The 72089-nt window shown below is 31.7% G+C and overlaps 1 protein-coding gene across 2 annotated transcripts; it reads left to right on the plus strand.

The window, feature by feature from the left end:
* The first annotated feature begins 7341 nt into the window (after positions 1 to 7341).
* On the plus strand, positions 7342 to 49210 carry LOC133329217 (protein boule). Of its 2 annotated transcripts, none has more exons than XM_061537720.1 (7): positions 7342 to 7569; positions 10642 to 10795; positions 33949 to 34008; positions 37058 to 37160; positions 37244 to 37329; positions 37454 to 37487; positions 49162 to 49210. In XM_061537720.1, exons 1-7 carry the CDS (start codon positions 7457 to 7459, stop codon positions 49176 to 49178), a joined length of 567 nt encoding a protein of 188 aa, XP_061393704.1. In that variant the 5' UTR covers positions 7342 to 7456; the 3' UTR covers positions 49179 to 49210. The 2 variants fall into 2 exon arrangements, with proteins under 2 accessions (XP_061393704.1, XP_061393697.1); XM_061537713.1 differs by lacking the exon at positions 49162 to 49210 and adding an exon at positions 48338 to 48498.
* The last annotated feature ends 22879 nt before the right edge of the window (positions 49211 to 72089 follow it).

The raw sequence follows: 72089 nt of genomic DNA on the forward strand, positions 1-72089 counted from the left end.
TTTAGCATAAGACTAAATATAAATTCATGCTGTAGGCTGTCTCAGGTGATTGTTTCGTTGCCTAGAAACAACGCCTCTTTCTATTTTGTATTCCCTATTTCTCTCCAATTACTCCTGTTGGGAGCATGGGGTTTTTACAAGGCATCACCATCTTACTCGATTTGTCATTGTGTAAGTTTCGCTAATTACTGTTTTTCATTCCAGCTAAGTAGATAAATGATCTCCAGTAGCCTATCGTTGCCTAGAAACAACGCCTCCTTGAATTTTGAATAGTTGTTGAGGTCCTTGCTTAATTAGTGCTGCCGTTTTTCACTGGGTGGTGTTATATCCTGGCATTCTAATTTTGTGTTACCCTCATGTCGCACGTCAAATGATATGCTTTCAGCATATCATTTTCAGCATATCATTCCAATTACAATGTCAGAGACCAGAAATTTATTTAGTATTCCTTTTTTCTTCAATTACTCCTGTGGAGAGCATAGGGTTTCCACAAGACATCGCCATCTAACTTCATAAGTCGTTGTGTTATTTTCGCCAATTACTAGTTTTTACTTCAGCTAAGTAGATAATTGATCTCCAGTAGTTAATTGAACTGCCAGCTATCGTTGCCTAGAAACAACGACTCTTCAATATTCAATTGCTTAATCAGTGCTGGCGTTTTCCACTGGGTGGCGCTAACTCCTGGTACTCTAATTTTGTGTTAGAATGACTCCTCAGTCATCCATAAATCTTCTAAGGACAGAAAGTATGTACTTGGGTACCAAGCCAACCGGATAGAGGAAGAGGAGTAAAACCAAAAAAAAAAAAGGTAGAAAGTGTTCTGTAGTTAATTTACGGCATCATTGACACCTTTTGCATGCTCGAAGGACCATTTTAAATAACTCCATCTGTATGTCAAGTAACAAGACATTGCAAACCATTTGCCAACAGAGAGTATGCATTTTAAATAAGAGCTTTCCATGGGGTTCCAATGTCACCTCTATCTATAATAGTAATTATTCTATATGTGTTCTAATGAGGGAATACATACTATAGGTTATTGACGGAATCCATGAAACTTTTGCATATTCGAAGGACCACTTTAATGAACAAAGCCACCTGTATTTCAAGTAACAAGACATTGAATAGGAGCTTGAGTGCCACGAGGACTATAAATATACGAGTTGAAGAGGCTCCTAGTCTATATAAACAGTATGAAGGAGCATATATGCAAGCTGAACGGCTATCATCATGAGGACCAGGGAGTCAATAAAGACGACTTTCGGAATATATTTTAATAGGTGAAGGAAAAGCTGCATCAGCTCGAAGGATCATTTTTCAAGAAAACCATATGCATTGGATAGAAAATGTGCATTGACGAATGGGTTGTGTCTAGATCCAGGTTATATATTATTGTAATATCGACGCCTCCGAACCATAGTATGCTAAGTCGACTTAGCATGTTTTAAAGTTCTTCACGTTTTTAGATACTACGATCCTTAATTTAAATTCACTGAAATTTTGGTAATCATCGGCCAATCCAAACCAAAGTTATAAGCAAAAATGTACTTAGCATGGCACGTACGATTAAAGAAACTTCCATGCTTTGAAAGCTTCTACTGAAAAACTCACTTTTCAGACTTAGCATACTATGGTCCGGAGGCGTCGATATCATTGCATGCTAAGGACCATTTTACAACGAATGTACGCATTAAAATATGGGTTATGTCCACACTAATTTGTGTCTATATTGGTGTCAGTATTAATGAACAAAACCGCCTGTATTTCAAGTAACAAGACATTGAATAGGAGCTTGAGTGCCACGAGTACTATAAATATACGAGCTGCAGAGGCTCCTAGTCTATATAAACAGTATGAAGGAACATATATGCAAGCTGAAGGGCTATCATGAAGACCAGGGAGTCAATAAAGACGACTTTCTGTATATATTTTAATAGTTGAAAGAAAAACCGCATCAACTCGAAGGATCATTTTACAAGAAAACCATATGCATTGGAATCAAATGTGCATTGACGAATGGTTTGTGTCTATAGCCAAGTTAAATTATTATTGTAATATCATTGCATACTCCAAGGACCATTTTACAACGAATGCACGCATTAATATATGGGTTATGTCCACAGTAATTTGTGTCTATATTGGAGTCAGAATTTGTTTCTAGTAAATGTTTGGAAATAAGCCATATTATCACATGCGGAACACCAAAAAGTAATCATTATTTTTGTTTTTTTTTTTTTTTTTTTGTAAATATATTAGATCATACCATTTAAAAAGTAAGAATCCATTTTACAGCTCTCTTGCTAGAAGATTTACTTGCTTGAAAGTCCATTTCATCATGGCCCTATTGATATCTCCATTAATCTGGCAATAGTGTGTGTTTTGAATAATTAGTGTATCTAGTTTTGTCAGCTTTTATGTAAATGTCGAGGTTGGCCTGCTTTTGTCTGTCCTAGGTGTTTATGCTGTCATCTATTGCTGTCTAGAAACAACGCCCTCTTGAATTTTGTGCAGTGGTTGGGGTCCCTGCTTAATTAGTACGCTATCTCCAGCCATTCTTATTTTGTGTTATACTCATGGTAGGTTATTTGAATGGGAGAGGACATTATATGAATTTCATCTTGAGGGCTATATAATCCTCTTTATACAAATATTCGAGAACCACTTCAAAATATTTTTTTGGATTCAATCCCTGGTCCATCAGTTTGCAATTGGTCATATTATCCAAGACACCGCAGCCAATAAAGGTCCCAAATTTATCCAAACGTTAATGCCCCATTTACAGTACTAACGGAGCTGTTACGTATTCCTCGTAGTAGATAGTAAATATATCGATTTATCTGAGATGTAGAAGCTATGACTTTAAACATTTATAAACAGGATCAAAGAAATTAAAACAAACATTTTTAGTTTAATTAAATATCCTTCATTTTCTAATTAAGATACAATTGATGCTCAATCTCTTAAGTATAACAAGGAAATGAAGAAAACAAACAAAATGAGTAGAAAAATCTATGAATGAAATCATTGATAAAATATGTCGGTAGATTATGTAAACATGATTTGAAATAAGGTTAATCGCATTTTAATGTTGCATACCTTTAGGATAATAGAAAACAAACAAATATTGCCTACTTTTAGGCTTTTTTGGGATTTCAAGTGAAATACACGTGTTTCACTTTAGCAGATTCGTTCGTTATGCCAGCAAATAAATTATTTGCCTTTGTTTGTGCTTCCTCCTGTCGTTGTGTCGATGATTTATCTAGATGTTTTGCTACCCGTACTTGTTTACACAAAGGATAGAATATTAATTAAATTTTTGTTGATCTCTTTTTTTGTATATTTTGTTGGCATACTTTCAAATGTATTTTTTTGTATTTCTGTGTAGGTTTGTTTGCTTTTGTGTTATTAAAAATACTTGAATGTAATTTGATTTTTTTATAAATTATCTATGCATTTAGATATTATAAGCAGCTGTGTCTGTGTATTACTCACTTGTCGTATATTTTATATAGGTACTTAGCTATAGGAATATATATCTACATATATATGTATTTTCGTTCTTTTTTATTTCTTGTTTTTCATGGTATATTTACTCAGTGTTTTTGTCATTATTTTTAATGTACTTACAGAACACACAGAGACGAGAACGCTGCTGCCGAAGGAACGAAGACACAAAAATCACAAAGAAGAGAACAAGCACGGCATTTCAATAATCAACAAGAAAAAATATATAAAAAATATAATAGCCCTACGATTGGCATACGAAACGGACCAAGAGTAGATAAAGAAGAAAAGTACAAAAACAAAATCTAAAATCTTTTAAAAACTAAAAGAAAATTTCCGACTACGGATAGAAGAGGAAGACATGATGACGACAACTAAAAAAAAAAATCCAAAGCAATTTAGATTTTAGTTTATAACTAAAATCATTAATATTAAGGATTTTGTTACCGACATTTTGGAATACCTACATACATCCACCATCGCACAAATTTCAATTTCAAAACAATTTCATCGTTCTTGCCAATAATAAACGTACATTTCTATTCACAAACAATACAACAAAATAAAAAGAAGAAGCAGACAATGAAACGGAATCAGCTCGAGAAAATAGCAACCGAAAAGAAAAGCATTTTCTTTTACAATCAAAACAACAACAACAACATCGACGACAAACAAATTCCTTAACACACTTTTTTGTTGTTGTTTTTGCTATTTGTGTTTTTTTTATAACATTATTCACTAACTTAATTCATGCTAAGAAATAGCCGCGTTTATTTTATGCCACCTAACAAATAATATATTTCTTTAATTTTGTCACCGCATTCACAGTGGGTCAATTGAAGAATTTTTATAAAACTCTCTCTCTCGCCAAAAAATGCATCCCCTATTTAAGGATTACCTTTTCTGTAGGTATCTCTGATTACCTTTCTGTAGAAAAAAACATTTCCGATGAATTTTTCGTCTCCAATAAACTGTTTTATGTAGGAAAGTGCATCTTCGATGAACTTTTATTTAAAGGAAAAGTCGCCTACGATGAACTCGGAGAACTCATCGCCGATGAACTTGGAAAACTCTTCGGCGATAAACTATTATATAAGAAAAGTCCGATGAACTTTTCTATAAGAAAAGTCCGATGAACTTTTCTATAAGAAAAGTCCGATGAACTTTTCTATAAGAAAAGTCCCATGAACTTTTCTATAAGAAAAGTCCGATGAACTTTTCTATAAGAAAAGTCCGATGAAATTATCTATAAGATATGTTCGATCAACTTTTCTATAAGAAATAAACTTTTCTATAAAAAAAGTTCGATAAACCTTTCTAAAAGAAAAGTCCGATGAACTTGTCTATAAGAAAAGTCCGATGAACAAGATTATGATTCGCAGGTGACTTTTCATCGAAGATGACTTTTCTATAAAGAAAATATGACTTTTCTTATAAGAAAAGTTCATCGATGAATTTTTCTATAAGAAAAGTCATCTCCGATGAACTTTTCTCTATAAGAAAAGACATCTTCGATGAAATTTTCTCTATAAGAAAAGTCATCTTCGATGAACTTTTCTCTGTAAGAAAAGTCATCTCCGATGAAATTTCCTCTATAAGAAAAGTCATCTCCGATGAACTTTTCTCTATAAGAAAAGTCATCTTCGATGAAATTTTCTCTATAAGAAAAATCATCTCCGATGATCTTTTCTCTATAAGAAAAATCATCTCCGATGAACTTTTCTCGATAAGAAAAGTCATCTCCGATTAACTTTTCTCTATAAGAAAAGTCATCTCCGATGAACTTTTCTCTATAAGAAAAGTCATCTCCGATGAACTTTTCTATATAAGAAAAGTCATCTCCGATGAAGTTTTCTCTATAAGAAAAGTCATCTCCGATGAACTTTTCTCTATAAGAAAAGTCATCTCCGATGAACTTTTCTCTATAAGAAAAGTCATCTCCGATGAACTTTTCTCTATAAGAAAAGTCATCTCCGATGAACTTTTCTCTATAAGAATAGTCATCTCCGATGAAATTTTCTCTATAAGAAAAATCATCTTCGATGAACATTTCTCTATAAGAAAAGTCATCTCAGATGAACTTTTCTCTTTAAGAAAAGTCATCTCTGATGAATTTTGCTATTAGATGAAAAGTCATCTTCGAATCTGAGCTATTCAGCCTTTCCTATAGGGAAAGGTTCATCGGAGATGAATAGCTTTTCCTACATGGAAAAGTTCATTGGTACATCTTCGATGAATTATTCTCTATGGAAAAAGACATCTTCGATAAACTTTTCTCCATAGGAATAGTCAACTTCGATGATTTTTTCTCTATAGGAGAAGTCATATTCGATTAACTTTTATCTTATAAGAAAAGTCATCTTCGATGAACTTTTTTCTATAAGATCTAGGAAAAGTTATTCATCTCCTATGAACTTTTCCCCATTAGAAAGGTAATCTCCGATGAAGTTTTCTATAAGAAAAAGAAGGGAAGTTACCTTCACTAAATTTTTCGATAGGACAACCCATCCTCAATAAACGATCTTCAAAAATGTTGCCACTCATTTGACACCCTTCTTGACACACTGTTCTTTTTTCGCTGCTATTTTATCTTGTGTCTGTCGTTGTCGTTGTTGTTTTCGTTTTTTGTTCTTAATACCAAAAATAACACTTAACGTGCATCCAGAACAGCATCATTCCCCGAATCTCAGCTATTCAGCCAGCAGCGGTAGCATTCTTAAAAAGAACACCGCAATTAGTAGTACCACAGCTGTCAGTGATTGCTGTTGCTTTCTTCTAGAAACGAGAGAAACTAAAAATTGTCGCCAAATTCTTATAGAAAATAAAACAAAGAACAAAAACAAAAAGTTAAAAAAACCACAGCCTGCCAAAAACATATCAGCCAGTCAGTAAATAAAATTGTCTTGAGTTGTTCGACGACGACTAGACAAATCAGAAAATAGAATATCTTGCCGTGTGTGTGACAAATGTAAAAATATAAAAAAACAAAAAAACAGCAAAAATTTTCAATTCAATACTTTATAAAAATAACAGAGCGAAAATTGTGTATATCCAAAAAGTGTTTTAAATTTGTGGTATAAAATAAGAAATAATTAAATTAATTTCACAACTCGGCAGCAAAACTGATAATATTCGATTTCAAAATTTAATAAAATATTGAAAAGTGAAATTTGTGCATTCATATAGAACATTTCAAAAGTGAAAACCATTTTTTTAAAATTTAAAATAATTTAAAAAAAGTGTTCATTGCCTATCTTCAAAAATGTTTGCAATTTAAAAAAAATATTGCCTACCTTTAGGCGTATCTGAGCGAATAATTCGCAACACTTCGATCTGATATTTACAACGACGCATAAAATAGAATTTAATTAAAATTACTTTTACATTAAAGACCAACAAAAATATTGACAACATTTCTTTACTATTTATTTTATATTTTGTATAGAAATGTTTTTTAGTAATTCTTGTATTATTTTATTTATTTTTCCTTTTTAACCTCAACAGCCATAAACTAAAAATATAATTGAAGAAAAGAAAGCCACGCTTAGCTTGAAATTGAAATATTCTAAAAATATTAGAAAAATAAATATAAAAAAATTTAAAAAGCTTATTACGCTTATTACCCGAAAGAAAAAGAAAATCACCATAAATCAAAAAAGGCAATACCTAATTTTATAATAAAATAAACATAAAACGTGTGTGCGTAACAACTGTGTTAAACAAAAACAACATAAGCCAAGCTAAAACAACGCAAAACCACAACAACAACAACTTATCAGCAAATTACATCCATCGCCAACAGCAAGTGCTTGCAGCAGATAAACTCTCAACTTAACTTGCAGCTACATTCGTTAGCTGTGCCCATCAACTGAATTTACTTCGTGACCCCCCGTTACAAATAAAAACTTTCAAAATTCTGCCCATAACAAATTTCAAACTTCAGCCACAGCCTATGCAAAAGATGGCAGCGCCCGTTGGAGCAGCGCCGGCGGCTATTGAGGCACCGCTATCCGCCCCGAAATATGGCACATTAATACCAAATCGGATTTTTGTCGGCGGTATAAGGTGAGTTTTTAATTTAATTTTTTTTTACTTAAATTATTTATCACACCTTTGGCATCAGAAAATTTAAATATGAAAAATAAAGGGTCTTCGAGTCCACCTGTTATGGTCGAGAAAATTTACTGTCCACTTCTACAATGTATTATAAATCTTTGCCGCGGAGGTTTTGCCTCAAAAAAGTATGTCTAGTATAAATATTATGTGGACCGAATCGTAATCAGGGGTACGGAAAGAATGATCGCGAAGATAAATTGCATAGAAACTTCCATGTTGGAATCGTAATCAGGTGTACGGAAAGAATGATCGTGAAGATAAATTGCATAGAAACTGCCATGTTGGACCAAAACTAAAACCAATGCGGTGCGGAGACCGCATCGGTCTCAAGATGTACTTTCAGAATATCGTCATCATAAATGCAAACGGACGTAACTACAGACAAATTCGGAATTGACTTTTTATTTGATTATTGTTCGTTTAATCAGATTACATATTCACACAAAAATTTAGACATCTGACATCAAAAACAGCAACCTTATTCAAGAAATTCAAACGGACGTAACTACACTCCTGTAAAAAACTAAAGCTCGCAATATTGAAGATAGAAATTCTGAACTTATATTAATGTTACTTCTGGGATGTTTGATATTGAAAATGAGATATATCGGTAAATTTTTTACGGTAGCCCACATATAGCGGTACGTCAAATATTTTTGTAAAACACATCATCCTTCTATATCGAGAATTTGTGGGATTTGTTAACTCCTACTGTGGCTCATAAGATTTTAGATAGGGGCTCCCCGAAGACAAAAAATCAATATTTGTATGTTTTCGTTGTCCTTCTCCACTTTGAGCCGCTCAGGAAACCTTACACCTACGAACACCAATAAATTTCGAATAAGATGTACATTAGGAAGAATTGCCGGATTCGTCTGTATATATATATTTTTTTTTGTATCGGTTTTATCAGCTAGAAGTTTTAGCGTTTAATAACAAGTAAAAATGATTTATGTTCAGCCGGTCCGAACATTTTATACCATAGTTTTACGTTCAAAAAAACTCATGTTTTAAAATAGTGTTTTTACGATTGGCGGACACGATAACTCCAAAATTATTAATCCAATCAGTTCCAAATATGAATTATTTGACCTACATAGCTATCGTATGAACCAAGCTCCTAACATCTTCCTTAAAAAAAAATAAACAAATAAATAAATAGTAATAATAAAAAAGTTTTCCTAGGTCTGCCAATTTCGGTTTCACCAATTTTCGATCGAAGTCAATAGTCCTAGTTCATACCAGAGCCAGATATTTTCTCTTCCTAATTGCGTTGTAATTTTGAGGTGTTCCAGTGATCGGCAATCATGCCCGCCGTCAATTAGATGGAATTTTCTTTAATTACAAAAAACATCAATATTTTCTCAATTTATTTTCTTCTTCTTCAAGTCTTCAAATACATGTATGTAAAGTTACAAGTTATCAACGGAAGAAAATCGTGAAAAAATGTAAATCGAGAATGGGTGGTTCTCTTAAAAAATTGCCATAGCATTTTTTTATATTTTTTTTTTGCACCAATCACAACAACCACGGTGGCCGGTTTTATGCACCGGATTAACTCGAGGGAATTCTTCGACCAGGGGCTGCCCCCTCAACTACTACATGTTTGTGCCGTATTTTTAACATGAGAGAGGCATTATATCCCGGGATGCTTGCTACGAACACTTCTGGCCCGCGGTTAGACAGAAACCCCGGATCTTGTTTCTGTTTGTCAGAACCGCATCAGAACCGCGACCAGCCTTATGCAAATTTCATATGTCCCATTTTATAAATTAAATTAAGAAGTGTGCGGGGATGAGGGGGGTCTTAAACGAAAGGTCTGAGTGTGCACTTTTTGAATATAGGCAAAAAGAGTTTCGGAAACGGGAATTTTTCCGATTTACATTTATCACCGCACCCTTCTTCATTTTTTACAGAGGCCCATTTTATGCACACTCTCACTCAATTTAGTTCTGCAATTTCGCATTCTCTCACTCTCTCTTAACACTATGTGAGCCAGAGAAAAAGTTGGGTGGTTTAAGTGTTTGCTAGATACATTTTAAGTTTTTCTTCACGGACTTCTGGTGTCTATCACGAGCTCTGGCATTCCATCAAGGTAATGGCGACGGTGCTTGCGAATGAGTGTGATGAGCTTCGTCGTACAACATCTGAAGACCAGAGAGTTAAAGAACTCACCCTTAACCCTTTCAATGTTTTTGTCGAATATATTCAACATATAAAAGTAAGCTCCTTCTTTGCGATTTTTCGGTTATCTTATGTACCGTTACTATTGATGTTTTTGTTTTTGCTGAAAGACAGACGAAACTGTCCGAGGGTTAAAATGAAAATTTCTATTTTATATAAACTCTATGCCTTTATATGATTTTAAATACAAAATTTTAGATTTTTATTCCGACAAAAAATGTTTTTGACACTGAAAGGGTTAAAGTCAACTGATTAGTATGCGAACATTAGCGAACAAAATTGTCTAGCTTTGCGTCATTGAAGCCGCAGCAAGTAAATTGTGGGCAACGGTTAAGTCACTCTCGAATTCCGGGAGGAAGGATGATGGAACGGGTGTTACGTTTAACGACATGGCGATGACTGATCCGAAGAGGTGCGCGAGTTATTTAAACCAGCTCATGGAGCACCCCGATTTAGTTTTTTTCTTTTTTTTTTGTCAATTTCCTTTACCGTCTTCTCACTTTTCGAAGAATTTTAATTAGTTTATTAATTTAAAGAAGAAGCAACAAAAATGCACTTCGGGCCACAATATATTAATTGTAGTGCGAACATTTAATTGTCCAGTAATTAAAGCCCTTTTATGTTGGGCATTCAATGTTGCAAAAAAATAAAAGCTATAAACGATGCTTAATTGGAAATGCGAAAAAATAGCAATGCTTTTAGGTGTGATAAATAAAATGAATTAAATGTCCACGAAGAGTATGTGTGTGTCTGTGTTTTTTCCGCCAATATCCATATCAATTCTTCCATGCTTTTATAGATATTAATGCAATTTTCCATTTTTTTCTCTCTTTTCAGCGGCGACACAACGGAATCCGATTTGTGTCGCGTTTTTTCCGCCTATGGCAATGTGAAATCAACAAAAATTATTGTCGATAGAGCTGGTGTCAGTAAAGGTTATGGTTTTGTAACCTTCGAAACCGAACAGGAGGCACAAAGGCTGCAAACGGATGTAAGTTTTTTTCTGCACTTCTTCTTTTTTGTTTTGCTTATATTCATTGAAGGCGCTTTCTGTTGGTTTTTTTTTCTGTTTTCATTTTTTTCTCACCCTCCCACCATGACATCCTCTTTTTTCCTGATACCATTTACCTGTATTTACCTTACCATGAATTGTCATTTACCCAACCACCCCATAACCTTTGCTTTTTGCATCATGATCTATAGATGATTGTTAGTGCAACAGAAAAATAAAAAATCCAATATTTTTTGTTTTATCAGTTGTTTTTATTTTGTGTGTGTGTGCGTGGAAAGGCTGTTTTCATTTGGTATCTTACTTTTCTTTAATTATCGTTTTTCTTTTATAAAGAATGTAAAGCAACAAACAACGATATAAACCATAAAAAAATAATCCTTCTTTTTCATTTTTTTATTTCCTTATTTTATTTTTTGAAACCGAAAAAAAACCTTTAATCAATACTTACACACACTCATCAACTTTCAGTGTATTGGTAACTCATTCTTTTTGATGATGTTAAACAAACAAATGGAGTTTGATAGAGAAAAAATTCTCTCCGCTTTTCTGCGTTTAATTGTTTGCTTAACGTGAGCCATAGTTACGTGTCGACTAATTACAATGGCATTATATATTTGCACTCATCAGTGTGTGTGTGTGTGTGTTTGTATTTAAATGGACATGAGCGACATTTAAGTCGTGTGTCTTTTAACGGCGAAAAGTTCTTCGGAACTCCTGTTGATGAAGAAGAAGAAGATACCGGTGATGAAGATGATGACGGCAACGACAGCAGCAGTTAGTCATTCAGTAACGTAATTAGCAAAATATTTTTTTAAACAAAACAAAACCAAGCAATAACTATAAACATTGCGTTTTCGTTACACGTTCACGTTAACTTTTTCAACAAGTTTTTTTCTTTATTTCTTTGTTATACGTTACGTTGCAGTTACGTTTACTTTTTACATTGTTTAAGTTATTTATTTTTTTTAATTCTTTCATATTACAATTGTTTTTTTTTATATATAAATAATTTAACGTTGCGTTCAGTTGAGTTTCTTTTTCGTTTAATTTTTTTTAATATGCAAATATTTTCTTATTTCTTTATGGTAAAAAATAAAATTTAATATTACGTTTTTTTTATTTATCGTTTCAAAACTATTTTACTACCACCCACTTACTACCAGCATTATGTTCTCATGTTTTATATAAAAAAATTATACCTCTATAGATTACGCAAAACTGTTTTTTTAGCAAAGCCATAAAAATTGTTACAGTGTGTTTTACAGTTATTTTCACATTAAAATTAACATGGTTAATTATTCAATTAGCAATTAGTTTATTTGTGTGTGTGTGCGTCTGTGTATATGCGTTTAGAATGAATTTAGTCGCGTCAATGAAAGTTTTGAAAATAAGTAAAATTTGTGTTTTTATGGCAGTGTAATGCAATTTACATAAAAAAATTGAATACTATTGTGTTCCAAAATTTTTAATTAAAAGAAGAACATTTAAATATAGCAATCAAAGCTATATTTTAATCTGAACCTTTGTGTAACCTGTAAAGAAAAATTGACTAATTAACTGATATTGAAAATATGTAGTAAAAGGTGTATATGAAATGACTAAGTATTTGGTGACTACTGCGGAATCTATAATGATGCAGATGAACAATTATTTTCGCTCTAAATAAATTTGATTGATAGTTTATCGCGTGTATAATTTAGAAGCCTGTCAGAAAGCCACAGTAATTAATATTTTAATTAATTGATGGCACTGAGCAACACAAAAAATAATTAATTCTGAGACTTGAAATGGATTTTGACGTAGAATATTTTATTCTTTGACATTATATACCCAAAATTAAGTTTCATGTTAGTTTAATGCACTTTGTCGAAAAAAATACTGGGAAAAGTCTTCGTAAAAAAATACAAGAACATTTTGAAATTTTTGTTCAAAATGTCTGACTATATATTCGGTATATACATTTTATATACAGATTTCTCTTGTTCAGTGACTTATGGGTATTATTGATGGATATTATTTTTGTCCTTTATAGTATCCTTCTAAAACGACATCTTGTGGGAAAAATGGGTAAAAACTAGTAATAAGTACGATATTAACCCTAAAATGAGTTTTTGTTTTTTTTTTAAGATTTTTGACGTTTAAGCTGATTTTTTAGTTTTAGTCTATTCTGAGACTTATAGTAAAACTTTAAGGCGAACATTTCTGTAGAATATTCTGAGCAGCTTTAACCCCGTATTGAACGAGTTTTCAATCGCTCCTGGAGTCGGTTGCATACCAAAATATTCCTTGATATTTTATCAGTAATATTGCCGAATACACTATATTCCTAATGTGCAAGGATTTCAAGAAATCATAATTCGAAAATTATCAAAATTCTTGAAAAGGCCGATACACGTGTCTTCTTTTTTTAGCCCCTCTTCCATAATCTGTTGGAATTTCCCGGTAATTATCAAAAGAATTAAAATTTGTCGCACAGTGGAGTTTACTTATTCAATCATTAGAAACTTTCCAAATAGAAAATTGTATGACATTTTAAAACGCCAGCGAAATATTTGTGCAGAGACCCCATAAAGTTAACCCTTTATGGCCCAATGGCAACAAAATGTTTTAGAGCTTCTATTTAATATGCAGCTGGTAGAAATAAATAATTCGTTGGATTTCATATGTCAAGCCCTGATTATGGACGACAATATGAAAAGAAAAATCTAAAAATTCAATTTTTTGGTAAAGTTATGAGCTTTTCAATACAGAGAAGAGTTCAAATTGTGCGAATTCTGCCATCAGAATTATTTTTGATTCTTGTAAAAAAGAATATAGAGAATAATTTAAAATGATTTTTCCGTCGATATTCCATTTGGTTTTCTTGATATTGGACTTTTATTTTTCATAAATAATGTACTGTATCTCCCGAGTGCAAGGATGTTGCGATGCCAAATTTTGTTCATATCCTATTTAGGGTAGTTGCATTGAATCTGTTAACAGAAAATTGTTCTATGATTACGGAACTAAAATCGGGGAACACAAGGTTAATGATCAGAATGAAATTTGTGTTAGCCCTATCCGTCTTTCCGCTGTATCATCAGTATCAGTACGCGTACCCAATTTTCGGTATTTTGGGATTTTTCAATGTAGTTTTATATTTTGGATTCACATTGGTTAGAAAACCTCCCTACTAAAAATCATCTTTATTGGTCTAAGACTCGGATAACCCCATTATTCGGTATTTTGCCCACGTTTTTTAACCGAATTGCCTTTTATTTGATTTTTTGGTTTCTATTTAGTAGCAAATATTCCTACCGAAAATGCTTAATTTTGGTATACCCCCTCAAATTGACAAGACACCATTTAAGTTGGGAAATTATGATTCGCTATTGAATAATATCGTTTTAATTTGAAAATTTGTTAACATAAGTGGTCCTTGCAAAGTGTTACCGCTTCAGTTGATGACAAGATAAAATAAACGCATTTTTGCAGGACGGGTTTTTCGTAATCAGGTCTTTATATGTGGCGTGTACGCATAATGTGGCAGCCATTAGTTTTTTTTTTGAATGACTTTTGCTAGTTGGGGACGTATTATAAATTTTTGTTTTGACCATCTGCATGGATAAATTATCAGTACGACAGCTTTTGTTTAGTGGACTTCCTCCTAAGTCAAGGAAACCTGGATCGTGACTATATACTTATTCACTATATGTGATATTAAACTTCTGGGGACATTATATTCTTCAGACTTCTGTCTTAGTGATATTCTACTCATATATTCATCGACAATGAGTTTTTCTAATTGCCCACAATGAGTCTTATTATCCCAAATCCGAATTTATCGTTTGCCATTTCTATTTGGTTGCTTGTGACCGTATATTACATTTTTTATTAAAAAATTATTAAAATTACCTCTTAACATTCGAGAATACTTAAACTTTGCGAAAAAAATATATACTTTGATAACTATAAAATTGATATTTTTATAGTCGTCAGAGTTGCAGTTACTTCCTGCAAAATACCAAACATTTCTGGGAAAAATTACAATTACAGTTTCAATTGAACCTAAAACGTCGAAAAAATACCAAGTTGATCTATGTTTTATCCTGAAATAAAGAGATTTCTACATATTTTTAAATAGTCAATTTCAGTTGCATATGTTTTGAACACCACTGTATATATATATTTTATATTGGCTCAAGGTTTATTGGTAGACTTCATATAACTATACTCTTCATTGTTCTAGATTTTTAGGGTTGCAGACGTATTATTTTTTCCACCGACACACGTCATTTCGTTGGTTTCAAGATCTTAGCCCAATTTTCCAACCTGAGTGTTTGCAGTTTAATACTTTGGCTTAAACGGTCAGTAATTTATCGTGGCATAGCGCCTAGCCTGGTCGTTTTTTTTTCAAACATCGATTTTTGGCTTTATTTTTGCTTCCTTTGGCACCAGTGAGCCCTCTCAGGATTCAGTACACCCATTAATTCTCGATTTCAGAAAAAGGAAACAATTTACTTTAAGGAGATGTATTGAATGATTTTCTAAGTGAATTTATATCCCTCTGTCCGGCTGCATGTCTGTCGGTCCATGTATATTTGTAAACCAACTGCTGATTGGTCTTTAGACGAATTTTTTTAAAATTTTTGGTATTTGAATTGGTATCGTTTGCCTAGTTTTGTTTATCTTTGTTGTATTAGTTCGGCTGTAGGCTTTTTTAAAGTAAAAATCGTTTTTAATTTTGATTTTTAATATTTATTGTTTCCAATATTTCGATTGGATTCTCCAATCATCCTCAGGGAACTACAATTACATATATTTTAACAGATTTTGAAACAACAATAAGGAAATAAACTTACTTGAAGAAAGTTATGTTGTCTTTAAGTCAACGTTCTTACTTCAACTAAAGTCTAACAGATTTGTATTTGTTTACTGTGTGTCTATAGATTTGAGCGCAGTTGTCTGTGTCGGTTTTATAATTGAGTCGAGTGTCAAGTGGAGTGTTGATTATGTGCAACATCTCAAGAGTAAACCTTTTTTGATAATTACTTTCTTGAGTTAGAATTTTTATGTCATTAAAATCTGGGGTATGTCCTGTTTTTGTGCAGTGTGCTGCAAGGGCTGTTTTTTGCTCTATGGGTTTGTACAGAGCTTTTTGATCCGATTTATGTGCGGATATTCTTGTCTTTAATTTAGTCTTAGTAGTGCCAACATATACCTTTTGGCATACGTTGGACTTGTCTCCCTTACATTTAATGCGGTATACTACGTTGGATTTCTCCTCGTCTTGTATTTTACTTTTTAATTTGCTGAAAAGATTATTCAGCGTGTTTGTGGTTTTAAATGCCAGCTCAAATTTTGTGTTGTCGTAAATGTTAGAATATTTTAATCTTTCTGAAAACCCACGTGTATATGTCATAGTTTTGTAAATTTTCTCGCTGTTGTCGCTTGTTTTCTTTGTCTTTTCTTTTCTTGCTCGTATCATGAGATTGTCAATAGTTTTGTCCGGAAAATCATTTTTCCTCAGGATCTTCTTAATTATATTAATGTTTTTGTTGTGATAGTCTGGATGGCTTATGTCTAAAACTCTATTTATGAAATTGGATGCAGTGTTAATTATTGTTCTTCTCGGATGTCTAGATGTAAAGTTAATCAGTCGTCCCGACGCTGTAGGTTTCTGGTACCAGTCAAGTTTAAGATGAGGTCCTTCTCGTATCACTAGTGAATCCAGGTATGGTAATTGGTTGTTGCTTTCAAGTTCCATAGTAAATTGTATTTGAGAGTTGAATGAGTTCAAGATGTCCAAATTGTCCTTTATTTCGTCTTTTTTCATGACTGTAAAAATGTCGTCCACATATTTGGTCAAAATCTTTGGTTTTGTGTTCATTCGCTGTATTGATGAGTCCAGTAATTTCTCCATAACTATGTCAGCTATGACAGGGGAGGCTGGAGAGCCCATAGGCATACCTTTATTTTGTTTAAATATTTTGTCGTCATATATGAAATATCTTGTGTCCTTTATACATAGCGTCAGAATTTCCATGAACAATTCTTTTGTCATAGATGTATATGTTTTAATTGTATCCCACTTATCTTCTATGGTGTTGAGAGCAAAATTTACTGGTATGCTGGGGAAAAGTGATACAACGTCAAATGAAATTAAGGTTTCGTCGGGGTTGATCTTTATGTGTTCAATTCTTGTTTTAAAATCTTTTGCGTCTTTTACGTTATATTGCGAATTCTTTGTCAGGTTCTTCAATATGTTGACGATATATTTACAAAGACCGATAGCTGGGGAATTAATTGTGGAGCATATGGGTCTCAAAGGGGTACCATCCTTGTGAATTTTGGGTAACCCATAAAATCTTGGCGCAGTTGATGTCTTATTCGTCATTTTATATTTTTCAGTTTCATTAATTATCTTTAATTTAAATAATTTTTCCACCAGAGCATTGTTTTTGTTTTGTAATATATTCGTCGGATCTCTTTTTAAGCGTCGGTATGTGCATATATCTCCCAAAATTGCTGTCATTTTCGTTTGGTATTCATTTTTGTACATGGCTACTGTTTTCCCACCTTTGTCCGCACTGGTTATGATCAAGTCATCATTTTGTTTTAAAAAAGTTTTGCACCGGCCCACTGTGCTTATTATTTGTTTGTCTCTTGTGTTTAATGTTCCTTTCTTTTTCATATGTTCGTCTATTAGTGATACCATCTTTGTTCTCGCTATGTCTTGTTTCTCCTTGTCATCGATTGTTTGTATGCAATTTTCTCCCTCTGCGATGACGTCAAATAACGGGAATGTTTTTGTTGTTGTGGGTAATGCATATTTTGGGCCCAGCGAGAGCAACCACTCAACTTCTTTTGGGATATCTTTCTCTGTTTTGTTTACAAACCATCCGTTTTCGTTGTCCATGTTTACTTGTTTGTTATGTTGTTGTAATGATTTGAGCTTTTTGATGTGTGTTGTCTTGCATGTGTTAGTGTAACTCTCTAAGAGTTTTGCTTCACTCTCCATAAAAAGTTGCAGGTCTTCTTCATGTAGAAGTTTGGTCATTTGTTGTTGCAATTTCTTTTGTCTTAATTTGTTTTTGTGAGACAATTTATGTTTTTGTTGTATTAGGAGATTTAGAATTTTGTTGTGAAAATGGTAGACGTGATTGTCGAGAACTCTTTTAATGTTTGGCGGGATATCATTGTTTGTTTTGAAAATGTTGTATATGTGTTTTGTGCTATAGTTTATGAAGTTAGGGATTACGCCAACTTGTTTGCATTTCATAAGAAAAGTCGTGGATGTCAATAAAGTGGCCGTCGATTTGTTACCTTTGGAGTATTGTTTTGTAATCTGCAGTGAATGTTCGTTGTAGTTTTCTTTGATTTTTGTGTAGATAGTCATCTTTTCGGTGTGCCTTCCGTGTATGGTGTTTGAATTGGTATCGTTTGCCTAGTTTTGTTTATCTTTGTTGTATTAGTTCGGCTGTAGGCTTTTTTAAAGTAAAAATCGTTTTTAATTTTGATTTTTAATATTTATTGTTTCCAATATTTCGATTGGATTCTCCAATCATCCTCAGGGAACTACAATTACATATATTTTAACAGATTTTGAAACAACAATAAGGAAATAAACTTACTTGAAGAAAGTTATGTTGTCTTTAAGTCAACGTTCTTACTTCAACTAAAGTCTAACAGATTTGTATTTGTTTACTGTGTGTCTATAGATTTGAGCGCAGTTGTCTGTGTCGGTTTTATAATTGAGTCGAGTGTCAAGTGGAGTGTTGATTATGTGCAACATCTCAAGAGTAAACCTTTTTTGATAATTACTTTCTTGAGTTAGAATTTTTATGTCATTAAAATCTGGGGTATGTCCTGTTTTTGTGCAGTGTGCTGCAAGGGCTGTTTTTTGCTCTATGGGTTTGTACAGAGCTTTTTGATCCGATTTATGTGCGGATATTCTTGTCTTTAATTTAGTCTTAGTAGTGCCAACATATACCTTTTGTCATACGTTGGACTTGTCTCCCTTACATTTAATGCGGTATACTACGTTGGATTTCTCCTCGTCTTGTATTTTACTTTTTAATTTGCTGAAAAGATTATTCAGCGTGTTTGTGGTTTTAAATGCCAGCTCAAATTTTGTGTTGTCGTAAATGTTAGAATATTTTAATCTTTCTGAAAACCCACGTGTATATGTCATAGTTTTGTATTTCTAAAAGGACATTCTTGCAATGTTATTGGTATAAAAACAATTGATATTTTGAAACAGATAATGTGAATTCAAACGGATTCTACATTCGCCACATATGTGATTTTAAAATTACCAAAAAAATTGTATACTTCGGACTTTATCCGTCATAAGCCAAAAATGATGGAGAGTTTAAAAAATCAACCAAAAGTGTTTTTCTATACTTTTGGTGCCCCCCAAACAAAGGGCTAACTTATAGAAATATCGTAAATAATAATTATTGATTCGATTGAAAGAAATTGTATTATTAATTAGGCACAGCAATTAGATTCGATGCTGATCAACTTTTGCAATAGAATTGGGATTAAGTTATGTATTCTAGTTTTCTTAAAAAGTCTCCCATAGACAAAAATGCCACAACGAACTATTGATAACTTTTTTTTATTAGAAATAATTAATTTTTTGTAAATTTAATTGCTTTATAAAGTCCATGTCAATTTAAATTAACCTAGTTTATTTTCTCAATGTTAACTGCATTTTGTTTTTCAATTTTAGTTTTTCCATTTAATTTCCTAATGGCTCTTTGCTTTTTTAGAATAGATATTTTTAATTTGGTGTGTCCTTGACAATGTTTTCGTTTTTGTCCATCTGAAACCCGTTTTGTAGCGTTCCACTTTCCATTTGCCCAGCTTATACGTGTATTTTACAAACGACCTAGTTGTGAAATTGTTACGTTACAACGAATAAGGGATGAACACTTTTTTTGCACACATAATATTGAATATAAAATAAACTGAAATTTAATTCTTTCTAAATTTGTATATTGAACTCCCACTGACTTTCAGATCGTTATATTATTTTCTCCAAATAGAAATAGAACGAAATTATTTGTGTGTAGGTGTTCAGTTACAGATATTATTGTTGCCTACACAGTTTTTTTTTTTTTTTTGTTTTTTGTTAAATGTCATTTTAAGTGACATGTAAAATTATTGCTCAATAGTTAGGCTAGCTTTCCAGATTCGATGATGATAATAATTTACTTTTTCATTTACATAATTTTTATTTTAATAAATTCAAGTGATATACATATAATTAACAATAGGATATATATTAGGTTGGGAAAAATGAAATCCATTATTTATTTTTTTATACCCTCCACCATAGTATGGAGGGTATATTAATTTTGTTTTTCCGTTTGTAACACTTCGAAATAATCATTTCCGACCCTATAAAGTATATATATTCTTGATCAGCGTAAAATTCTATGACGATATAGCCATGTCCGTCTGTCTGTCTGTTGTAATCACTCTAGCGTCTAAACGAATTGAGATAGATCGCCAAAATTTTGCATAGAGTCGTCCTTTGTCTGCAGGCAGGTCAAGTTCGAAGATGGGCTTTATCGGTCCACGTTTAGGGATAGCTCTCATATAAGGGTACCCCCCAATTTTCGGTATTTTGAGGTTCTTGAGCTCGTTTTTCAACCGAATTCGCTGAAATTCGGTACATTGGGTTCTTATTGGGTACCAAATTTCCCCACTAAAAATTATAAAGATGGGTCCATATTTTCGGATATCCCCCATATAAGGGTACCCCCAATTTTGCGGTATTTTAGGGTTCTTGAGCGCGGTTTTCAACCGAATTCGCTGAAATTCGGTACTTTGAGTTCTTATTGGGTAGCAAATCTCTATACCAAAAATTATAAATATAGGTCAATTTTTTCGGGTAGCCCCCATATAAGGGTACCCCCCAATTTTCGGTATTTTGAGGTTCTTGAGCTCGTTTTTCAACCGAATTCGCTGAAATTCGGTACATTGGGTTCTTATTGGGTACCAAATGTCCACACTAAAAATTATAAATATGGGTCCATATTTTCGGATAGCCCCCATATAAGGGTACCCCCAATTTTGCGGTATTTTAGGGTTCTTGAGCGCGGTTTTCAACCGAATTCGCTGAAATTCGGTACTTTGAGTTCTTATTGGGTAGCAAATTTCTATACTAAAAATTATAAATATAGGTCCACTTTTTCTGGTAGCCACCATATAAGAGTACCTCCCAATTTCCAGTTTTTGGGGGTTTTGACCGGATTTTTTCACAGAATTGGCTGTAATTTAGTAATTTCAGTTATTATTGGGTAGCAAATCTCTCCACAGAAAATTATAAATAGAGGTCAATTTTTTTCGGGTAGTCCCATATAAGGGTACCTGCAATTTTCGATATTTTGTGGTTCTTGAGCGCGTTTTTTAACCGAATTCGCTGAAATTTGGTATTTTGTAGTCGTATATGGTAACAAATCTTCCCACCAAAAATTATTAATATTCACCCCTTTTTAGGGGTAGTCCCCATATAACCCCCTTTTTTATATTAAAATAGTTATATGATTTGTTCCGTGTGTTGCGGTTGGGTAGTCGTTACGGGGAATAGTCAAATTTTACCCTACAAAGATTATTTAGCCATCTTTTGCAAGCATTCCGCCTTCTAAAGGTATTGTGATAAAAGAAACCTCAAACATGACGATAATGAAATATATCGGCAGACATTTAGGCATCTCCTCAATATAGTGATACCTCCTGAAGGAATGAGTTGAGATAAACAATTAAAATATTGGTTTCAATATTGGTATATACCGGTCATTAATTAGGCATAGCCCTCATATAATGATATCCCCAAATATTCACCATTTTCCTACACTATGCAATCAATATTAGTCCCCCTTTAGGCATATAACTTTGTAATCTAAATTACAGTAGTTTGAGGATTTTATACTCTTCCATGCGTTATCAGTATCAGTCCACTTTTTGGATCTTGCAGATTTTAGGAAAAATCCCCATTAAAAATTACTGAAGTTTGTATTTGGTGTACATAATGGTTTACATAAATCGGTTTAAAGAATTATCGGTATATGCCCACTTTTTGGTATGTTCCCTATATTTTCATTGCATGTATCTGTCAGTATAACTATGGTGGAGGGTATCCAAAGTTCGGCCCGGCCGAACTTAACGCTTTTTCGCTTGTTTTTTTTTTTTTTTTTTGTAAATGGTTTAAAACAGTTACGGTCGATTTTTAGCTCCTAGGGGATAATTTCACCGACCTACTTGTGCGAGGTCCATCTTTGACATCAAAAATTCCTGAACGGAATCAACGAAACCAATATTGCACATAATTGGCTGGTACCATATCGGAACCATAAACCCCATTCACAATTTTAGCCGCTTGGCTTGTATTTTCGCCTTTGTCAAAGAAAAACTGTAAAATGTACCGATTTTTCTCTTGGTTCACTTCCATTTTTAACACCGCGTAACACACAACTAAATGCATCAAACAAACCTGTAAGGAAAGTAGTAAAGTCGGGCGGGGCCGACTATATTATAACCTTCACCATAACATCGGACGATACTATATATGTGAGTTATATCTAAATCTGAACCGGTGTTCAGGAAACTTAACACACATCATTCCAGGCCTAATTCATTACTCTTTGCCAAATTTCTTGCAAATCGAAAGATAAATTGGGACTTTGTTGCAGCATTTACATTAAATCGGACGAAAATATATATGGGAGCTATAACTAAATCTGCCCCAATTTTCAGGAAACCTAACACACAGCATTCTATACTTAATTCATTACGCTGTGCCAAATTTCGTGCAAATCGAAAGATATATAGGGACTTTGGTGCACCATTTACATTAAATCGGACGAAAATATATATGGGAGCTATATCTAAATCTGAACCGATTTTCACGAAACATAACACATATCATTCCAGACCTAATTCATTACGCTGTGTCAAATTTCTTGTAAATCGAAAGATATATAGGGACTTTGGTGCACCATTTACATTAAATTTACATTATCTAAATCTGAACCAATTTTTCCCAATTTCAATAGGGTTCGTCCTTGGACCAAAAAGATGAGCTGTGCCAAATTTTATACAATTCGGAAAATAACTGCGACCTGTACTTTGTTTACATTTTAACATGGACAGACGGACGGACAGACGGAGATGAATACATCGACTCAGAAAGTGATTCTATGTATATTCTCAAAAGGAACCATGAGTCTAACTCTTTTCCATTTTCCTGTTACAAACATATACACAAAGACATAATACCCTGTACCACAGTGTGGTGAAGTGTATAAAAATTAGAATATTTGAAAATTGTTTTTTAATTGTGATTTTTAGCATTTTGTTAAATAAAAATGATTATTTAAATTGCTAAGTCAAATAAACTTTTTCTGGCCCAGGTAGTAATTTACACAATTGTGTATTTTCAACTACAATGCATCCCACCTTAGGAAAACATTTAATAATATAACAAAAAACTTAACTGCACCCATAACCCACAAATGTCTTTGTTTAACATTTGATGTAGAAAATAGATATAAAATAACAATAATTAATTAGATATACAACAACTTTTACCCAAAATGCATTGAATTTCTAATAACACCCACCTAATGTAGTGAAAATAAGTTGATCCCCATATGGTCATCACCGCCCACTGGCAATTTAAATATATCTCGAAATAATGCAATTTTCTATTGTATTGATAAGGAATGGTGATGATGATGATGCTTCTAATCGGAATTTGACACAAGATGATGAGCTGATTGAATTTCATTCAGTCATTCATTCATTTACACGTTCAATTGTATTTGGGTGTTAATCTGTACGTAATTATTAACAAATATTTTCAAGTCACACTCTGTTGCCTTTATTCACAAAAGCTTATTGTAATATTTTAATTAGATACAATTATATTTTAATTTGTAATATTTAATTGAAATTGTATTGTTATACAGAACAATAATATAATTACTATTGAATAGATATTAGTTTTGGCCAGCAATTTTATTATAATAAAGAAATATTTATTGGAAATAAATAGAAATGTAGTGAAGAAGGGATTTATGAAAATAACAGAAATTGATATGACTCTAATCCTTTTTGTGTGCTATTTAAAATGCTATAAATAAATAAAAAAAGCTCTGGCACATACAGCCGCAGCTCGTCTCTATTAGAATTTAAGACACGATTTTGCTTGCTTAGCCTAATTTCAAACGCAACATTCTTATCAACACTCTTATTTATTCTAATAACAGAATTGAATAGGTAATTTATTCCCTTAAGGTAATTTATTTGGCCCAAGGATCCCTATTAAAATTTGTGCAAATTCGTTCAGATTTAGATGTAGCTGTCATATATAGTTTCACCCGATTTTACAATGTTTCACCACAGACCCAATTTTTGTCCCATTGAGAGTCTAGAATGACGTGTTAAGTTTCATTGAATTTTTTTTTTGTTTCATATTTAGGTACATTTTTCGCTTGCTTTATTAGAGTAGATATTTAAACTTTATTGTGTCCTTGACAATGTTTTTTTTTATCCATTTGAAACCCGTTTTGTAGCGTTCCATTTTCTATTTTCCCAACTTTTATATGTATTTTACAAACGACCTAGTTGTGAAATTTTTACGATACGACGATGAAGGGAGGAGCACTTTTGCACACGTTTTATTGAATACAATATGGATCCAAATTAAATTCTTTCTAAATTTTGTATATTGAACTCCCCTGACTATGAAATCATTAAATTATTTTCTCCAAATAGGAAAGAAATGAACTATGCTTAGGTGTTCAGTTACTGGTCGCATTTATGAATCGAAGGAGATGAAATTTGTCTAAAGAAATATATTTGACCTATGAACCCATATTAAAGTTTGTGAAAATCCGTTCAAATATAGACATAGCTCTCCTATATAGTTTCGATCGATTTTACAATATTTCACCAGTTAAAGTTAAGTTTCATTGAAATTGGTTCAGATTTTATGTCAATGGTGCTCAAAGGATCCAATGCCTGTTCTATGGGCATGAAATTTATTGAAGTGGGTATAGAATCATGTTTGTTAAGGGGACCTCCACCATTTTTATACACTTCACCACACTGTGGTACAGGGTATTATGTCTTTGTGCATATGTTTGTAACAGGCAAAAATAAATTTTTTTTCGAGATAGACCCATTGTTCCTTTTGAGAATATGCATAGAATCACTTTCTGAGTCGATTTATGCATGTCCGTCCGTCCGTTTGTTGGTGTTAAATTGTAAACAAAGTACAGGTCGCATTTATGATCCGAATTGGATGAAATTTGGCACAGCTCACTTGTTTGGCCCAAGGACGAACCCTATTGAAATTGGGAAATATCGGTTCAGATCTATATATATCTCACATATATATTTTCGTACGATTTAAGGTAAATGGTTCACCAAAGTCCCTATATATCTTTCGATTTGCACGAAAATTTGTACTAAATTAAGTCTAGAATGATGTCTGCAAAGTTTCGTGAAAAATCGGTTCAGATTTAGATAAAGCTCCCTCATACAGCTTCGCCCGATTTTAGGTAAGTAGTCCACGAAAATCCCTGGAAATCTTTTGATTTGCACGAAATTTGGCACAGCCTAATGAATAAGGTCTAGAATGATGTCTGCAAAGTTTCGTGAATATCGGTTCCGATTTAGATATAGCTCCCATATATAGTTTAGGCCGATTTTAGGGAATTGGAGCACCAAAGTCCCTTATATACCTTTCGATTTTCATGAATTTTGGTATAGGGTACTGAATTAAGTCTAAAATGTTGTTGCTAAGCTTCGTGAAAAGATCCATAGCTAGGCCGATTGACACAACGTACTGGTGTAATATAAATTAGTCTCTGGCAAGTTTCCCCGAAATCGGTTCAGGATACATATGTAGAATATACCCAAAGTGGTGAAGGGTATCATATAGTCGGCCCAGTCCGACTTTACTACTTTCCTTACTGGTTTAACTTTACAAATGTTAAGATTTCAACCGGCTAACTTTCGGTTAATCGACTTTTTGTATTGAAAAGTCTAAAAGTCGACTGTTGATCTTTGAGGAAATGGCAAAGTCGACTTTTCAATACTGTCAGACCTTCCAATGGAATTGTCAAATGGCACCAGACAATATTTTAAGTGGCCTAAGCCAGTAATATTTATTGTAGCTCAAGTATTGTGTTTTAATTGTAAATTTTCCTCGTCTTTTCCGCTATCGTCCATGAAAAACTTACATCTGCTCTATGAGATACTCGATATCCCTCATCTACGTAAAATATAATTAAACTGATATTTAGTCTATAAAAACTTTAATCTGCAATCTGGCCCACATATTACCATCTACATTTTGGCATTGTCATAATGAAGAATATATAAATTTGCCATATTTTCTCCTGATAGATTTTAATCAAATTTACCCTATTTTTAATCATAGCTTTTGATAAAAATGGAAATTTAAGGATGCATATCAAATTTTTGGTTCTTTAATTTCCATTTTTATTAAAAGGCAGAACACCCAAGCGAAACTCCATCCACAGCTTAAATACGATATTGCTAAATGACTATGTAATGTTCATGTAACGTTATTGATGGCATAATGGGTATACTTTTCATTGCATTGTCATTGGTTTTCTGTTTCTGTTTTTTATGAAAATCAGTTTTTAATGAACCGAGTTTTATGAGAGTCATTATTTATGTATTATGTTGCTATAATCCATTTTTTTTCATCATAAAGCCTATATTTTGTTTGGCATCACATGCCGCATAATTTACTGGGAGGGAAGGAGGAGGGTAGCATAATCAATCACAACCTCATTACTGTGGAGAATGACAACAACAAAAAAGTTTGTCAACAACTTTGTCATACTTGTAATGAGAAACTTGTGAAAGTTTTTATAAGTGGTGTTTTTTTCAAATATGGATTTTCAATCGCTTTACCCTTTTCCAGGAAACTTGTTATAGATTTCAATATATGTATGATAAAAAAACTTTTTCGAATTTACAAAGACAGAACTTCAATTAGGAAGATAATGCACTAAAACTTGAAATTTTTCGTATTTGAAGACTATACCTAAAATCCTATGAGCAACATTTTTGTAGAATATTGTGAGAATGAAAATCCGGCTCAATAAATTCGGGACGAAAAGGACACACAATGAATCGAGTTTAAAGGACAAAATAGCTACAAATCAAGATATTATGCTATATCTTCAAGTATAATAGGATCGCCTTTAAAAAATAACCACGTTATATATCCGAACTTTACTTACTTAGCTGGCTTGTTACAGAACGGTTGTTCCATAAGCCGAGCTTAAAAAATATTTCCAAGCGCGTCGGTCTTGTGCGCAAATCCACCAATTTGGAAGACCGCGTTCCGAGATGTTGTTTTCTACTTGGTCTTTTCATCTAATTCGTGGCCTTCCCCTTCTACGGGAACCATCAGTAGGCTCGTTTTTATATGCCTTTTGAGCTGGGGCATTCTCATTCATCCGCACAACATCGGCCCGTAGGTCTTTCGGAGAATTTTTCTTTCAAACACCCCAAGAGCTGCCGCATCTGCTTGCGGGTAGTATCAGCATCTTGTAAAGTGTGAGTTTGGTCTGGCGGGAGGTGACCTTGCTTTTAAGTTGTTTGCTCAGACCATAGTAACATCGGTTGGCCATCACAATTTTTTTCCGAATTTAAAAACTGATGTCATTCGTTTTATTTATGGCGGTACCAAGGTATATAATGTCTTTAACTACCTCGAAGCTGTAGTTCTCAAGTTCCACAGTTGGTCCGAGTCTACTGGACGTCTGGCGCGTTGATACCATCAGCTTGGTCTTCTCGCCGTTTACTGCCAGACCCATTTTGCCAGATTCCTTTTCAATTTGTTCAAAGGTGGCTGTTTCCGCTCGCAATGTTCGACCCATTATATCGATGTCATAGGCGGAGGCTGATCTTGTGCCACTTAAAGTTATAGCCGTATTAGTTTTGCAGGAATGCCGAACGTAGACATGGCTTTAAACACCTCTGAACGGATAGGGCTGTCGAATGCGGCTTTATAGTCCGAACTTTGACCTATGGCGAATTTTTCCTTCTTGGGGTTTCATATACTTTCCAAGGTCCTTCATCCCCAATAGGATTTTTTCGATTTGGTCGCCTCATCTTCCAATAAGGCTTCGTTCACCTCTCTATTATAAGACTTTGGGCTTTAACGATGGCCTTCAGTTCTCATTTATAAAAACTATCATCATTTCACAAAAATATCCTTTAGTTGTATTTTATGGTGTCCATAAAGATTCCCTTGAAATTTATACGAGAGCATAAAATCCTTTTATAGACGTTAATCCCACGCATAAAAAATGTCTTCCCTCATGGATTTGAATAAGGAAGCAATTGTTCAAACCAATCCAATATTGACACATTTCATCCACCATCTTTTTGTATTTAATTTACTTAGGTTGTCTTTCTGTTAATAAAACTTTCCGGGTTCCAATGTTGATTTTATTAACCCAATACACATTTTAAATGACTTAACAATTTTTTTAATTGTTCCTAATCGTTTTAATGTATTTCTTTAGTAGACCTTCTGTTTTTGAAGGATAACAACAGTAAACATACAAATTAAAAAAAACGGAACTTGTGTTCTTATTATAATAATTAAAAGAGACTTTCCTAATGAACCCCTTTTTTCATACAGAACAGAAGATGGATAATCCAATGGACTTGATAAAGGCATTGAGTCAAAAAGAAAAAAACAGGACATCCTTATTTTCAATTCTCTTTTATGACTCTTAACCTGAAAATGTCATTATTTTTTTTTTTTGAGTTTATATTTCTCTTTCTCACTCTCTGTCCCTCACACCTAGCAACAAATTTTTAATTCTTTAGTTCCGTTTTCTTGCATTTGTCGATTGTGCCTTTTGCGCTAACTTTCACTTCAAAATTGCAGTTTTACCTCTTTTGTGAAATTCAAGTACTGCTGAGGCTTGGCATCATTACGAGCAGCAGGACCACTTTAAGACAAGAAAAAAATAATTCTACGATGTCTACTAATTAATAGTTCATTAAGTGTTGCTTTTGTAAAAGCAGTTGTCACAAAAAAAACTTGTTAAATTTTGTTGAGTAGTTGTTTTTTGGGGGGTTTTTTGTGGCCTCCCTTTTGTAGTTTCGTTTAATTACTCATTTTCCATTTTGTTGTTGTATTCTTAATTTTTTTCTCAGGACTCCATGTTTGAATTCCTACACTTTTGAGTTAAACGAATAGGAAACAATTTATTTATTTATTATTATTATATTTTTTGAGGTGGATTTCGTGGATTATCTCAAAAGTTTTTAGAAATAATGCTTGCAGGTCCTTCTAACAGTTTCAAATCATGTAGATGTTTCCAACGAGAAAACCTGAAGAAGATGAATTGAATGAGGTTTTAGATGAAAACTCCTGGGAACCTTTTTTGGATGAAAACCTGAAGCGAAGCCTTTTTTAAACCGACAATAAAATATCATTATTTATCTATTCACCGAGACTCTTGATAGAACTTCTTTTTCGAAAATCCCTAGTATGGAGAGGATAAAATCCTATAATAACTTTTGAGTTTTTCGAGCACCAGATGCTATAATTTTGACAGGGAGTTGGAAATGGGCTTCATGTGTCAAGATGTGTTTTGGATGAATTCGGCATAATTTTCAGGCTGAAATTGATAAGTCCTAACACTCGAGCCTTAATGCAGACTACAGAGTAACGACGATTGTAGAATTAATTTCAATTCCAAAAAATTAATGTCCAATGACCCTGACGGACCATGAATTGAACTGAACGGACCCTAAACTTCGCTAAACAGTCACACGTTGAGGATGTAGTGGATTCTCATCAATAGCTTTTGAGCACACAAGATGTGTTTTGACAGAAACATATAAGCCTTTTCAAGAGTCAAAGGTACCAAGTCTCTCAAAATTTTTGTGATATAATCGAACCTACACTGATTAAAGAATTACAAAATTTCAAGTGTGAACTCTTGAAGATATATCCGATTTATTGTGTCAGCATCTAGTGACGGCTGAAGGGCTTCTCAAACTTTAAACGCGTTTTTCTCTAAATTTTTTTTTGCGAGTGGCGGGCACGATAACTCGAAAACGAATAATCCAATCGGTTCCAAATTTTGCAACGTTTCTCTGGGAGTGTATAGTTCTCGCATTTTGTCTTATCTATAACTTTGTTTTTGGTAAAAAATGGAGGTCCACCATTTTGTTAATTTTAGAGCAAATAAATTAAGGACAAAATGGACACACAAGGAATCGAGTTAGAAGGACGAACTGTTCTACATAGAAATTCTTCTAAATGTAATTTCAAATAATACAAAATGGACACACAAGAAATTCTTCTAAATGTAATTTCGAAAAATACATACAATTTCTACAAATCAAGCTATTTCTTCATGTATAATAGGGTCATCAACTAAAAAATGAACATGTCATAGGTCTGAATTTCATCCCCGATAAGAATTTTCCCCCGCCCAGACCACGACCTCGATTATTGGCCTTTGTAGAATTAATTTTCAAAAGGGTAAGGTCCAATGACCCTGACGGACCATAAATCGATTCTTAGCTATAAACAAGCCTATATAATGTTTAAAAATGGAATATCCAATTTTATACATACATTGTAAGTTGTAATATTTTTTCCAAGCCTGAAGAGCAGACCCATCGGGGTTGTCTTCTCGGTACTCCTCAAAATTTTGAAAATTCGTAAATCCAATATCAAGCGATTCGATCCAAATTTTGCACCTCGTAATATTTTTACTAAACCTATACCAAGTCCGAAGATTGGACCCCTAGATCCACCTCTTCTGGTACATCTCCCACAATGTGTCAACATTATGAAAAATGTTTGAATTTCAAAGGAATCTAATTGGAGTATCCGATTAGATCCTTTAAATGTAAATCGTATATATTTTTTTTCAAACCTAGATGAAGTCCGAATTTGGGACACATAGTATCACTCTTTCTGGTACATCCCCTAAAGGGAAATGGGCTGATTGGCTCCTTCTAGTACATCCTCCATCAAGCTATTGGAACATCCAATTTTTTCTTTTAACTGCACATATACATATTTTGTTCCACCCCAGATCAAGACCCCAAAGAGTCAATATTTTGAAAACTTGTAAATTTCATATGAAAATAATTCACCTTAATTTTTATACTAGTCATACATTTAGTGCATCAATCGGATATACAGGTCCATGATCTGAGGTACCTCCCCAGTTGCCCATTTTTTCTTTTTCAACTGTCGAAGAAAAAAATCTTTAAAAGTGACTGCTGCCGAAATAGAGGACTATACAATATAACACTTATTATTTGAAGATTTTGGTTTCATCGAGGATTAATATTTTTCCTAATATAGGTCCATATTTTGTTATAGCCGTCCACCATATTTCTACAGTTTAAATTTTCGATTTGATTTCAAAATTTTCAAACGGAGGCAGCCGAGTGGATCGTAAAACTGAGTATTTTTTTTTTTTTTGATAATTATCGGGCGGGATATATGATGGAGTGTCTAAGAGAAGAAACGTGTATCAGCATTTTTTATACCCTCCACCATAGTATGGAGGGTATATTAATTTTGATTTTCCGTTTGTAACTCATCGAAATAATAATTTCCAACCCCATAAGGTATATATATATATATATATATATATAAACGAATAGAGATAGATCGCCAAAATTTTGCATAGAGTCGTCTTATGTCTGCATGCAGGTCAAGTTCGAAGATGGGCTTTATCGTTTAGACATAGCTCCCATATAAGGATATCCCCCAATTTGTGGTTCTTGAGCACGTTCTTCAAGCGAATTCGCTGAAATTTGCTACACTGGGTTCCTATTGGGTACTACATTTCTCCACAAAAAAATATAAATACAGGTCCACTTTTGCTAGTACCCCCATATAGCGGTACCTCCTTATTTTCAGTATTTTGGGGGTTTTGATCATATTTTTCCGCCGAATTAGCTGTAATTTAGTATTTAGAGTTAATGAAAGGTACCATATCTCTCTACAAAAAATTATGAATATAGGCCCATTTTTTCGGATAGCCCCCATATAAGGGTACCCCAATTTTCGGTATTTTGGGGTTCTTGAGCGCGTTTTTCAACCGAATTTGCTGCAATTTGGTATTTTGTAGTCGTATATGGTAACAAATCTCCCTACCAAAAATTATTAATATTCGCCCCGTTTTTGGGGTAGTCCCCATATAACCCCCTATTTTATATTAAAATAGTTATCTGATTTCTTACGCGTTTTGAGTTTAGTTCTAAGAATCAGTTGTAATAATTTCAACTGCGGAGGATAGCGAGATAAAAAATTAGAACGTAAGGTTCGATAATGAACTATTGCCGCATTTAGACCAAGCCCCTGTGTGGGAGTTCCAGAAGGAGTGGACCGATATTCCCCAACTTCGAATATGAACTAAGTTTGGAAGAAGTAATAATATGGGCAAACTTTGGATGGAATCTATATTTTCTGAAACGGAAACATGGGGTCTATAACAACTATTTCGATGAGACACATTTTCACCGTGTTAAGGTATATACACCCTCATTAGCCATAAGGCTGAGGGTATAATCATCCATTAAAAATTTCTGAAATTTGTATTATGGTTTACATAATCCGTTTTTAGAAATGTCGGTATAGGTCCACTTTTTGGTATGTTCCCTATATTTACATTTGTAGTACCTATCAGTATATCTATGGTGGTCGAACTTAACGCTTTTTTCACTTGTTTTTTTTTAAGTTTGCATCGGGAGGTAACCTAAAAAGTCATGGCAATATTTCCCATTTTTAAGACATTTGAAAATATTCGTCATTAGGTTTGAGAATTGAAAGGGGAAAATGTGTTTCGACATCGGAATTGTTATGTGTAAATAAAATAGAGTTAAAATTTTGAATGGTAATTTATGCTGGTACTTAAGTGTTATAGTTCATGCCATGTAGTAACCTTTGCTATCCCACTATTTGTTATTTTTTTTGTTGCTAAATGCCTTAGAGCCACAGTAGTGCTGTTCTGTAGATTTCTACCCCTGTCCAACAAGAAAAATACCATTTCAAAATGTAGAACAAATGCTGAAAACAAAACATTTTTTATTATTTTCTTCTATTTTTTATAACGTAATATTTTATTTAGTTATTATTGAGTTATTTTAAACTAATTATTGTTTATATTGTTATTAATTTGAAAGAGTTTCTTAACACACAATTACAATTTAATTACCAATAAATAAAATATTTTAAGCGAAAACGTTATGTATATGATTTTAAGAAAATATTAAGAAAAACTACTTGGCTTGAAATGTGTACAGAAATAAAAATGTTGTGTTGCGTTCTCGTTACTTTTGTTATTTATCGTTCAATTCTATTTTGAGATAATACGAAAGCGACTTCTTGTTCCAGTTGCAATTGCTGTTCGTTGGTTCGTTATATTTTTTTCTTTGAAATAATTACAAAAAATTCTTACCATTCACCTTTTTTAGAATAAAAAAAAGCAGTGCTAAAAGCAATTAAAAAATTTTAATATTATTTAAAAGCAAAAGCGTTGCGTTCGTTTTTAGTTTCGTTTCTTTTTACAATGTTTATTTTTTTTTCAAAAACAGAAATGTTATCGTTAAGGTTTAACCGTTACCACGTTTACCGTTAAAGCGTTTGTTGAGGTTTTCTTTCGTTTGTTCGTTATTTCACCACCCAACCACATTTTGAAACGTTGCCACAAAACAAAAACAAAAAAGAAGCGTTGTAAAAATTTATTTATTTTTTTGATTTTGTTTGTGTTGCGTTTATTTTCTTCGTTTTCGTTCCGTTTTTATCTAAAAGATATACTGATGTTGCCAATTTGGTTGGTTTGGTTTGATTCTGTACTTAATTACCAGTTTCAGTTGAGTTCTATGGTTCATACTTACCCAGAGATTTTGTGAAAGAAAAAAAAATGAACAAGCACCCAGTTTCTTATGATTTTTTTCTTTCTTATTTGAATAAATGTTTGTCTTTTGCAAAGTTTAAAAAATAGGAAATATGTTATTAATTTGAATTGTTTTTTTTTTCTTCGTTTTTTGTATGCTGTTTCTTCCAATTTGCTTGAAAATCCGTCCATCATCAACAGGGCGAATGTGTTGTACTGAGGGATCGTAAACTGAATATAGCACCAGCCATCAAAAAACAGGTAAGTCAATATTTTAATATTTAAACGAAAAAATAATATAATATTTTAAAATCTACCGAATTTTTATATAAAGTATTTTATTGTAAAATTAATTGGTTCGTTAAAGGAGTCATTTTACTCATTGAGCGTCAAAACAGTAATTTTTTTCTTGCCTTTTTTTAAATATCTAGAAAATTCTCTTTTTGAATATTTGTTCATCAAAAAAAAAAAAAAAAATTCACACGAACCGTTCGACTCGATATATTCTATTCTTCCTGAATTTAAAAATTACCCAGGGACCATGAAAACGATTTTGGGGCTTACACCAAAATGATATGTCTTAAAATTGTTTAATGAAGGGAACAGTTCCTAAATGTTATGCATTGTACAGAAATCTAAACCTGCAGAGTACTTTTATGGCCCGAAATTACTGCTGAGGGAGGCGGGTAATATTATGGCTCTTGTAAATCAAGCTGCTGCAACTTCTACTATGTACCGAATTGGCTCGAAGGAAGAGTTCAAAAAGAGAATGTCACCTCAAAAAATACATGTTTGAAGCGGAATTGTATCGCGGAATGCCTGCTTCGAACACTTTTGGTTCGTGTCAGGATCAGGGATGGTCTGCGTGACGAATTTTTAGGTTTTTGACTGTCAAAATGGTGTAAACGTCGAAAACGTCATATACCTGTATAAAATGTAATAAATGTAGTAAACGTCATTTATTTCAATATTATCAGCATATAAGTTATACAGTTATTTTCAAGAATATATATTATTTTTACATATATCGGACTATTCCTTGCTAGAACTGATAAAAATTTCTAATTTTTTTTGAGAAGAAAATTTTCAATTTTTTTAGGGATTTTAGTAAAGCATGCGTAATTTCCAAATTGAATAATGGAAATAGCTATTTTGTCAAAAACCTAATGGATTTGGGTAGGTTTTCGACGTTTCTGACGTATGTATTATACGTCGGAAATGTATGTCATTTACGTCACTGTTTCTGCCAGGCCATCTCTGGTCAGGATAGAAAGAAACCCCGGAACGGTGGAGTTTGCCACAGTTGCATTCTCCACAGATCTCTGTGATTCAATGAATGTAGGAATGGATGCATTTTTTAAGGTTGTTCTGGACATATAAGTAGTGCGATACGAGGTATGGTGGGTATCAGTCATAGTATTTGAATACGAAACACCGCCTCCTCAACATTAATATACGCAGCATTTCACTATTGGATTTCAATAACCCCACGAGTTATGGAATTATTAATTTCACTGTGAGTGACAGTGCACCCACAAAGATAATGCCACCTAACCTGGTAAATCGTTACTTCTCATTTTATAGACCACCTCCTCCACATTATTGTACCAAGGCTATCAGACTTTATATGGAAAAACAGCTTGGCCAGGATTCAAAGAAATTTCCAATCGCTGCATCACTTCATAGAGCTGCCAAGCGTCTCTGATAATTTGGTGGAAACATTTCTAGACAAAATTTCCCAGCAAAGGCGACGATATTAACCAATGAAGGAAGGGGACGAGCTTCGTCATACGACCCCTAAAGATTCAAAGCTGAGAGAACTTACTCATGAAGTCAGCAGACTAATATGGGAGGATAAATAAAAGAAAAGTAGCAGACCACCAACAGTGAGCAATGGTTAAGTCACTCTCGAACCGTGATAGGGAGGACGATAGAACGACTGCCAAATTAAACGACAGGGCGAGTGAGTTTCCTTGTGGAAGAGCACTCCGAATAAGTATAATTTGCTAATGATGCAATCAAGTTGTGCATAAACAGCTGACTGAATCCACAGTCATGTATTTAACATCAGTCAACAATTTTTCCTTAGCCCCCCACATAATTTCTGAAGCCTGGAATGAAGGCGGGGTATTCCCGCTTCTAAAGTCTGGGAAGTATGCCAACAGAGATAAATCTGTCGCCTATAGCAAAACAACTTGTGTTGCATCTCAAACCATGGATGAAAAATTATTTCCCGTAGATCATTTTCCGCACATATCATAGGAGGACTGTTGATCTAACGAAAATCGTGGATGGCGTTAACAGAGAATATATGCTAATAAATTCAGAAAATCGAAGATTTGAAGATTGTTCCACAATCAATAAAAACGACATAGACTAAGCTGCAGATATGGAGATTCCACTTTTCAAGGCATCTACGATATAATTCTCAGCACTTTAGACGCTGACAAGGATGTTTTTGATTTAGTACGTGATTGGCTGTTATCGTCGGATTCATCTCAGTCATTGAATTATGTAAGGACTTCTTCCGCCCATTCTCGTCATATGAGATCTTCATGATATATAAAGAGAACCTCTAGATCAATAGGCCTATCAGGCAGACTAATAAAATAAATACAGTTGCAGTCGCCAACGAACCCACTAAAGTCCTACCGGATACTTAATAAATGTCCAACATATGGACTAGGATCTGACCATACGTTACAACCACTTAACTACCTAGCTAAATCCACTCACTTGTCTCCCAATTCATTATGGAGGCAGTCCATACAGTTTGCCACCTTTGGACACAGACGAGTCATAACTTCTTGATCATAGTAAAATTATAGGTCTCATGTGATACAGATTCAAATCAATGTGCTCATAATAATGCATTTCCATGTTTCAGATGTTAAAAGACATCCGGACGGTGAATTTAGACAGGGTCCCCATATAAAGGTCACATTTTAAGTAATACAATGTTCGTAAGCGAATTTTTCAAACGAAGTATAATCGTTTCTCTTAAAGGTATACAGTGAGGATTTCGATGTTTGTTTATAGAAATTTTTGAATTCAGTCAATTATAAAACTATATATAATTTTTTTAAGTCAGGGTTTTCTCATTAAGCTCGACTTGAAAGAAACAAAAAAAAAATGACTTAAAACCTCATTCAAATGATCATCGCCCTTACAGGCAATACTCAAATAAATTAAAATTATATATAATTATTTTTATATAATTGTTATTATTCCTTTATTCATAATAAGTTCGTAATATTATTTTTTTCTTCATATGCCATGCTATATTGAATAATCTCTTCCCTATTTGCAGTCGATTGTGGCCACAAATGGTGCTGTCTATTACACAACTACACCTCCAGCCCCCATAAGCAATATGCCGATTGATCAATTTGCCGCCGCTGTTTATCCACCAGGTAAGCTTGAGATTTTGTCACATTCATTAATTTATCCTTAAATTAATTATTTTTAATTTGTTTTTTTTTCTTCTTCAAAATAGCCGCTGCTACTGCTGCTGGTATGCCAACACTTTACCCACCTTCAATGCAATATCAACCATTCTATCAATATTACAGTGTGCCAATGGTGAGTTGAGTTTCCTGAAAATATTTCAAATATTCAATGCTAAATTAAAATTGATGTTTTTAAATTCTCTGTATGAAAAATATGTTAAATTTGTATAAAAATATTGTTATTTTTTCTATTTTAGAATGTACCCACCATCTGGCCCCAGAATTATCAAGGTAATTGAAATATATATCACAAAATTATTTGCAAATACTTTTAAACACGCACACAATAGCAGAAATATATTTGTACATAACAAAACTAACATAGAGCTTCACATACCGAAAACTGCATATGAGTACAGTGATGTTCAAAATTCTGTACACAATTGAAAATCAGTCATTAGAAATTAGACATGGCAAAATTATACAAGGTAGTCTTATGCCGTCATATGTTTCCAATTGTTTTCACAAATTTGCTTTTGACAACTTTCAGTTTTCACAACGAAAATGTTATCCTTTGAAAGCGGCAAAAATTTCTAAATCTAAATCATATTTATTAATATTTTAACCCTTTCAGTGTCAAAAAAAATTTTTGTCGGAATAAAAATCTAAAATTTTGTACTTAACCCTTTCAGTGTCAAAAAAAAATGTTGTCAGAACAAAAATCTAAAATTTTGTATTTAAAATCATATAAATGCATAGAGCTTAGAAGAAATGGCAATTTTTTTTAACCCTCGGACAGTTTCGTCTGTCTTTCAGCAAAAACAAAAACATCAATAATAACGGTACATAGGATAACCGAAAAATCGCAAAGGAAGAGAGTACTTTTAAATATCGAATATATTCGACAAAAACACTGAAAAGGCTAAAATCATATGAAGGCACAAAGTTTAGAAAAAAATCAATTCTTTTTTTAACCCTCGTACAGTTTTGTCTGTCTTTCAGCAAAAACAAAGACAGCAATTGTAACGGTACATAGGATAATCGAAAAATTGCAAGGAAAGAGAGTAATTTTAAATGTCGAATATATTTGACAAAAACACTGAAAGGGTTAAAATTCCCTACCTCTAAAGCCGTAAGAACCATGTGCAGCTTTAGAAAATATATTTTTTTACCTTTTTATCGACATACATAAAATGTAATGGAATTTATTGTTCATTTTATTTGAAATTAATATATGAGCTCTAAATTAAAAATCGTAGCCATTGTCAATATCTCCACTGAGACTGCCTTCCATAATTATGCCATGAAAGTTTCAATTTACTTTTCCTTTTATTAATTTTGTAAATTCTATCTTAAGTATTGTGAATATAAAAAAATCCGCATTTTTTATTAATCCACTTAACGTAAAATCTACTATATTTTGAATCTTCATATTCATTTTTGAAATAAATTCAAAGAAGTCAATATCTAACAATTATGAACATCACTGTATTTAACAGACAACACTCGGACACATCCCCACACATAGAAAATTTTTCTTATACACAACAATGTTTACCATTTCTCTAGTATTTTATTATATTTTTTTTGCTACTTGTTTTTGGTTATGTTGCACATGATTGTGTGTGTGCGTATGATTTTCTACATTTTTTTATTTTTCGTCCTACTTTAAATATATTTTTATTCACAATGTGTACACAAATGTTTCTCTGTGCTGTTGCACCACTGGTTTGTTATATCTTCAGAGGTTTCTATCGGTCTTGTTTTTATTTTTATTTTATTTTTCATTACATGTGAATTAACTGAAAAATGTGTATGATATCACAAAAGTTGCTCCTGGCAACTGGATTCTGTAAGTTCTTTGGCTATTCGGTGCAATTTTTTGTCCAAAAGATATCAAAATATTTTTTAAATGTGAAATAATAGACTGACAGAAAGAAGATGTATCAAAAAAAGTTTTTCGTTTTCTTATATATTTTATTAAAAAAATTTAATAGAAATATTTGTTTTTCTTATACAAATAATTTAGAGATAGTTCTCTATTTTATAATTCACACAAACTTCATTAACTCGATTTTGACTGTGGTACTATATGCGTATACGTAACACGAAGCAAAATCGTTGTTAGTCATACGCCCGGGTGTCCCAAACCGGTAGTTTATGCTGTGAAAATATGAAATGCAAAACAAACCGACCCCCCCATTCACGGGGTCAAATTTTTTGTTGATATAATTCGAATCTACACTGACTCAAGAATGTCTCTACAAAATTTCAAGAACTCTTTAAGATATACCCGATTTATTGGGTCATTTATTGTGACGGCTGAAGGGCTTCTCAAACTTTAAACGCGTTTTTCTCTAAACATTTTTTTGCGAATGGCGGGCACGATAACTCAAAAACTAATAATCCAATCGGTTCTTTTGCAACGTTTCTCTGTGAGTGTATAGCTATCGTATGAACTAGGATAAAGCCAATCGGTGAAGATCTTCCTTATTTTTTAACTTGGTTTTTGGTAAAAAATCGGCGATATCCAAAAAATATTTTTTCAAAGGTCCACCATTAGTTAGTTCCCTTAAGTTAGATAACTGGCCTAGGAGCTTAAACATATAGACATTTATGCGGACCTAACATATTCAGAAAAATATAAATTTCCGAAAATTTTCTGGGAAAATATATTTATATATATATACAGTGGTGGTCACAGAACTAAAACATTTACTGTGGTAAACATATATTGATCAGCCCTCGATTCGTTTGAAGTATTTTTGAAAATTTTTTATTTCAGAACACTTCGATTTACTGCACTTAAGAGATTTAGTGTGAAAATAGAAAATGTTTGCATGCAATTTTTCCATAAATAACGGTTTTTATGAAAATACATCGACTTTGAAGTGGCCATATAATTAAAACATTGTGTGGGATTTTTTACTTTACTGCATTTTTTGAAAATATTTTTAGAAAATCTCTTTAATTTAGTTAAATTTTGTGAACCCAGCACCGATAAAATCATTTACAGAAAAAAATTGTTGAAAAAATCTGTAAAATCTATCAAAATTGCCAACAATTTGTACAGTACACCTTACGTTCGGAAAATCACCCTAATTATAGAAAATAAAGGTCCGAATGCACCAGAAATTGATAGAATTAGTAGAAAACAATAAATAATTTTCAAATTAAAGAAATATTTGAAATAAAAACTCAAAAAAATGGAATTAACCTAAAGAAACTATTCAATTTCAATAGTCTTTACTGAAGAAGGCCGGAATATTTTTGCAGTATGTGAGAAAAAATCGATTGATATTGGTATTTATTATATCAAATCGACTGTTCGAGTAGTACAGAATATATTTTATCAAAAAATATATCTGTCAGAACAGAACGAACAGAGATCAACGCCTAGGTTGACGAGTAAAAGTTTCTGGCATACAGCAGCATTTTTCATGTTCAACACAAGACTTCAAATATTTTTCAAACTGTAAAATTTTTACTTCCTTGATATTATAATAGATTAAGTGGAAGTTATTCGATTCAAAAAATATTATTTTGGAAAAATATTGTCATGTTCAATAGATTTTAAGGGTCAAGAGTTGACCATCAAACATGCTGCTGTGTGCCAGAAACTTTTACTCGTCAACCTAGGCGTTGATCTCTGTTCGTTATGTTCTGACAGATATATTTTTTGATAAAATATATTCTATACTACTCGAACAGTCGATTTGATAAAATAAATACCAATATCAATCGATTTTTTCTCACATACTGCAAAAATATTCCGGCCTTCTTCAGTAAAGACTATTGAAATTGAATAGTTTCTTTAGGTTAATTCCATTTTTTTGAGTTTTTATTTCAAATATTTCTTTAATTTGAAAATTATTTATTGTTTTCTACTAATTCTAGCAATTTCTGGTGCATTCGGACCTTTATTTTCTATAATTAGGGTGATTTTCTGAACGTAAGGTGTACTGTACAAATTGTTGGCAATTTTGATAGATTTTACAGATTTTTTCAACAACTTTTTTCTGTAAATGATTTTATCGGTGCTGGGTTCACAAAATTTAACTAAATTAAAGAGATATTCTAAAAATATTTTCAAAAAATGCAGTAAAGTAAAAAATCCCACACAATGTTTTAATTATATGGCCACTTCAAAGTCGATGTGTTTTCATAAAAACCGTTATTTATGGAAAAATTGCATGCAAAATTTTTCTATTTTCACACTAAATCTCTTAAGTGCAGTATATCGAAGTGTTCTGAATTAAAAAATTTTCAAAAATACTTCAAACGAATCGAGGGCCGATCAAAAAATGTTTAGCACAGTAAATGTTTTAATTCTGTGACCACCACTGTATATACTAGCATAGGCCCGCTACGTTGTTAGCGAAACTTTTTATAGTTAAATAAATAAACATTATTTTAGCTACGCAATATACTTTTGGATTAAGTACAAATTTGAAACATTTTTATTATAGGTTTTATATCTTAATATGTTTGTTTTAATCTCAGATCTTACTCCGTATTTCTTTCGTAGAGAAACGTTAATGCTTCTGTCCTACTAAATCGAGTACAAGTTCTGTAAGTTTACTACTTTCTCGATCGTCCCGATTGACTGATGTAAAAAGTTCTATAATACTGTGTTAACCTTTTTTGTTCCTTCCGGTAATTTAATACTAATGGTAAAATATCTAGTTCGTTTTAGTACTGATAGTAGTACCCTTATAGTACAAATTACAATTTTGCACAGCGCATCATTTTTTATTCAGAGACCTGCCTTTATAGTGAAGATTTCCATTAAAATTGCAGAAATTTAGTATTTCTGGTGCGTTACGTATTACAAAATACTCAATGGTATTGTCGATATTTTTAGTATATCCTCATAATAATGATCCAGCCCATTATTCATTACATCAAAAGATCGATCCAATGTGGTTGGAAACATCATTGGAAATATCAGTATTGTTATTTTAGAAAATTTGGAACTTTAGCATTTAAAATTGACTACACTTTAGTACTTGTGATGTTCAGCGGCTTATTGCATAGTTTCACTTATTTGTATTTGAAGTCTCGCCTGTTTTTCACTACACTAGAAATTTTAACCAAAATTCACATAATCATTCGCTGTAGTATAGATTCATGTGGGATTCGAAACTATATTTCATATAACCGTATATATTTCCATTAAACATTTTATTTACCATAGTCAAAGAGTAATACTAAAATTCGGATATCTTTCTCTAACATTTTCTATTTAGTACTTTTTACTAAAAATTAAAAAAAAATACTTTTTTTAATTTGTTTAAACAAAATATACATACAAAATTTCAGGACTCTACCTCTACTCGTTCTGTCGTATAAAATATTTAGTACTTTAAGTACAAATGTCAAACAATATTGCCAAAAGCATTGTTTTTATATCCACCCGTACCGCCGTATACAATGTGTTGTACTTTTTAGTACATTTTAGAAGTTATTAATGCAAAATTTTTATGTATAAATTGTTATTGTCATAGTTCCAGATAATTATTTAATAACAGGTGCCTATCTTCATCCATTCTACCGTATACAATATTTAGTACTTGTATTCGATTCGTATTCTATTTGTTTATAATATACAAAAAATGTTACCATACTGTGCAATATTTTGTATTAATGATGCCATTTAGTACGAATTTTCAATAAACCAAGCCTGTTAATTATAGTTGGACATTTTTGTACTCTAAATTTACATTTATATTTTTTACCATTCACTATGGTACAATATTTAGTACAATTTTGTGCATATCGGTCTATTTGTAATAGTTAAGCTACATACTAAATTTCAGATCTCAATCTATGACTTTTCCATTATAAGTAAATATTTTGTACCATTTTAGTACAAATTTCAAAAATATATTAATATATAGCATAGTATTTGTAATAATTAAATCTATGTGTCGTGTTTCAGATTTCTATTCCTACCGGTTCCATTATACTACAGTATTTAGTACTAATTCCAAAAAGTTATGCTCAGAGTAAGCTACATACAAAATTACAGATTTCTATTTCTACCAGTTACATTGTATTTACATATTTAGTACTTTTTATCGCAACTTTAGTGCTAAATTCAAAAAAAAAAAAAAAATGGCATAGTATTCTATTTGTAATAGTGAAAGCTATATGTGAAATTTCAGAACTTTTTAATATATTCTAGTAGAGTAACTTCCGGTAATGTGGACCACCATTTTATTTTTTCGATATTGTGGGCGTACTAACAGTAAAAACTGAAAACAAATTGTTTTCACAACATAGTAGATTTGTTGGCTAAGGTCAAGAATTATATATATTTGTCTATAAAATTTTTATTGCATTATATTTCAAAAAACTCTAAGCTGCAAATAAAAATAACTTGGCGTGTAATGTGGACCAGTATGTGTGTGTAATGAGTATCAGTAAGTTAAAGGTAGGTTGTGGTTTGGTTGTGATAAATTTCAATTTATTACACTCTTGGGTAACAATGAATGCAAAAATATATGGGTTCATGTTTTGGAATAGCCCCCATTTAAGGGTACCACCCCATTTGCGGTATTTTGAAGGTCCTTGCTTCATTATCCAACCGAAGCACCTGTAATTTCTCATATCGGGTTTTCAGAGGATAGAATTCCTCATCACATATTAAATTCACCCACGTTTTGAACTCATCCTCATGAAAAGGTCCCACTTTTTTATAGTGGTCCACATTACCCGACATTGAATATTTTTATTTAAAAATAATTATCGGCTTCAAAAATGAATAAAAATTAAAAATCGCCGATTGTAATTACAGCTAAACGTATATTTTTTATTAAAGAAAACAAGAAAAACCATATAACTTCTTTATATTCGAGAAAAACAAAGTGTTCGACTATTTTGCAAAAACGTTCGACTATTGTGCTAAAAAATGTTCAAATCACACTTTTACAATCAGAGCTACATTTTCTACTACTAAATTTTCAACATTGCAATTATTTATTAAAAACCAATTTTGATGTTTGTTTTCACTAATAAGGAAAATATTTATCAAGGCGGTATTGACATATTTCAAGCATTTTCTTAGATATGGGGGGTGGTCCACATTTGACCCATGGTCCACATTACCCGAAGTTACTCTACTAATTTAAAAAAAAAAAAATATGTTTGCCCATCATTCTACTTGTAATAGCTTAAGTTACATACCAAATTTCAGATATCTATCCCTACCTGTTTCATCGTAGTATAATATTTAGTACTAATTTGCAAAATTTGTTCACACATTCTGATTTGTTTATAAATGACAAAGCTGCATACCAAATTTTAGAGTTGTAGTTCCAACCGTTCTGGCGTAATACAGTTTTTAGTACCATTTAGTACCATTTAGTACCATATTTGTTCTAATTTCCAAAAAATATTTTTTGTACATCATTTTATTTTTAATGACTTAAGCTACATACCAAATTTCAGACATCTATCTCTACATTTTCCATCGTAGTATAATATTTAGTACATTTTAGTACCTTTAGTACTAATTTCCATAACTTGTTCACAAATTCTGATTTGCTAATCACTGACAAAGCTGCATACCAAATTTCAGAGTTCTACTTCCAACCGTTCCGGAGTAATACAGTTTTAGTACTTTTTAGTACCTTTTAGTACTAATGTCCAAAAAATATTTTTGCACAGTATTCTCTTTGTAATGGCTTAAGCTCCATACCAAGTTTCAGTTATGAATCTTCACCAATTCCATTCAAATACAATATTTAGTACTTTTTAGTACATCTAAGTACTAAATTCCAAATTTTTTTCACAAATTCTAGTCCGCTCTCCATAGACAAAGCTACTTGCCAAATTTCAAAGTTCTACATCTAACCGTTCCCGCGTAATACAGTTTTTAGTACTTTTTAGTACCTTTTAGTACGAATTTCCAAAAACCCCGCCTTATCACACGCCTACTCACCAAACCCCACCTACATGCCAAATTTCAAGCTTCTAGCTTTAGCCGTTTCGTCTGGGCGTTGATGATCAGTCAGTCACTTATAACGCAACTCTTTTATATATATAGATTATATTTCCCAAAATTAGGTGCACATTCAAAATATCGCCATGCTAAATTTTGCTGTCAGAATATGCAGACCATTGGACCTTGAAAATACAGAAATTCTGAAAATACCAAAAAATGGAGATTATATAAAAACCAGGGCAGATATTGAAAATTTAACTGAAAATGTACGGGATCTAAAAATGTGCAATGTCAAGATACAGAAATTATCGAAATTATGATTTTCACTCTCCAATAATTCGGAATGCCGATTTACTGCAACTTTGTTGGTATTATGACAACCTTTGTAACATTTACCTGTATTATGAAAACCTGTCGGTGGGAAATTTTGACTCAAACTCTACAAATGGAGCGGGACCTTTAAACATGGGCCTATATTTGAACAAAATCTATATTAATAAAAGAGTAAAGTGACTGACTTACTGACTGCCTTAACAATTAATCAACGCCTGAAAATGTGGGTGCGGTTTTTAGAAATTCGCATTAGAACCGGTGGCCCTAGAACTCCTAAATTTGGAATGAAGGTCACTGATAGAGTGTAGGATACATAGATTGCTTGGAAATTCGAATTATAATTACTAAAATGTACTACATTTGGTACACTTTCGTAGCATGTGAAGTAGGGTCGATATAAGGATGTGGTTTTCGAAGTGTATACGAAATGTACTAAACAATACTAAATTTGGTACTATTTAAATTTGGAGAGACAGATGGAGCTAGAATTCTAAAATTTGAAATTAACTGTAACGTCTGAGTGTATGATTGGGTCATGTAAATAGTTTTGAAATTTGTACTTAATTGTACGAAAAAGTACTAAATGGTACAATTTGGATTTGACTGAACCGATGAGCTGGAACATTGAAATTGATGTATGTAGTAATGGAAACTTGTACATAAATGTGGTACTAAATTTGATTCAGTTTGGATTCCGATAGAGCTGGAATACAAAGAATTTGTGATTAAGACAACTGTTGTGGTTCAGGATTGAGGTATGTAGAAAGTTTTGGAAATAATAAATTTGTACTTATGTACACTAATGTTATAAAATTTGATACAAGTTGGATTTAGATGATCCGATAGAGCTGGAATTCTGAAATTGGGAGTTAGGATCACTGTTGTGGTTTAGAATTGGGATACTCATGAATTTTTGGAAATTTCTACTAATGTGTATCACGCTAAATTTTATACAATTTCGATTTAGGTGAACTCGATGGAGCTGGAATCCTGAAATTTGGAAAATTGTTCTTATGTGTACTAAATGGTACCAAATTTGTTAAAAACTAGAATCCTGATATTTGGAATTTGGATCTCTTTTGGATTGCAGGATTGTGATATGTAGGATATTTTGAAAATTTATAATAATGTGTTTTTTCTAGATTTGGGTGAACCCGATAGAGCCTAGAAACCTGAATTTAGGAGTTTGGATCACCGTTGTGTTTTATAGGATGGGGTATAGGAAAATAGGATAGGAAATTTCTTCTAATGTGTACTAAATTTTGTACAATTTGAATTTAGGGGAATTCTGAAATTGTAACGGAAGTTTTTACTAAATGGTACTAAATTTGACACATAATAAATTTAGGTGATAGGGGAGGGGTTAGGATAACACTGTTGTAGTTCAGGAATGAGGTATTTAGGACGTTTTGGTAATGTGTACTAAATGACACTAAATTTTATACAATTTGGATTTAGGTGAACCCTATACAGCTGGGATCCTGAAATTTAGAATTAAGATTATTCTAGGAGGGTAAGATCTGCGGCTGAACCCGATAGGATTTGATTCTGTAGTAAGTTTTGGAAATTCGTTCTATTTTGATTTGGATGAACGGATGGGACTGGAATCCTGAAATGGGGAAATATGATTGCTATTGGATTATTGGTACTAAATTAAGTAAAATTTGAATTTGGATGAAACAATAGAGCTCGAATCATGAAACTTGGAATTGGCTTTGCAAATAAGTACTAAAAGAGTCCAAAAGCTCATAAATGATAACAAATATGGTATAGAGCTTGATTTTTGTTGCTGTCAGAATTGGTGTGTAGGTTTGAGTTATGGAGGTAGTTTTGGAAAAAACCTACTTCAAGAAAACGAATGTACTAAACGGTACTCAAATCTTAATTATTATCGATATTGGACCTAATCAACAAAGTAGCTCTTCTGACATATGCAGTTTTGTGTGCAAATAAAATGTTTCAATATTTCCCACATTTGGTAACGAAGTATTAGGCATATGCCAGTATATTTATAAACCTCCAAGATACCCGAATCATTTGTAAAATGTGTCAAAATACCAAAACGGCAGTGGACCATTATATGGGGTCTAAGTCAAAGCTGGACATATCTTGATTTTTGTTTTTGTATTTTCAGTAATTAAGGAAATTTATCGGGGCTCATGGTCTGGCAGGTTGGAAAATTCCCTGTGGGAACCCAGCAGTTTTTTTAAAGGATTTCTGAGCAAGGACCGGTTAAAAGTGGGAAAGGACAATGAAAACATACGAATGTCGATTTATTGTCTCTGAAGAACATGCCGAAAATCTTTTTAGCAACACTTCCATAGAATATTTGAAGGTCAAAAATCTCGTTTTGAGGTATTTAGTTTAAGTTTCAAGAATATAAGGACGGAAAATACTCGAAATAGAAGGTGGAGGTGTTTTACAAAAATATTCTTCATTAGATTTGGATGCAAACATCTCAGCTCTAAAATAACCTGCAATAGAATTAAACCCTTTTCTCCATCCTCAATTACTTGACCAATGACCCAGCAGGACGGATGCGTAATATACTCGACAAAGGTTTTCCTGTGCAGTGTAATTAATTTTTTTATATTTCTGAAATTTATATTTTGATGTTATTTACTTACAAAACGTATGGGTCTATCAACCATTAAATTTAAGTGATGATAACTCATCAGCGATAGCTATGGATATCTAACACATTATTAACTTTTAGTCTTTAATTTAATTTCTTAAGTATTTATTTTATTAATTAATTTATTTATGTTTTTTCTTCTTTTATTTATATTTTTCTGGTTTTTTTGTTTGACGGTCACCACCACCACTACAACAACATTCACATCACAATTTGACATGACAGCTGTTGAGCAAACTTTGTTGGCTTACGGCAATGCCAATGGCACACAACTTTAAAGAGGCAGACAGACGTCAATAGCAATCAGCATCACCAACAACAACAACAACAACAACAAAAAACATCACACCATCACAAACAACAACTCATAATTGTTAGAAAGAAAATTTAGCGAAATTTTTTATTTTTTCGAAAAAGAAAAATAAATAACCAAAATTTTGTTTTAGCTCTTAGATGATATATACTATTATTTTATTTTTTTGTAATTGTAAAAGCAATTTTGTGAGGCGTAAATTATTAAACGCCAACCTATTTATTTTCAAAGATATCTTAGCTATATATTTTTTTTAATTTGTTGAACCATAAGATATCTGAGAAAGAAAAAAAAAACATTTTGCTTTAAAGAAGGGGCAAAAGAAAAAATTCAACAAGACAATAATTTTAATTTTTATATTAATTTTTAAGTTGTTTGCCTTAGTTTTAAATTATAATTTAAAAAATTAAAAAAACACCAATGCAGCAGAAAAATCCATCCACAAATCTACAACAACATCACATAACACATGACACCCGCCCTTACCCCTGCTGCAATACAATCAACTGTGTGCAAACTGATAATTTTGAGCCATAATTACTTAAAACCGAAATACAATTCAAAACATTTATATGTAATATTATTATAATTAATAGCTATATATAAAATACACCGTAAATAAAAAAACTAATTACAATGAATTAAAATAAATATAAACAAATTAATGTATATTTAATTTGAAGTAACAAAAAAACTATATTTTTTCAATAATTTTTTGAAAATTTTTTTCTTATAGGAATTTATCCATGTTAATTTTGAGGGAGTACGAACAACATTTAAATAAAATAAGACAACAAATAAATGTTTTTAATAGAAAAAAACAAAAAAACAAATTAAAAACAAAACAAAAAAATACAACTAATAAAACTCTCCACCACCATCCCATCATCAACAACAAATAAAAAAAAATCGAAAAATATTACTACTTACTACTACAACTACTACTAATACAACAACAACAAAAAGAAAACAATAATTACCCCAGCTATAAACAACAATAATTTAAACGACAACAACAACAGCAACAACATCAAATACGAAAACTACAACATCTATCCCTTTTCAATTGATCTAAAGTCTATTCAAAATGTATTTTTGAAAATTGATAATTGCGTGGATTGATGCAAAGCAAAATAATAGAAAATTTAGTAAAAAGAGAATAAAAAAACATAAGAAAAAAGGTAATAGAATGATAAATGTAAGAAATAGAAGCGAATTGAAATAGAAGACAAATTGTTGCCATATAAAAAAATATGACAAAGGTTTTTTTTTTAATCGAGAAGATTTAAACAATCTACAATAAATAAATATATTTTATAGGCAAAAACTTTGTCAAAAATAGCCAATAACACAAAATAAATTTAACACAGAAATATTTTCTAAAATTTAATTATTTAATTATTAATTGAATTGCCAATTGCCGAAATCAAATTACAAATGCCAGGTAACAGGACATTGCTTCTTTTCGGGAGAGATATAATTTTTGTTTTTTAATTATAATCGAAATGTTCGCCTTTATTGTCGTGTCGAAAATATAGCACTCTCGTGGTTAAATCACATATCTGTCTTTAAAGATCCTTAAAAAATATACTCTCAATGTTTTATTCTTGTTACAATTCGAACTAAATGATGTTGGAAAGGGGTTTCAACATAATTCTAAACAAGATGAAGGGATTCCATATTGAATTTAAAATGCTTGAATAAAAGCATCCCTTCATTCTCGATATCAAAAAAATCGAATTTTTGTTTTCTGTTGGTTCGATCCTACACAAATTCAAGAATTTCAATTTCTCAACAACTCTAAGATATAGCCGATTTATTGTGCCAGCATTAAGTGACGGCAAAGGTGCTGCTCAAATTTTAAAAGCGTTTTTCTCGAAACAGTGTTTTTACGATTGGCGGGCACGGTATCTCAAAAAACTATAAATCTAATTGGTCCCAAATTTTAACACGTTATTCTGGACATACATAGCTATTATAAATGTAATCGGTCAAGATCTTCTGTATTTTGCAGTTTAGTTTTTGGACTAAATTAGGCGATTTTTCAAATAATCACCTTTATTCCGTATGTCGTCGTCTTTGTCGACATCACTTCGCATCGACATCGTCATCACATTGACACTGATTTGGTATTCTCTAATATTCAGGCGACGATGTCGACTATTTATCGATAATTTCAGTAAAACAAAAAACACATCTCTAAAATTATGGTCAGTTGTTTATTTTGTTTGATATTTTTGCGCAAAAATGTGTTTGTATCCTTCACCTCACTGTGGTACAGGGCATTATTTCTTGGTACATGTGTATGCAACATCCAAAAGGAAAAGAGATAGACCCATAGTGTCTCCGTCCATGTATTATTTTGAATAAGTTACATGCTACCCTTATGATCCGAACGGGATGAAATTTGGAAACTTCCATCCAATTGGGATGCAACTTTATTTAGCACATAGACAGACGAGTCATATTGATATTGGTCAAAATCGGTTCAGATTAATATATAGATCCCATATATTTTTCTTTGTTTATTTACACCTAATTTTGCATTACGTATAGAATATATTCTAGAATGATGTATCCTGTCCTTGTCCGGTCATGATTTTTTTAATTTCTCAAAAAAAAAATTGTTCAAACACTTCAGTCGTCAACAAAAATTATGACGAAGAAATCTTCGACATCGTCTTCGTCACACTTTGTTACGGAATACCAAAAATGTTTCAATAGTTATCGATAATTTTCGACGACATAGGGAATTCCAATTTGCAAAAGACGATTATGTACGACGTTGTTTTGTGTCGACGACGATATACGGAATAATTTTCCTCGGTTCTCTATTTTGCTAATATGGGAGCAAAGTCAATAATCTAAGTTCATACCAGGGCCAGGGAATATTTCTAATTGCCTTGGAATTTTGAGATTCGCGACAATGTTATGCATTTAAGGAGAATATAATAGTCAGCCCTTGAACAACGACAACAAATGAGAATGGACAGTCTCAAGTTCGAATAGTGTGTTTAAATTGTTAATAAACTTTCACGATCAAATAGTAACCAAACTGTTGAGCAGCAAAGTTTCCGGTTTAAAACTGACATAAGTATTATCTTGCATGGTTTATACACTTATTCGTGCACTACAACCAATTGTCGGAGCACACATTCCGTCCCAATGGAGACACGTCCAAAATATGAAGTTTGAAATCTTCAACAGCATCATGGGCGTATGGCAAATTAATTCTACGGGTTTTTTTCGGTTTCAAGTTCGGATCGTGTGTGTAAATTGTTAACTTTCACGATCAAATAGTAACCAAACTTTTGAGCAGCAAAGTTTCCGGTTTAAAACTGACATAAAGTATTATCTTGCATGGTTTATACACTTATTCGTGCACTAAAACCAATTGTCGGAGCACACATTCCGTTCCAATGGAGACACGTCCAAAAAAATTAAGTTTGAAATCTTCAACAGCATCATGGGAGTATGGCCCATCAATTCTACGGGTTTTTTCGGGCGCCGATTGAAGCCGATGCATGAGAGCACAACGAAAAAATGTGGTGTTCACCTCAGAATTGACAGACTTACGTTGCTCTGGCAGGCAGGACAGTCGTCTATGACCAGTTTCGCGAAGGAAACAGGAGAGCATTTGCTTCGGTTTCATATGCAAACGTATTTTCAAACACCGCAATCTTTGCTTTTTTCCCCAATTTTAGAGTACCAATTTACCGAGTCTTTTTTGAGAAAGTGTCAAACTGTGCGGAACCCAACAACAGTTAAGATAATCTATGCACTCTTGTCGAGATAATCCACGTCAAAATTTTTGAAAATTATTATCGTCCGAAATGTATTCTTCATGGCACTGTAAACAACACATGACCGTACGTCAATTCGAACAGAACACGTTTATGTTAAATAATGTCAAACATTCGAATGAAAATGTTAGATGACACAATTTAGTGTTCTGAAAGTGGAAGAGGGGAAAGAAGAAGTGAGAGATCTAATCCAACAGTGATCTGTTATGATCCCCACAATGATTTTAATTTCTCTCATATTATGCGACAACAGCGAAGCGAACTTTTTGCATGGCTATAACAACACAACACATGGTTGTACGTCAGACCACTAACGGTTATGTTAAAACATTTCAAACTTACCAATGAAAATGTGAACACTATTATAGATATGTAGGCCAGAAATTAGGACCCTCTCATCAAAAGCACTTCATTACTTAATTAGAAGTCACGAATAATTGTAAAAAATTATAGGAAAAAACTTGACGAATTAGTACTTGAGCCGTAATTGTACTACGGAAATTACTACTTTTTTGGTACGATAAAATTCAATATAAATTCTTTTTGAATATTTAATAAATTTTCAATTCCTTCATATGATCTAAATCAATTAAATTCATTTCAAATTTCATAGGAAATCGAATTGGTGTCTATGTCATAAATTTGTTTCGCACAAGATTTCCTTTTCGTTTCGTCGGAAATACTGTTTGTTGGTGTCATTTTGTAATATATATGTTACCTGGTTGTCGTATGGTGGTTATAATCAAATTTCCAGCACAGGAAATAAAATGTCATTTCAAAGTATTGAAGGAATTTCCACGAATTAACAGATATTATTGAGATGACAAAGACAGAATATAACATAACAGCAGAGAAAAATATTTTAAAATTAAATTCAAAGTTTGCAAAAACAAATTTAAAATGAAATTAATGAATTCCCTTAATTTCAAAATACAATCACAGAAATTACAAAAAAAAAAAAAATACAAACCCAATAAATATGGAAAATATTCATTGATTTGCAACTCCTAAAAGTATGCAACTTATTTTGTGACAATAAGAAGGCGATTTTATTTGAAATTGTCCAATGGAAAAGGTCAAAGGTGCTGTTTTAAGGTTTACCCACTCAGCGGATGCGCAGCCTTTTTACAGATTTTCGATTTTTAAACCTATTAGAGTTCAAAAACGTATAAACCCGTATTAGTGACTTATAAAATTGAACAAAAAATGCGATTAAATCCCAGGCCCTCCATTGGCCATCCATGCTTATTGGTTCAAAATAAATTGCATACTTTTCAAAAATTCCTATTATTGGCTATTGACAAAGTTTAAGACAACTATAGGAATGATAATAGGATTTGATTTTCTTTATTTTTATTAATAAACTGAATATCTACTAACAACAAGAAAGTGACAACTATGCTCGAATCTATTTCAGAAAAAAAAAATAATAAAACAAAAAATGAACAGTAAAAACCACAACAACAAACAAAACAAATAACACTTCAATAGAAAAATTATACAACAAAATGAATATTATTTATTGATCAATTATTATATAAATGTACTTATATATATACAACTACCCACACAACAACAACAAGAACAAACTAACAAAATAATATTATACTATATACATTAACTATATATATGAATGAAAAAAAAAACTAACAAAAATAAGAAATTGAAAACAGAAAACACAGACAAACTATTTATAAAAAAATATACATCTTAATATTATATATTATATACATACTAAATATATATATAAAAAATAGAAATGAAATAAAATAAAAAAAAATATTATTATACTATAAAATAAGTCTTAAGGTGCATCTCAAAGAAAGTAAGAAGACAAAAAATTAAAAAAAAGCACAAAAAAAATCTAAAACGAAAGACATCGTAAAATATTTATATTAAAAATATAATACAACTATATACACAAATTATAAATGGCAAAAAAAAAAAAAAAAATAATAACAAAAACATAAAAGGCATTAAAAAAACAAATATAAATTTTAAGTAAAACTAGATATATACAGCAAAATAATGAAAGAGAAGAAAACGAAAAAAATAATCTAGGAGATTAACCATAACTGAAAATAAAATAAAATAATATAAAAAAACTAAATTTTTAAAATTATTCTTAACAAAAATAATAATATAAAAAATAAAATCCCCCCTCTTATTAATACTATTTTATGTCTAAGTGAAAAACAAACAAGAAATGTGAGAACAAACAAACAAAAAATAAATAAATAAAAACAACAACAACGTACTTACAAAACCAATATTACACAAATATCTACAAAATAAAAAATTAAAAACAAAGTAGTAATAATTAAAAAAAAAAAATAATATTTTTAACCTAAGAGATCTAAGTCTTAAGAGAAAAATAAAACAAACAAACAAAAATATTTATTATTATTACAAAAAATATATATAGTAAAACAAAAAATAAATAAAAATCATAAAAAACCAACTTTACAATAAATATACATTTTTATTTATTTATTTTTTCTTTTTGTATTGTCTAAAATATAAATATTGATATAAAAAAAATAATAGTAATATTTCTTCCATATGACAAGGTCGAAGAGTTGACGACGATGATGATGGCAAATCACAATTGCCATTTTAAACAGATTTTTGATCTGTAAACTCCTGTTGGAACATTTGCCACCAATATGTATCCCCTTTTTACCCACCCTTCTTCTACATAATAGGAGACAAAAGTTTTGGTAGCCAATGAGCGTTATATATACAAAAAGCAATATTTTTTTTTAATTTCGCATATTTATTCCTTTTAATGCAAAAAAATAATAATACAAAATCGGTTAGGAGGTTGTCCTAAGTCCTATCAGTGTTACGATGTGCTTTTAGTATTTTTTCAACTGTAGGTATTTCAACTGGTGGGATTTTCGGAATATTTGCCGCTATCGCCAATTATATTCCGTTATTATCCGCCCTTATTATCGTGGGGTCATGCTGGGCTGGACACTGGAAAATCCATTTTCTAAAAAAAAAGAAATAAAAAATAAGTTTGCATTATGTTTTTTCCAGCTTCTACCATTTCGGATTATATGCGAGTCTGTCTTTCGCATTATGTGTCAATCTGAGGCCTTCTATGATCGTCGATAAATTTAACTGAAATAAGAGTTCCCCCTTGATGATGAAACTGAAATAAGAGTTCCCCCTTGATGATGATCCAGGATCTTATTGTTAACCGTATCCTTGATCACATTGTGGATCTCTCTAATGTCTTCGTCGATCACTTCGTATCAGAGCTAGTCTCTGTCAGGGATGGAAAATAGAAAATGTTAAAAAGTTCTACATACTCAAAACAAACATCAGCTTCATAAAGATCGATTTTCGAGTTATCGTCATCTAACCCATCTTTCTGATGGTAATATTATGCGAATTATTGCCTTTTTCTATATTATTTCAATATTTGTGGCATTTTTTAATTTTAATTCGTTATCAAATGTTTTGATTGTTCAAAAGTTAGGCCCACAAAGTGTTCTTGAAGGACTAGGACTGTTACAGTAATAAACATGCATATTTCTCAACAATTTATCTACCTCAGGAGATAGCACAGAAAACGTATCAGAGAATACCAAATTGAATATGTAACATAAATATTAGGTTACAAATAGATTAGAACTGAGATTTTTTGCGTGTCAATGAAAATTTGCTAGAAAATTCTTCCCTTACGCCAAAAACTGGTGAGCTTCATTTAAGATGGCACAATAAATAGGTAGTCCATTTAGCGCAGCTGATGACTAATTAGGAATTGCCAGGGATAATTAGATCGAAATAGAAACGTCAACGTTCAATAACTGTCAAAGTGCATAGCACGGCACATGGCACAATTAACAGGTAGTCCATTTAGCGCAGCTGATGTCTTGATTAACTGTCAAAGTGGGTAATTTCTACTTGAATTCGATGTGTAGTGTTACCAACCGTTTGAAAAATTATATGGAAAAATTTGACAGATAATCGAGACAAAAACAAAGGTTTTTGTTTTGATACATCACCTTATTATTGCATCATGGCACGGCACAATAAATAGCACACCTGATGATGCGTAATATCTACTTTCTATTTTCTCGATGCCCAATGTTGCCAACCATGTGAAATATTATAAGGAAAATTTTGACAGATGATCGAGACAAAAACAAAGTTTATTATTACATCATGGTGCATAGTTTCTAATTGAATTCAACGTTGCCAACCATGAAAAATATTACTGGATAAAGTTTGACAGATGTTCGAATAAAAATCAGATGTTTTTGTTCTGAAACATCAACTAATTACTGTTGTTTTTTATCTCCAAGGCATGACATTTTTGATTTTGATGCTTTCCGAATTCTTACTACTTTTTTGTTCCGTCTGGTACGTGAGATTAATTTTTGATAGTTTTTTTTTTAATTTTTATAGTTTAGCTAGCTTTACTATCAATAATAAGGGTAAATGAACTATTTGCATAGTACACCGATTTAAGCATTCAGAATAGCATTTGAAGGGTTCACCATGACAATCGTGGCGCATTTGGTGCACACTATGACAATTAATTGGATAGTCAGCTGCTCTAAATAGAGTACGTATTTAGAGCACGTTTAGACTACTAAATCCATTCGATCTCAAATGTCAATTGCAAGGCGTATACGTCACCTTAATCATGTTCACAAATCCAGTGGATTATATTGGACGTATAGGCAATGGAATTGACATTTGAGATCGAGCGGATTTCGTAAATCTAAACGCGCCTTTATAGTGTCATGGCTTCTATTTCAATTTGATGTGCATTGTTACCAACCTTGAGAAATATTACTAGCTAAAATTTGACAGATTGTCGAACAAAAAACAGATGATTTTCTTATGATACATCACCTTATCACTGCATCTGGAGCCACTTCTGTTGAAACACCAGTAATTTGCATAAATTTATAAATATTGGTATTATATGAACGAAGAGTTAAGATCTCGAAATTCGATATAATGGATACTATTGGTGTAGAAAATAAGTATTATGGTGCGTTTAGAATACTGCTTTTATCGGGACAAAGTGCATTATCTCTATCGAATTGCTAAATCGAGCTCAAATTATCTCGATTTACCAAACAAAACTAAATCCACTCAACATCTCGTTTTGCTCTAAATTATATGCTATATCGAGATTATTTCAAATACAACCCTGCTTCTGCTCTAAAAAATATTGACTTATCCTTAAGCTATGCTACAAAATACGTTACAATTCACAATAGTTGCTTACAAAGATATGGCAGCTGATGAAATTTTTTAAATTCGTAATGAATTAATATTAATAATATTTGTATGCATTTGTGACCTAATAAAGGGCAATTCCTACCACAATTATGAAAATATAGATTAAAAAAATTTTTTCACAGAAATCATTTCAATACTAGTCTAAACGACTATTATCTTGGTACCTTAATATACAAATCCAGTCGATTTTGAATGCATAGTCTAAAAAAACGCCGACACAAATATTAAACCTCAGAAATATGCCATATGATTTTATTTAATTTTATTACAAGTTTGCAACATTTTAATGAAATTAATTTATTAAAAACATTGCAAATAATTTTTAAAAATTACATTTTTTTATTTTATTCCCCTCAAAATATATTTATTTTTTTTTGATTTTTATCTAAAAAAATAGCTATTGGCTACTCAAACTTTTGTCTCTACAAATATTGAACACAAGATACAACAATATTTTATTTTATACAAATTGTAACTAAAAATGTTGGACAATTATGTACAACAAAAAATGAGTATTTTTAACATACTCAAGTATGACTCAATAAAATAATTGTATTTTTAATTGAATAAAAAAATAAATATACAAAAAAATATAAGTGAAATACACACACAAATACAATGAAAATAAGATTTAATAATAACGTTCTTCAAAAATAAAAACAAATAAGAAGAGCGAGAACGAAAAACAATGCAATTTTTGCTAGTATATTTGTTGTTTTTATTATAAGGAACCGGAAATACAAACACAAAAACAAAACAAAAACTGAAATAAAAACAAACAAATAATATTGATATAAGAAAAAAAGCAATAATATATTTATATATATAATATATACAGATTGTATGTATATGTATCTCATTTAGAATATATATATAAAAAAGAAAAGAAAACAAGAATATGCAAAAAATAAGACTTTCTTTTTGGAAGAATATTTCCATTATTTGTTTTAAAACATTTTGTTTTGGAAATTTGTGAATTCCAAACAGTGGTGGATATTTTTTTTTATTTTTAAACATTGTGAATGGCAGGTCAAGTTCAGAATTTTTAAAATGTTTGGTTTATATTTTACTTTATTACTTCACCATCAGTCACATTTTAAAATTTGTCTATACCTTTTTCTAATTCAATTAAACTAGGTATATATTTCCCCAATGAAAAATCAATCAAATTGCAATTGAGGTATTATTTGGCCAAATCGAAAGTCCATTAAGGCCTTTCATTAAGTCTATGGAATATAACCCAAAATAATATAATAACAAGACAAATCCATCTTTTAGTCCTTAATGAAGGATCTCTCCATGTGCCCTTAAAGTTTGATAAGGCTACAATAACTAGGGAAAAAATAAATGTAACTACCACCCTTCGAATTACACTCAACGAGAACATGTAACCAATAAAAAGAAGAAGGAGAAAAAACAAATACATAATCGATGAGGAATATGAAAAAAAAAACAGATGCCGGAGGGGAGTTAGGATTTTATGTAAACAACTTTATCTAAAGACAAAGAAAAAGAACAACAACAAAACGCCTTATACCATAGATCCATTAAGGATGCTAAAGTGATTGATTACAGACACCTTTTTATAATAATAGATATTCCGAGTTCGGGTAATACGAAGGGGAAAGAATGTCTTTTGGGGGGAGGATAACTTTACAAAGTTATTTTAACAAATTTTCCTCACTTAACTCGAATGTGTACATAACATTTGTTAGATATGTGGGGGTGTATTGGTTTGTAACACACACTCGTACAAATATGACACACATATGGCATTCTCCGACATTGTTGACTGATGACATGTCATCCTGTGTGCTGTACGAAAACAAAATAATGGCTATAATAAAATTTAGGCTTTTTCAAATAATTTTATTTTTTTCTCGCCCCCACCAATAAAGGGAAAATAACATTGTAACTTTATACCATTGCAGGGGAGAAAAAAACAACGTGGTATTAAATCGAATAAAGACAAATGCTGAAATATAACGTGTGGGTGAAATTTGAGGAAAACTTCTAGGAAAAGAAATTCACAATGAATTAGTATTTTCGTAATGTTTTAAATATGTAGATAAAAATGTAAATTTGCATAATAAAATTAATCTTAAATTTCGGGTAGGTTACAAGAAGATAATTGGTGTTTTGACACTAGGAAGATGTATTTTTTACTTCTACTAATGGATAAATAATAATTAAAACTATGAATACTAGAATTGTTCTATCTAGTTCCTTTCGTTTGAGTGAAGTAGTTCAATAGTTTCCAATTAAGCTCTTTCATTCAACTGTCATTTTATGTCGGTGGTTTTTTAAATAGTTCATCGCTCTCCAAACTGTTCAGTTGATAGTTTGCGTTCTTGGAAGAGTATGTTGTGTGAATAATAAAAAAACTTTTTTATGGTTTGTTTTATTGGAAAATCTATAAAAAATGTTGCAGAAGAATATAAAAATTACTTGATTTTAATCACATTATGTAAATGAAGGCGCTTTTAATATCACATGCAAAATAAAACGCGATCGACGTCGCTTTCATTTATATCAAAACGAAGTAGATCAGTAATATGGCGCAACAAGTAGATAGTCCATTTAGCACAGCTGATGACTCGAATACCTGTTAACGTGCGTAATTTCTACTTGAATTCGATGTGCAATGTTGCCAACCATGTGAAATATTATAAGGAAGAATTTGGCAGATGGTCGAGATGGTTTTTGTCTTGATACATCACCTTATTATTGCATCATGATCAGTAACATGGCACAATAAATAGGTACTCCATTAAGAGCGTAGTTTCTACTTGAATTCCATGTGCAATGTCGCCAACCATGAGATATATTAATAGATTCAATTTGACAGATGGCTATATACAAAACAGATGTTTTTGTTTTGATACATCACCTTATTAGTGTATCATGGTCAGTAAACAGCTGACATTTGAACTGAAACAACGACTTTATAAGACCCACAACGACACAACGACACAACGACTTTGTAAGACCCATGGCACAATAAATAGGTAGTTCATTTAGCGCAGCTGACGATTCGATTAACTGTTAAAGTATGTAGTTTCTACTAGAATTCGATGTGCAATGTTGCCAACCATGTGCAATATTACTAGAAGAAAAAATTGACAGATGGTAGGGACGAAAACATATGTTTTTGTTTTGATAGATCACCAGGGATGGTCGTTTTGACGAATTTTTAGGTTTTCGACTGTCAAATAGTTGTAAACGTCGAAAACGTCATATACCTGTATAAAATGTAATAAATATAGTAAACCTCAGTTGATGCAATATTTTGAACATATACATATATGGGCAATATTGCCAATTTTTTAACATAGTTGAAGCCGAGGTTCACTCCTTTATAACTCGGGAACTACTTAAGTATATGAAAAAAAGTGAATAGTTTTGGGTTAATTGATCTGTCGTTGCAAACTGTTCATGATATTGACCTCCAAAATTTATTTTGGTGGAAGCTGTGTCTACTTTAATGTAAACAAATGTGTAAAAACAGGTTGAGGCGAACCAGTTTTTTTATGTTCTCTATTCAGATTTGTGACTAAGCAACTCATTTCATCTTAGTGTCAAAGTAAAACTAGAAGTCAATAAAATGGGGACTACACCACTTATGTATCATTTTTCAAAATTTTAACTGTATCTAATGCACACCATAACTCTCGAGGGGAGTTGCCGATTTTATCCAAACTGTGAGTAAGTTTGAAAAGATGATTTACTACATCACATATCGGTTATGCGCTCTAGAAAAGAACAATTTGCAAAGAAATATACTGAGATTGTTATCCCTATACTTCTAGGAAGTAAATTGTAAATAGTATATTTTCATTTTCTGTGCATACCTCCGCCACAAAGTGTTAAAATTGTGAACATTTGTTGATTTTTACAATACATAGATCAAGTCCGAAAATGGGCCCCTCTACTTCGGGTACCTCCTCCACAACATGTAAAAATTTTGCACATTTACAGATCCAATGTTAAGCAAATTAGGTGTCGATATGATCCAAAATGATCACATTTCGATCCAAATTGATCACTTGGTAATAGTTTTCGATGTCTTCGGAGTCGAAATCTATGTGTCGCTCAATTTAAAAAGGTTGAACATTTATGAGGAAAGAAATTGAATACACTTTTTGTTTCACATTAGATTTACAATTTTTCAAAATGTTTCCTCTTATGGGAGAGATGTCATCAGGAAGCGCCCATCTTCAAATATGAGGCAGGATCAGTATATTATTCATCAATTTCAACACAGTTTTTTTTAATACAGTAAACTCTCGATAATGTGAACACTCAATCTAACATAAAAGCTGGTCGAATCGAAAATAGGAACTACACCGACATTAATTATTTCATATTATCGACAGCTCACTGTATTAGATGTTCACATACAGAGTTCACTGTATTGGTATCTACAATTTGTTTAGGTCATAGGCGTTCCAACTATCCGAGTCAAAACGCCTTAGGCAATATATATGTGAATGGGTGTAAATATCGGACGTTAAATGGCGTAAAAATCCGCACTTCCTTAAGAGGCCACGTCGATTTTTGTAATTTGGTGCGTGATTTTCAATTTGTTCGTAAAATAATTTTCAGAGCATACTGCTATCTAATGTTTTGGACTATTATTTTGATTTGAAAGTATTACACGATTTTTCCAACGATTCCCCTGATATGTTTAAAATTTCCAAATACAATAATCTGGGGGTTCTTTGTAGGCAGATCTTCTATTCCGATATATGATCTTGTTCTCAATAAGACAAGCCTCCTGCATTTATCTTATATGTGTATTACTGATGCTAAATTGATGCATTCGATCTAATATTGCCTTTACAATTCGATGGAGTTGTAAGCGGACTCTTTGTATACATTATTTGATAATCCGCCTGTCTGTCACTTCCTCAACTGTACTCTCTTTTCCGAAACTACTTTCGTTTTAGGAAAACATTATTTTGGATAGTTTTGGTCGTCATGCCTATCAAAGGCAGGACATCCCCTCTTCAGCTTATTCTGAAATCAGGGATGCGCCGGATTCAAATACGGCAATTTCATCTAACGATAGGATGTTTCTGCGTTAAGATACAAAGAAGGATGTGAAAAACTAAACTATTGATGTGAAAAACTAAACTATTGGCATTTTTATGAAACTTTATTTTTTAAATATAACAAAATAATAGAAAAATATTACAAAAAACCAGACCTTATTTTCATAGGAAAATATAAAAAGAAGAGACAAACAATGAAAATCCCTACATACATAGATACATATATATATTTAAACTACATATATAGGCATACAAATATCAAAACCAAACAAACAACGATAAACATTTTCTTTGTTGAAAATATACAAAAATTGTTAAACTCTTGTATACAAAAAATAAATAATTAAATAAATTTAATAAAATAACTAAAACAATTTCTCTTTTTTGAATAAAAATATAATAAAAAAATTTAAATAAATAATATATTTTTATGTTAACATTGAAGTGTAAAAAAAACAAACAAAAATTGGTGCAATTTTTAGCTGAATTCAAATTTTGCCTTAAAAATACAAATAAACAACAAACAAATTAGTAAACCAAAATTTTAAACCATAAAATTTAACATTTTGAAAAAAATTATAAGAAATCAAAATTTTTTGTTCCATGAATTGAGAACAAGTTGTCTTGAAACCGCTAAATCTCTTTCCCAAATTGTTTTCTTTTTTTAGTAAATTAATTAGGAAAAAAATTACAACAAATATGAACACAAAACACGAGGTTTCAGAAATACCTGTGACGACACTACAACAGAAGCAAACACTTCAATGTTTTTATTTTTCGTTTTGTTATTAATTGATAATAATTTTTTATATGAATTGTTTTTTACAAAAGAAAAAAAACCCAAAAACAGAAAGTGAAATATTAAAAGCAATAGCTAATTTATATTTTTTGGAACTGTTTTTTTGGTTCTGAAATGAAAACAAAATAATGATCAAATGAATGAATTGTTGATGCTAAATAATAAAAATTGTTATCTAGTTTAAATATAAAACTAAATAAATTACAAAAAATACACACACATACACAAGTCAAAATTAAAATAATACAAAACATAACAAAAATTAGAAAAATATAAGAAAATATTTAGCGTAGATAAAACAACAATAACTCATAATTAATATAATTAAAACAAATATACATTAACAAAAATTAAGAAATAATAAAAAAACATAAATCTAAAAAAACAAAAACAATATTATACAAATTTATTGTAAAAGAAATCTCAGAAATGAAAAAAAAACAAATATGTAACACAACATTAATATAACAAAAATAAAAATATTACAAAATAGAATTATACATAACTACAACTAACTAAACAAAACAAATATATACATATATATAACTCAAACAAAATGAAAACAAAACAAATAAAAGCAATATTGAAAAAAATATAAAATAACAACAAAATAACTACACAGTTCTTTTTATTTATTATTCCCATCTGCCTTTTCCCCATGTTCTGATTTGATTGGCCCGCAATTCTTATTTCCATTCATGGTACAATACACTCGAATGTCCATCTCAGATGCATAGTTTTAATGCTGTCTGCTAAATGGCTGTGTTTTTGTGTACCAATTCCCAGTTTTCCAAAATATTTCATTTTTCCAGATTTCCTCCACTCGAATAAATGTTTTACATATGTTGAGGTCATGTGTAATTGATACACATGTTAAATTGTAAAATATATATATATATATATATATATAAATTTATATATAGTCCGTCATTTATTTATTCCATAGAGATATTACTAATACCTTCTAATTTATTTCATTTATTCTTCCTCTCGGAATATGGACAGAACCTTTATATGAGGTCTACGACAAAACATGGATTAGTACTGCCATTTTTAGCAAATAGAATTGTTCGAATATGATAATATTTATACCATAAGATGGAAACTATAGTAACTCGTCTTTCTGGAAGATAACTAGCAAAGGACCATCACTTTGAAAATTTTTACCTTTAGAAAATTAAATATTAAACTACAGACTCTCTAGTCTCTACTGTAATCATAATAGGGTGAACCGGAATGTGGGGTCTACATCGATCATTTTTGGTAAGAATATTTGACACTAATTTGAGCCAATTCGGTTGAAAACAGCGTCCATAATACCAAAAATATCGAATATGTATTTTAGTTACTTATGGTGTAGCACCCCTTCCAACAAAAAATGATCAATATTGGTCCACTTTTTAGGGTACCCCCCATATAACGTTATCCGAAATATTCGGAATTTTGGAAGGTTTGGCCAGGTTTTTCAAACGAATTGGCTGTAATTTTATATTTGGGACTCTCATTGGGTACAAAATCTCCCCACCACAAATGATTAATATTGGCACAATTTTAGGAGTAGCCCTCATATTACGTTACCTCCATTATTCGGTATTTTGGAATATTTTTGTACGTTTATCAATCGAATTGGTTCTTATTTTATATTCTGGGTTCTCATATCTGTCCCGATTTAGTATAGCTCCCATATAACTATACTGCCAATTTTCGACAATTTGCCGATTTCGGTATGTACAAGGTCCTAGCCCAAATTTCCAATAGCCTGTAGTTTGATATTTCATTCTCTGACAGTAATTTATCATGGCATAACAACCATATAATAATCCCGATCGATTTTAAGTATTGGACCTCATGGTGGGGAGTATAAAAAGTTGGTCTCAGGCGAACTTAAGGGAACCCCACCCATTCTCGATTTTAATTTTTCAAGATTTTCAATTGGCTGGCAAATCAATAACAATGCTTGTTAAGGTTTGTAACTTTGCACATATATATTTGAAGTTTTAAAAGAGAAGAAATATAATTTACAAAAAAAATTGTTATTGCTTTGTTGTTGTTTTTTGTAATTAAAGAAAAGTCCTTATTTTTGATGGCGGGCATGATAACTCCTCACTGGATCATCGAAATCCGAAAATTCCAACGGCGTTAGAAAGAGTACATGTCTGGCTCTCGTATGAACTAGGATTATTGACTTCGCTCTAAAATTAACAAAATGGCGGACCTTTGAAAAAATATTTTTGGAAAATCGCCGATTTTTGACCAAAAACCAAGTTAAAAAATAAGGAAGATCTTCACCGATTGACTTTATCCTAGTTCATACGATAGCTATACACTCACAGAAAAACGTGTAAAAATTTGAAATCGATTGGGTTATTAGCTTTTGAGTTATCGTGCCCGCCATTCGCAAAAAAATGTTTAGAGAAAAACGCGTTTAAAGTTTGAGAAGCCCTTCAGCCGTCACTTGATGCTGACACAATAAATCGGCTATATCTTCAAGAGTTCTTGAGATTTTTATATTCTTGTCGAAGTTACATTTGTGTTCTCAATCAATGCAAAATTTTTAAATATATGTTTCGATATTTCACAGACCAATATTTTGTCAAATTTTCTAAACAATGTGGCTGTAATTTAACATTTCATTTCATCAGAGATAATATTATGCGGATGTACCTCATTATATATCACACTACTTAGTTGAAAAGATTCTCAGAAATTCGATTAAAATCCACGTTACTTTCAAAAATATTTTTTGTAAAATTACAAAGAATCCGCGTCGAGGAAATTTTCTAATTAATTATAAAGTGTCCGTCGGTTTTCCCGACACTTATATGCGCTCAGCCTTTGACCATAAATATATTTTTTGACCACTTGTGCAGTATATAGATTCTGCGAAAATATTACGACAAAAAGGAGATACTCCGTTCTCTGCCAGACCGGTATAAATAAATAATAAATAAATAAAAAAACTAGTTTTCAATTTACTAGTTTCTATTACAAGGAACAGAGGTATGAATGAGATATTCATCTTAATTTTGTACAAAACCTGAAGTGTCATATAACGAACAATTTGCATCAATTATTCAAATAATGCCGAAATTATAGAGATTTCCAATTGTTGATCCTTTGTGGAAAAAATACAAAATGGAATGGGCCGGCATGCTCCATTTTTGCGATTGGTTAAAATATAACGAATAGAAAAATGGAATCAAATCCGATAATCTGTTCACTTCATATTAGTATATCATGTTATTAATATGTTGATCATTATTGAGGGAGTGGGACAATATACTTTATCTTCAGACATGAACATAGAGCAGGGTGCGAAGAATGATTAAAATACGCTCTTTCTCACGAATGCTCACGGCGAGAATTCGAATGTTTTGAATTTATAGCGAATGATAAAGTTAAAAATGAATGAACAAGCATTTGCAATCTCTCGCGAATGTTCGCATTGTACGCAAAATTCACGAACGATAAAATTTCGCTGCAAGCGTCGTCGATTTGTTCTTGAAGAACATTCTTTTGAAAAACTCAAAAAACAAATGTTCTCGAATGCTCGCGAGCACTGTTAAGAAATATCATAAAAAAATAAAGACACACAAACAACGAAAGAATGTGTGTGTGTAGCAAAAAGTGTGTGAAATAGCAAAACACATGTGACATGTCCAACAACTATTGAGTTCACGAACGTTTGGTGTTATTGTTGTTGCTGTTTTGAGCATTCGCGAGAATTCGGGAAGGTTTGTTTTGATTCGTGAGAGAATTTCAGAAAGAATTTCAACCACCAAACGAAAAGAACGTGCTCTCACTATTTTGTTATGTGTGTACGAACATTATTTGGCGAATGCTCGTTTGGTAAATAATTTATTGCCATGAATTCATTCGTAAAATGAGCACAAAACGATAAGAATGTATTTTGAATCATTCGCGAGCGAATTTTTGCGCACCCTGATTATGAGACCTATGTAAAATCTTTGACATATATTACAATTTGCTAAGATGTCTTTTATTTCCTAGCATTTTATCGCTTAGAAATGAGTCTATGACCTTCAACATACCGAAAATGGAGTGTGACATTTATCTGTTCTCTGGATTAACAAATAGACCAAAATCGAAAATGTACCTCCAAGAACCCGGTATAAAAAAAACCTTGCCAAATCATGGACTATATTGACATTTTCTGCAAGCGAAATGATCAATTTTCTATGCACTACACCTTTAATCAATAATTTACAAAGTAGGACATATTTCCAATTTTTGATCAAAAAGAAGTTTTTCTGACAATTGCATTTCAAACATGTAATAGACTTCAAAATCCTCAATTTTGCTGGCAATATACACAATTACACAATGATTTCCTAATTAAATATGAACTTTATTAAAGCTTTGCCTATTTATATCTTAAAATGTGTAAATATTGCCATAATGAATGGACATTCAAGTGATGTTGTGAGTTCACTTGAATGGTTCTTTGATATTTGTACACCACTTGACAACTACCGGGTTGTAATTAATTTCTGGAATAATATGAAACCTTTTGAAAAGTGGCTTTTAGGAGTACATCACTTATTTATACAAATGCACTTGAATGCATTTGTGTGATACACCATGGCATGCAAATTTATGCCGAAGGGGTGTTATTGTACTTATTTTGAGTATAATATAATACGGAGAATTTGAAGTGTTGAAATTTGTTATTACATTGGAGACTTTTCAACAAACTTTGAGGTTAAGTGACGAATGCACTTAGAAAATTTAACGAGAAGAATTCTCCGATAAATTATATTAAAATATTTAAATGATTTCAAATGGAAAATGTCACAAGGCTGGATCCATGTGATACATTAACGTAGGTAAAATCGAGAATATGTACAACTAATATGAAAAATACGATAAAAGGTTTAAAATCTACAAAATACAATTTTCAAGTATTGAAGAAAAAACGTATTAACTATTGAATGCATTTATATTTATTCCTCATTGTTTAACTTGGTTTTTGGTAAAAAATCGGCGATTTTCCAAAAATGTTTTTTCAAAGGTCCGCCATTTTGTTAATTTTTGAGCGAAGTCAATAATCCTAATTCATACGAGAGCCAGACGTGTACTCTTTCTAACACCGTTCTAATTTTCGGATTCCGATGTTCCAGTGAGGAGTTATCATGCCCGCCATCAAAAATAAGGGCTTTTCTTTAATTACAAAAAACAACAACAAAACAATAACAAAAATTTTTTGTAAATTATTTTTCTTTTTTTTTTAAATCTTCAAATATATATGGGCAAAGTTACAAACATTAACAAGCATTGGTATTGATTTACCAGCTCATTGAAAATCTTGAAAAATTAAAATTGAGAATGGGAGGAGAAAATAAAATTCTCCCCAGAAATTAAACATATAATTCCATATTTTGAGCTAGCTCCACATTAGGTATTTTGAAGATCCAAGCCGAATTATCCAACCGGTGTATATATCAGAGGATTAAAGACCTATTGACAGAAAGAATTCTACTGGGGTATTATTTACAACGCCGCGAAATATTCATCGGAAATTATGACACAGATGGCAGTATTAAGGATAGAGCTTAGGTATTTTGAAAATGCATAAATTATCGGTCCACGATTTGTTATAGCCCCCATATAACGGTACCAACCCACCAAAGTGGCTGTAATTTGGCATTCAGTGTTCTTGAGGGTTCAAACATATTTCTGCAGATTATGTTTCATGTTTTGGAATAGATCCAAATCCCAACACATTTTATAATCTTAGGCGCATTTTTCCACAGGAGTTTACCAAAATATGGGATAATTTGGAATTATGCTTTCTTGGAAGATGACCTGAGTTTTTTGATTTGGTATTTAATTTTGTCCGATCATAAGCAAACTACTTGCAGAAAAATTACTACGTCTGCACCATTTGCTGAAGGGCATTACAAATTTCGGCAAAATTTTAAAATCAATATCAAACACTTTTTGGATTACATTAAAAATTCTTTTCAAATTGAAATTCGACAATTCCATTTGTAATTTTGAATAATTTATTTGTAATTCAATTTATTCTAATTAAATTCAAATTATTTCATTTGAAATTCATATTGTTTTATTTGAACGTCCAATTATTTTATTTAAAATTCAAAGAATTTAATTTTAAATTCGTTGTTTTGTGAATTACAATTGCGTTAATTTGAGTTTAAAATAAAATTATTTGAATTAATGTAATAATTTGGATTTCAAATGAAATATTTTGAATTACAATTAAAAAAATGTGAATTAAAAATGGAAACGAGTATATCCTTTGAAATTCGTACTGGGTTGTGGATCAGTGTGCTATTCTCACTCGGCCAACATTGACAGTTCTTAGCATAATTTTCGACCTGAGTATTTTTTAAATTGGTATTTAATTTTCATAAGAAAATTACTTGCAGATAAATTGCACCTCTGAGGTCTGAGGGGTATTAAATATTACAAGCAGATTTAGTTGTAATATTAAGTATATCATTTGTAATTCGAGAATTAAATGTAAAATTCGAATAATTTCATTTTATATTCACATTATATTCCATTTGTAATTTTGAATAATTTATTTATAATTAAAATTATTCTAGTAAAATTCAAATAATTTCTTTTGAAATTCATATTATTTTATTTGAAATTCAAATTATTTTATTTCAACGTTCAATTAATTTTTAAATTCGAATAATTTCATTTTACATTCATTTTATATTCCATTTGTAATTTTGAAAAATTTATTTATAATTAAAATTATTCTAGTAAAATTCAAATAATTTCTTTTGGAATTCATATTATTTCATTTGAAATTCAAATTATTTTATTTCAACGTCCAATTAATTGATTTAAACTTCAAAGAATTCAATTTTAAATTCGTTGTGTTGTGAATTATAAATGCGTCAATTTGAGTTTGAAATACAATTATTTGAATTACAAATGTAAATAAATGAAATCTTTGAATTGTAATTGGCATGTTTTGAAATTCCAAGGAATATTTGATTTAGAATTGAAATGTTTAAAATTACATCTAAGAAATGTGTGTCAACTACAATTTCAGTTTGAACTAAATTGAGGTTAGGTATGTGAGATCGTAGCTGAAAGTCAATCTTTTTTCGCGTGTAGGAATCAGACAGAAATATCTAAATTGTTCGAAACGAACATGGTTTAAAGGACTAAAACCAATATTTACAGGAGACACTTTTTTATAGTAATGTTAGCCAAGCGGCTAAAATTGTGAATGGTGTTTATGGTTCCGATACTGTAACAGCCAATTGTGTGCGTAGATTCCGTCCAGGAATGTTTGATGTTAAATATGCACCTCGCACCGGTAGGTCGGACGTCGAAAATGTCGATAAGATTGGAGAAATGATCGAAGTTGACTGATATTTTAGCAATCGTAACATCGTATAGGAGCTAATAATCGACCATAAAACTGTTTTAAACCATTTATACCGAAAAAAAATAATAATGGAATTTTTTCCCCAACCTAATATTTATAATCTACACAACTAGGTTGTCGAGGTATTATAAAATTGCGTGACCCCAGAAGTTTGTAACGCCGAGAAATATTGGTATTAGGTCCACCTTTTAGTATACGATTGTGAAATCTCGATCTAGCCATTGTGTCTGTCTGTCCATTATAAATTGTAAGCACGCTAGAGACCACAGTTATGGAGTAATAGTCACGACATTTTGCTGTAGGCACGATTTGGCCCAAAGAAGACACCTCTTGTTTTTTTGGTAATGATCGGTTAAAAAAAAACAACTTTATTTTTGTTTGTTTTCCTGGTCGCTTTAGAGGCTACAAGTATGACCCGAACACAACGAAATTTTGCACGAAGAACGGGGTCTGACTAAAGGACAAACATGCCTCGTTTCATGGTAATCGGTCAATATTTAGCGGTTTCAAATTAACTCAGACTTTTGTGTGAAAAATGGCAAAATTTGCATTCTATGGCGTATGCATACACGCAGAAGGGGAGTGATTGACCTTTACATTGATACTAATTATATTGAGGTATCTACTCGGATATGGGATTTATACATAAATATTTACAGGTGTCTACGTATTCGGTTATTATCTAGTAACCCTTACCACACTAGAGAACGGAATCATAGCGCTACTCGCTATGGAATTTTAAATGAATTAAATTTGCGGTTGGCGTCAGAATTGATCAGATGGCATATAGGGGAGGAAATGGACTGAAAAATTTATTTTTATCAGATTTTTTAATCTGTCTAGAGGAAAAATTTTGCACGGGGAAGAGGATCTGGTCTGCTATTAGAAATGGTTGTATAGATATTGATCGGCCAAAATTTAGAGGGTCAAAAAAGGCAAGACACTTTTTTGAAATAAGAAAATTTGAATCTTTAGAGAACAGATCCACAGAAAGTCGTTGTGTAAGATATTATATGGTCGGTGCCGTCCGACTATACTACTCCGCTCACTGGTTTTATATTTATACATTTGTACTTTTATTATTTATCTTATACTTGCTCTTATGTTTTTTTTCTTTTTCTTCTTTTCAGATATATAAATACCAACTCTACCCTTGCAAATAACCTAACAATGGTATTTGCTACATGTATTTAATTTGTAATCAATTGCTTCTATTTAACATAACAATATTGAATATTTAAATTTTGTTCTCCCTTTTAATTTGTATTTATATAATTAAAACCCATTATGTACATTTGCATTAATTTCAAACAATTAATTTATTACACAAAGATAATTTTAATT

The sequence above is a fragment of the Musca vetustissima genome, unplaced genomic scaffold, assembly GCF_032173495.1.
Source record: "Musca vetustissima isolate MV318-11 ecotype Yass unplaced genomic scaffold, APGP_CSIRO_Mvet_v1 utg611, whole genome shotgun sequence".
Taxonomy (NCBI): domain Eukaryota; kingdom Metazoa; phylum Arthropoda; class Insecta; order Diptera; family Muscidae; genus Musca; species Musca vetustissima.

Excerpts from the sequence above, each read along its gene's own strand:
- LOC133329217 (XM_061537713.1), top strand. The coding sequence starts at position 7,457 with ATGCAAAAGATGGCAGCGCCCGTTGGAGCAGCGCCGGCGGCTATTGAG. Across the intron at positions 10,796-33,948 it reads CACAAAGGCTGCAAACGGAT|GGCGAATGTGTTGTACTGAG; the intron begins GTAAGTTTTTTT and ends CATCATCAACAG. Across the intron at positions 34,009-37,057 it reads CACCAGCCATCAAAAAACAG|TCGATTGTGGCCACAAATGG; the intron begins GTAAGTCAATAT and ends CCCTATTTGCAG.